The sequence below is a fragment of the Vidua macroura genome, chromosome 1 (genome assembly GCF_024509145.1).
Source record: "Vidua macroura isolate BioBank_ID:100142 chromosome 1, ASM2450914v1, whole genome shotgun sequence".
Lineage (NCBI taxonomy): Eukaryota > Metazoa > Chordata > Aves > Passeriformes > Viduidae > Vidua > Vidua macroura.
Genome location: NC_071571.1, coordinates 15,308,486 through 15,379,860, shown reverse-complemented (window position 1 = coordinate 15,379,860; position 71,375 = coordinate 15,308,486). Strand labels below are relative to the sequence as shown.

General features: G+C 44.9%; 1 protein-coding gene and 2 long non-coding RNA genes across 5 annotated transcripts; 2 read left to right on the top strand and 1 right to left on the bottom strand.

Annotated features, from left to right (window-relative positions):
• The first annotated feature begins 3,944 nt into the window (after window positions 1–3,944).
• On the top strand, window positions 3,945–5,007 carry LOC128819753 (uncharacterized). Its single transcript, XR_008440739.1, has 2 exons — window positions 3,945–4,112; window positions 4,825–5,007. It is a non-coding gene; the product is annotated as an uncharacterized LOC128819753 (long non-coding RNA).
• A 26,409-nt stretch (window positions 5,008–31,416) lies between these two features.
• On the top strand, window positions 31,417–60,387 carry JCAD (junctional cadherin 5 associated). Of its 2 annotated transcripts, XM_053986728.1 has the most exons (5): window positions 31,417–31,465; window positions 44,118–44,479; window positions 50,843–51,286; window positions 51,365–54,507; window positions 58,508–60,387. In XM_053986728.1, exons 2-5 carry the CDS (start codon window positions 44,178–44,180, stop codon window positions 58,540–58,542), a joined length of 3,924 nt encoding a protein of 1,307 aa, XP_053842703.1. In that variant the 5' UTR covers window positions 31,417–31,465; window positions 44,118–44,177; the 3' UTR covers window positions 58,543–60,387. The 2 variants fall into 2 exon arrangements, with proteins under 2 accessions (XP_053842703.1, XP_053842694.1); XM_053986719.1 differs by having other exon boundaries at window positions 50,843–54,507.
• A 7,135-nt stretch (window positions 60,388–67,522) lies between these two features.
• LOC128813242 (uncharacterized) lies at window positions 67,523–68,719 on the bottom strand. Of its 2 annotated transcripts, XR_008438975.1 has the most exons (3): window positions 68,568–68,719; window positions 68,202–68,349; window positions 67,523–67,879 (listed from the first exon to the last, which is right to left on the bottom strand). It is a non-coding gene; the product is annotated as an uncharacterized LOC128813242 (long non-coding RNA). The 2 variants fall into 2 exon arrangements; XR_008438968.1 differs by having other exon boundaries at window positions 68,202–68,719.
• Window positions 68,720–71,375: the final 2,656 nt, after the last annotated feature.

Here is a 71,375-nt window from a genome sequence, read left to right as displayed (position 1 = left end):
TGTGCTTGTAAAGGAGCTTATAAGCATGATTGCAAAAAGGCTGTTGCAAAAGCAATTGTAAAAATGTTGCTGTTATAGAGCAAGAAGTGTTTGGCAAATGGCTTCACAATCTTGAAATGTTAGTCTGGTCTTCTGGCTATTTCCACACGACAGTGAAAGGATGAAATGATAAATCTTGCACAGAGAAGCAAGGAGCAGTGATTCTCCATCACACATCAGAGAAGCTGAGCATGTAGGAAATAGCAAACCTGGGTACTACTGTGATCTAGCCAGACTACAGCAGAACTGGCATTTTGCTCACTGCCAGCTATAGTCCCTCCTGGGTTTGTCCAGATGCTGTAATCCCGTTTGGGAGGCTGAGGCTGTGCTGGAGGATGGCACTGAGTCTGTTTACTGAGTAAATGCTAATGCTGCTCCAGCATGACTCTTACAGTACCGGTGGAACCGTGCTTTCAGGAATGTTTGGATGCGGCGTGCCAGATAATTAACTGCCTTTCTTTGCTCTTACTGCTTTCCAAGTCACAAGGGATGTAGAAAAGCATCATCTTTCCTTGAATCCTTATTTTATTTGAAATCCAGGAAACAAGCGTGATGTTTGTGCTAATGCCTGTGGAACTGTACTCCCAGTGCCAGAGTCTGTTAACTCTCCCAGCCCTGTGCTGTTTTTCACAGGGGATCCTGAGTACCACATCAGTCCTCGATGTTCAAATGCAGAGGGTGGCACTGCTGGGGGGAATATGGAAACACCGTTACTCACATTTTTGCTTAATTTAAAATAATGCTGCCCCTCCCTGCCCCAAGGCACGGGACAGTATAATGGCATTGTGGGGGCACTTACACCCTCCTTCTATCGGGGTAGCACGAACAAATGCTGCTCCAGGTGCTACCTTTCCACTACTGGAGAGAGCCTAGTTTTGCATGCAGAGATGCTCACTTTCCCCTTCCTCTGCTTTCCACTCCTTTTTCCCTTCCCTGAGCAAGACAGGCTGGTTTCACATTGTCCTGTGTGCAGTCACTGGCCACCCTAGTCCCCACTGTCCCACAGCCATGCCACTCCCTATTGGCAGCATGCTCTCCACTCCTGCTCGGCCAGAGGCAAGAGGAGGACCCTGCATGCCAGGTCCTCTCAGCACAGAGCTGCCACGCTGTGGGAAAGCTTTTTGATTGGAAAAGGTGCCCTCGTCCCTTGAGCCAACAGTGCTGCTTTGTCCTGGGCAAGAAATGAAGCTTTATCACTTGGGTGCCCGGCTCAGGGAGGGACAAGCAGGGCTACAAGGAATACAAACACACCACTTTTCCTGATTCTCTGAGCACACCGCAGCAGAGAGGCAGCTCAGAGGAGAGAGAACATGTGCAAAACAAAGAAATGCGGTCAGGCAGGGACTATAAAATTCCAATATAGAAACTGGAGCTGATGTCATTTTAACATCCTAAGCAGTGCCAAGATTTCTAAGCTCCGTATCAAGATTCAGTGCAAAACCCCCACAAAACTCACAACTTGTTCTTGTGGAAAAATTAACTTTTATGGAAAATATGCATGGGAACATGCCAGAGGAGTGTGTTGTTTTATTTCTTTTATTAATTTTGAATACATTAGTTCAGAGAGCAATCCCATTTTAGCATCAACTGCCTCTATCCAAGAAGCCGAAGCCCTCATACACAGCTCGCAAATACTGGAGGCGAGGGAGCTGTGTTTTTCTGTATGATCAGTTGTTAGATGGAAAGAGCTATTCGAGTAGGAAGGGGTGTGGGAAGGCTCAGTGGGATGACTGACTTAAAGCTTTTTTCCTGGTGACATATCTGAATCGTGATCTGATGCACCTGAATGGAGCAGCATCATCAGCTATTATAATTCTGAGTGCGTCAGAGGTGGGATTGCATGCAGCTCCTGTGATAAAGGTTACTCATCTCTGTCCTGCTATAGGACCGCCTTTGCTGTTGCTTGTAACTTTGTCAGACTTGAAAAGTTTAGATTGAGCTCTTCCAACTTGATTGTCTGCTTGGGATAAGTTATTTTCTGGAAAATTTCAGCCAAAACTGTCCAGCCAGTTTTGTCCATTCCAAGAATGAGCATAGGGAAAAAGGAATTGTTGTCCAACTGGAAAAAAAAGAAAGGAAAAAACAGGAGGGGGGAACCTGGTGATCCTTTTTTTGGATAGTTCTTATCCCTCTGTGCTCTGGAGTTGAGATCTGAAATTTGGCAGCTTTCTGTTAGGAATGTGATTTTTTTTTTTTAACTTTGTAAATCTCCTCCAATTTGGCTTAGTGATAGCCTTTGAAGGGAGAAAATAGCAACTTCTTAGGGATGTGCTAAGGCTGAGCAGTCAAAATCTGCTGAGATTCCTTCCCACATGAGTGAACTCAGCCCAGCATCCCAGCAGCTCCCAGTGCTGACCCCAATGTTCCTGTGCAGTCAGTGCTACCAAGCTCCTGCAGATCCTTGTTCTTCCCCACAGCACGACAAGGACCCGGGTCCTCTCTCTGCAATCCAAGAGTCATCCCAGCTCAAGGAGCAGAATGAAGATGGGCTCTTCGTGTAAAGCTGCTCAGGGCAGAGTTGATGGTCAGTGGAAAGGCAGGCAGGGAGCAACACTTTGATTCTTTCCTGTCACAGCCTGGTGGCAGACAGGGACCCAGGCAATGCTGGGCTCAGCAAAGACCTGGTACTCAGATGCTAAAGCTGGGGGGTTGCATGGGAATGGGATGAGGAGTACATGGCACAAATGAGGAGTCAGAGGGCTTGGGAGCAGGTTGGGAAGGTGTGTGTCAAGGTGGGAGCCATAGGGAGAGTCCAGGCACGCCAGAGCTTGATATGAAACCTCAGCTGCCCCATCCTTGCTCCCTTTTTGAGAATATGAGTGCTACCTCAGCACTGGCTTCAGTCCCACTCTCCCTGCAGGGTCTTCTGTGCCAGGTCTTGCTGAGGCTCTCCCCAGTCTGCAGCCAGTGGCTGTGGGGTGCCCCACTGTCTTCAAGTGCCATAAGACCCTGCTCCTGATGTCCATTGCTGGGATGGGAGTTGGTGGGAGCTCTGCCTCCAGAATGTCCAGTAGGCCTGATGATGAACAGTCCTGCACAGCCCCATGTCTGTTGGTCATCCCCTGGGCACAGCTGGGATGAGTGACCAAGATCCTGATAAAATAGTGCCTGGTGCAGTCAAGCTGTTGTTTACATGCCTGTCTCTGCTTCCATTTTATTAAAATGGCTAAAGAACCACCACCCTTGACAGAAGTACTAGAAGAACCCAGGTACTACAAGGAAATGTGTCATTGTAGTTCCAAGTTTTGGGAAAATCAGTCATTTTTATTGAGGAGAACTTGGGAAGAAAATAAAGCCTAGGACTACACTGAACTCTAAGGGAAAAACCCAAAATTCTATAGAATATCTCCAGTGAAAAAAGTCCACCCAGTACCATGGGATAAAGCTGAAACCTCTGGCAAAATATTGTGTGTTCATCTAATTAACAATTGTACCGTAACACATAGCACAAAGGAGGCCTAATTCTTCTAATCCATCTCTTGCCTCATGGATTTTTCAGTCATAGCAGTATTTGTACAGCCTATTTTTGTATGCAATGCATATGCAACATTGGAGACAGATGGCAAAATCTCAGCCCTCATTGTGATGTGATTTCCACATCTAAAGGTAGGGAGCTGCAGTCTGCTTGTTTCCACTCCTGCTGGAGTGGCAGGGAAAGGTGGTTTATCTCACTTCTTTTATGACTATAGACTATGGAGCAGCCTGGACAGCCCCTCCTTCCACAGACACAGGCAGTGAAGTTTCGTCATCTTCATCAGCTCCTGGGAGCCCCATGCACACATCAGAACCCAGCTCTGTGAGACTGTGTAGAAACAAAGAACAGAAGGACAGGAACTGTGAGAACATTGTGAGATCAGAGCTGCCTACTGCCAGCTACGGAGGGGGGAAGGAACCCTAAGAAGCTGTGAGACATTGTTGGCCAGTGCTGCAGGCAGTGCTTGCTGCACAGTAACAGCCTTGCCTTAGTCAAGGATGTCACAACCAGGAATTATAAGCAGGGATTTGCAGGAGAACTGAAATAGAAAAGGAAAAGGAATGGTGGATACTTATGGGCTTCTGTTCCAAGGGTCAAGGTAGAAAATGGACATCCCTAAAATTTGATGCTGAATAAGTATGGATGAGTGGAGTGCAGACTGACAGTTTGGACCAGACAGACAGAGTCCAGACAGAAGGACCAGAGATACTTTTTGGGAATGTCCTTGTGGAAGCTGTCACAAAATAAATAAATCCAGGAGGATGTTGCTCTTACAACTTTGATGAGATGATTACGAGTAGGGAGCAGCACCATGAATGAAGCAGTCAAGTCTGTGCATAAGGTTTCTTGCACAGATCTGAAAGAGCTGCTGCCTTCTCATCTGCCACCCCAGCTGGTCCAGCCAGCTCCTTGCACTGCACACAGCCCAGGGCAAGAGTCAGGTCACCTCATGAGTGCTAACCCAAAACCTTCACTGCTTGATGAATTGTTTGACCTACTTAGGCTCAGACACCACTCAGAGAATCCCATGCTCTTCCTACAGTTTTGGTCTGAATTAAACCAGTATGTACAACATGACTAGTTCAACAATCACAACACTGTGCCATGGGACTTTGCCTCTGCTGGAAACTAAAGTACATGCAATTAATTCTGTGGTTCCTCAATGAACAAAATGGGGCTTTTGTGTAATACTATTACTCATTTGTTTCCAATTAGTCATGAATCATGAATTGTTTTGTCTCAGAAATTAATGCTATTTTTTCCCAAGTTATCAGTTTTTACCTACTTTGCATACCCCGATGTTTCCACAGATTGTGTGAGCCAAGTCTTCTGTCCTGATCCATGCCAGAATCTTGGGTTCCTGAATGTAATTGTAGAGTAAGATTGAGGTCTTCAGATCCTGTGGCTTGAGAGAATCAAATTGATCCAAGACCTGAGAGAAGGTTGCTACTTTCCTGCAATTGCATTTCAAATAGAAATATGTCTTCATTTTATTCTGCTGTGTAGTGATGTGTGTTAGGGTGAAACATCAAGAAATTTGCTTATGAGTGGATGTACAGATTTTGTCTCCTATCAAGGCATAGCCCTTTCTGACTACTCTTGTAGTGACCATCTTGGTAAACCAAACAGTGTTCTCCTGTATAAATCAAGTCCTGCTCAATACAGGGGATATGCCAAGTCTTCAAATGCATCCATGAAACGTGTCATTTGGGCTGTGTGACCTTTACAGAATCCTCCAATTTCAGGGACACTTTGGAAAAGTGTCTTATTATGTGCTCTATTGCCTTGCAACTCAGATGCAGAAGGGGAGTGAATACACAGCCATCAGGAAAGAAATCCTCATTTCTGATAGGGCAAAAAGGCCTTACCTTTTTCAAAAGAAGGAAGCTAGCACAGGGTGAGGAAGATGAGCATTTCAGCCTTTTGCACTGGTGAATTTGGGAAACCCCCACCCAGACATAAATTCAGGTTTCCCACAGTGAGACAAATGTTGTGATTCCCCCACATCCTTTTTGTGTCAATTAATTTGTAAGACCCTTGTGAATCCCATAATCCAAGTCTATATATGAGACTTATGACACACAAAGGTTCCGAACAACCTCAAACTCATGGAGCACTTTTAACTGTTTATGGCCTTTTAGTATTTTTTCACTTTTATTTAGATGTCTTGCCCCTCAGCAGTGAACTTCTTTTCTCTTCTTTTCTGCTGCTACCAGAGGGGTGTTTATGCCCTTGGCATTGTCGTCTTGGAGAGCAGACAGCAGCTCCTTGTATCCCACCACAGAAGGTGGCTCCAGCTCTGTAGCCACCAAGCACAATAAACTCTCACCCAGGTTGCCATCCCTCAACCAAATCAAAAAGGGGTGTAAAGCAAACCCACATTGCAATGTGCAGCCTTCTGCCATCATGGCTGTGACTGTGTGTCCATTAGAGACTGGCCAACACATGGGATGGGTCTTGCACAACCAGCCATACCCACCTTTTCCCCTTCTCCTCAGGCACACGGTGCTGCTGCTGCATGTTGGGCAGCAGCAACCTGTGGAGTTAAACCTTACCCTTCCATCCCCAGCCACCTCAACAGGCAAAATGCCAATGGGGCTTGCAGAGTGGCTTTCTTGCACTGTGCATCCACTGGCTAGCACTGCCAGGGTTTGCACCCCTGCTACACATTGGCACGAGGCAGAAATTCCCTTGTCAATAACTTCCTCAGAGAAACAGAATCAAACAAAATGATGTTATCCACCCCCGAAACCTTTGCTCATAATGGATTGTTTTGGCCCCTTGCATATGTGTAATCAAATGCTGCTGCTTTTCACATGCAGCTCACTATGTTTAAATTGAGAGGAATCTTGCTTAAATATTTATTTAAACAATAACATGTTTAAATAATACATGTTCTTTGTAAATTTCTGTACAAAATTAACCCCAAACACTATTTTAAAAATTCAATTAAACTGGTTTTCTGCCTGAGCACAGTGCTGTGGGCCAGCACCTTCTATCAGGGCTGAAGATCCTGCAGCTCTGAAAGCCAGTTCCTGCTCCACAGGACTTATGGACCCAGCCCTCCAATTTTTCTAGCAGCTCCCAGAGTTGCAGAGCAGAGTTTCAGAAGTCATATTGGTTTTGCCCCAGGAGCCCAAAAATCCTGTAAATTCCAGGAACAGACTCCTTTCCTGGATGCAGGAAATCTGCTCTGAGAGCCATCTCTTCCTACTTGTACCCACACACCATGGCTGAGGCTGGAAATACAGCAATGCCAACCCTATGCTGCTCACAACTGCTGGAGAGCATGAGGAAGCTGAGGCTGCTGATATTTTTCAATATTATTTAAATTATAACTTCATAACCTGAAGTTCTGGGAATTTCTGAGCAAAAGACCCTAAAAATACATAAACCACACAACATACTCTCTACTATTTGGCTGGAGTCTGCAAATCTAAGAAGGACTCACTATCCCAAATAAAAATATTTTGTTGTTATATGTAAAAGAGAGGACTCAAACTCTTCATTTAGCAGGCCATTTTTTTTTGCATTTAACTTCCGTTAAAGGTGGACTTACACAGAAGTGTAGGTAGCATTAAAGTTATCTGTTAAAAATTTTGCACTAGATTAGCAATGTTGGAGAAGAGCTACAGCCCTTCTTCTGCTTATTCTACATTCTTCCAGCATCTTGATGAATCAGTTATTGGCTAAATCTTCATAGTCAACATGGATTTGGGTGGAAATTGAGTTACTCACCAGCTAAAGTAAGTACAAAAAAGATAATTCTTTATGCTGCTCCTTAGCTATAATTGAGGCTCATCTCCTCATTTGAGGCATGTGTGGGTTTAATCATAGAGCTGAACTGGGGAGAAATACCAAAGCTTCTCTGAATCATTTTTATTCTTGCCCTAGTTCTTTATCATTAATTACATCAAAACATATCTCCAAGGAGACAAAGAGTGGTGCCATCAGCCTGCTGCCGCTTCGGTCCCCCCAAAACCTTCACTTGTTTTGCTAAGTGCAATATGTCTTTGGATGGTCCCTTGGGAGGAAGAGGCAGGCTGCATTTTGCTTGAGATCCTTCTTGTTCTGAGCACAGATTTCAACAGACTAAATAAAAAGATACAGCCTTTTTAGTGCTAACACTAGAGGTGAAACTGGGAGATCAATCAGCCTTTTCTCAGCTGAAAATGAGTGCAGAAACAGTTTTGAACATCAGGAGGGTATTGAGCATTACTTTCCTCCCATGGTGAATGCAATATGTGGAACATGTGCTTCAGACATCCTTTCCTTTTTCCAGTCTGAATGGGAAAGACCTCCTTGTACTTTTCTCTCCATTAGGCAAGGCCATGGTCAGCAACATGGATGAAGTATCACAGTTCAATAATTTCAAATCAATACTTCATTACTTGTCTCTGTTCAGAGGAAGCACATCTTTCTCTCCATGGGTACATAGAGCTTTTATCCAGCTCTCAACCACTCAGACATCTTGTGTCAGTTTTAGGGTTAATTTCCTCCTTTTAGTTTCCTGCCATTATTTCCTCACAGCACCTGGAGTCGACCTTTAACAGTGAATGTGTCTGAAATAGGATTTCCAGAATAAAGGGGTTTTTTACATTTTTTGCCTGGACCAGTCAATATGAACAGCTACTTGGTAGCTAGAAAGGATTTTTTTCCCTCTCCTTCCAAACTTTTGCCCTTCAGCTCTTTCATAGCCACTGGGCCTGGCAGTTCCACTTCAGGGGATTGTCTGAGAATCATGCCTTTGTCCACAACCAGGTCAGAAAGTTACAGAAATTACAGAAAATTTTAGGGAACTGTATGGTCCTGAAACTTTTGTTTCAGCCATGTCCAGGTTGCTTAACTCCAGAAATGAAACACTTTGATGGTTCAGAACTGAAACAAACTTGTTTCTAGTTTGAACTGAATGAAAGCCTCTGACTTCCTCTCAGTTTGACATTAGCCTGTGCCCTCTCTATTGTGCTGTGGCGTCTCATGAGGGCTCTTGCTTGCCCATAACTGTGTCTGACCAGCTGAGCTGCACACACGCCTAACTCATAGCAATCACACTCCTGTGCCACTCCACTGGAGATGGGAATACCCTTTCACCATTTTTCTCATGATCATACACACCTCTAATGGAAGGTATTCACCCAGAAAAGAGACTTTGGAAACATGATCCAAAGGACTGCAGCAGAATCTTGTCTCATCCTGGAAGCCCCTGGGAGACCCTGAAGAATGCAAGACTGAGGAAACCAACTATGTAACATGGCCTGAAGCTGTGCCAAAAGAAGCAAGCCCACTTATTTCACTTTACTCTTACAAGGACTGGAGCTGCCTCCTGGACATAGTTATACTCACTTCCCAACTTTCACCCTCCTAGATCTGGAGAAGCAGCTTGAAGTGTGATGCTCTGCATCTGTTGTGGCTGTCCTACCCACAAAACCAGCTGTTTCCTTCTGCCCAGTGAGTGCTGGAGGGTTGGGGACAATCTAGGCATGGGACAAAAGCAGAACCAGGAACTGTGACCACTGTACCAGGCACCCCTGCAAAGGTCTCAGATGTTTGCATGGCCAACCTCTGCTCTGGTTTAATTCAGCCCTGTTTGTGTGGCTTTGTGAGCACTGAAGCAGCAAGAGTCCCAGTGTTAACTACTGTTATTTATTAGGTAGAATACTGCCTAGTCCTGAGCCTGAACTCTCCAAACTGAAGCCAAATATATACAGTCCATCTTGCCTCTCTCCAAACAGCATCCAGCATCAATCACAGCACTGTAAATTGTTTACACAAAACTGCAGACATAATAACTTATTAAATAACTCTCTTGTCGGTCAGATAAGTAAATATTTCGAAACTCTGTGAACATCATGGCAAGCTGGAACTGCCCCGACCAGTTCCAAATGGATCCAAGTTAACAGGGGACCATACTTGCCTTGCCTTTGATGTTCCTGCTCCAAATTGGGCTGAGAAGGGATCTGAAAACAAGCCTCCCTAAGGGAAGCTTATGCAGTTTTAAAGATGCTCAACCTTCTGTAGAGATAACAGGAAGAAGAATGTGGAAAGAGTTTGCAAAGAAACTATCTTTCTGAAGCAGTAAATTTGAACCTGTGGGAGTCAGACCTTCCCCCTCCTTCTCCATGTCCTCCTCTTTAAACCCAAACAAATTAAATGGATGCCATAAAGTCTCTGCTGCAGAAGGTGTTGAGGGTTGTTTCCTTGGGGCATAGCTAGAGATTGCAGGGGGGATTTCTCTCGCTGTTGGTGGAATGGATGGTGGCAGCACCTTCACACCACCACCTCTTCTTGCAGGCAGCCATCCCAGGAGCTTTGGCTGTGAGAAGGGGAATGGTGTTGGCATTGACTCCCACAGTTCCATTGCCTGCCCATGCTTTTGAAAACAGACCATGGCTATCTGCTGCTATCGGAAACACTCGGAAACATGTTGTTTTATGATATATTTGTTTCCAATCATTTCCAACAATTATTTGGGATCTTTTTCCTTTTGAGTTCACTGAGTTGTACCAGTTCACCTCCTTTTCAAAGGGATTGTGTTATATGCAGGAATGTGGAGTTGAAAGGACTTGAATTTTTGCAACAGGAATTTGTTTTGGAAGCAAGCGAGTTGGAAGGAGAGGAAACGGGCAGCCCACCAAGAGCTTCGGCAGGATTATCCCATCTTTTCAGCAAGCTACAGCCAGGGCAACTCATGAGCTGGGGCTGAGCCTGCTTCTAGTGGGGGTAGGGACAGACAAACTGCTCTTACCAGCAGTTTAATACAGCACAGAATCAAGTCATGTCTCTTGAAACCTCATCTGAAAAATCCCCTCAGGCACAGACCTCACTGATGTGAATCATAGAATCATAGAATATCCTGAGTTGGAAGGGACCCCCAAAGATCACGGAGCCCAACTGTGGCAGCCACTATGATGTAGGAAAGCTTCAGCTGGGTGGAGCTGGCTCTAGGCTGCTGCTGTAGGGTCACTGAGGTGCTGAGGGGGGCACTCATCTGCACAGCCCCCTGCCAAAGGCCAGGCACACAGTCCATTATCAGATGAAAACTCATGGACTTGAGGCTAACCTGTGATGACTCAACTGTGTGTTTGGCATTTACTTGTTTGGTGCCTGACTGGCACCTCCTGGCCTGCATTTTCTCTAACAAGATTTTAATTCTTAGTCTTTTGAGATACTTCAACACCTCCCATTGCTGGTGCATCTGGGTAGTTTTCCTAAAATATATGTTTCCTTGCAGTGTGTGTTATCACTTAATGTCAGAGGCATGTGTGAGGCTGTCCATGTTTGCAAAAACTCAGGGGTTTCATCCCAGGGCTAAATCAAAAGCTGCCAACACAGCACAGTGCAGACATAAATAAAACATAGATTGTAGAGACCAACTGTCAGTGGTTCTCAGCTCCTCAAATATCCATTTCTGTTTGTGCACAACCATACTTACTGGCACTTCTGCCTCAATATATTCAGTATAAACTTATGATTGATTGAGAAAACAGATTAAGAAAAAGAAAAAAAAAAAAAAAAAGAGAGTAATTTCTTACGCAAGTAGGCACATGTGGAGGGGAGATGGAAAAAGGGTGCAGAGGTAACATTGACCTGGTGGCATACAGGGCAGCATGAAATGCTGTCAATACAGTCAAGATGTTCATGTCCCCCAGGTGCAGAGAGGTTTCACACATTGGAGTAAATGTTTCCTAATTCCTAGACACACATGATAGAAAAGAACAGCATGCAGAAGGAAACACGTTCTGGTAACCTGCCAGAAAGAAAGGTGTTATTTTTCAAAAGAGAGCTGGAGACACTCCAGCTCTGGATACATATCCAGCTCTAGCCTCCAGCCACAAATACAAACTTGCACTAATGCAGACGCTCTTGTGGGCTGTGTGCCACACAGAGCTGTGTGGCATTGCTTATGTGGCCGCCATTGAGTGGGGTGTCCCAGTGTGCTGGGTGTACCTGTGGGCATTCCAGGAGGAATACCCTCCCACACCTGGAGCCCCAAGGCCCTGGGACTCACTCACACTCTGCAGGACCCCACAGTTCCCACAGCCCATCTCAGCTGTGTCCCTTCCCCTCTACTGGGGCAGCGGGTGATCCATCTGTTCCATCAAACTCTGCCAGCCCTGGGTACCTACCCTGCTGTCTTCTGAGGAGGTGATGTGTTGGTAACGCTGCTGCTCGAGCCTTTGCTGTAAGGTGAAGGTACTGTGCAGCTGGCTCTGTGCTAGCGTTCCTACTGACCAGCACCTACAACAGGAAGTTTGCAGTGGGGGTAAATTTGCCCTTAAATAAGTGCATTTCTTTTCCTATCTTCATTTCAAACTTGTCACTGTTTTTTCAACCATTAGTGATTTTTCCCCTCTCTCCTAACATTGTGTCTGATTTCTGTGTCATGAGGGGGAGTATTGTCAGATCACATTCTCATGATGGGAGAGGCAGAAAATCCGTTCTGTATATCATGTGACCTTGGCTTGCAACTCCACAAAGGATTTCTTCAAGCCCTGCTCATTATCTCGTTTTATACTTTAAAGAAAAGAGAAAATGCTGGTGACAAATGGCCTCATTTATCACATTTAATTGACTGACTATTCTTTTAAGCCTCTGAAACACACTTTGGGCCAAAGCACTGGAAAAAGAACATGCCATTTACCCTGGTCTGCTGCCAGGTCACATTAAAAAATGTTCAGGAGGTATTTTCTAGATCAGTACACGAAGCGGGAGTAAGGGTGTGCACTCTCACCACAGAACACTTCCCTCCTGGTTTCTAGCAACCATGACATTGTCATCCCTTTCACAAGCAAGCAACAGAAATGAGCAGAAATGAGAATTTCGAGTGAAACTGTTGTGGGAAGGGTGAAGCCACTAAAAAGTTGTATGTGAAAGGTGTCAGTACTTTCCTGCTAAGGGAGTGCCTAGAATGGGACTGTGGGGGTCTCCCTTCATCCCAGAACTAACAACAGAACTAACCAACATTGTCAGTGACAGCTTAGGCAATGTGAAAATTAGTAATATGCTTGTTGCAGCTATGGTTCAGCTGATTGTAGGTTGCCGGAATGACAATTGGAGATAGGGATTGAAAACCTCAAAGATGCAGTTTGGGAGGGATGACTGCACAGCTTTCCCCAGTGTTCCTGAGACAGGCTGGCACTGACTGTGTGGGGTGCCCCAAAGGCCCACGGGTTGTGATGGCTCATGGGCTGCCCATAATGTGTACCTATAATGTCATACTATTGCAAACAAAACCCCAAACATCACTGTAAACTACACAGATAGCAATACAGCCCGGAAGACATCTCTCTTCCCTCAGTTCAGCTCCCCTTGCTAGTGTGAGACTTCACCTAAAGATTTTTCTTATGGAAGGAGATGGTATTCCTCAAAAAGGTGTATACGGGTAGGTGCAGGAAGGTAGGCAAAAGAAAGTGGGTTTGATTGAAGAACAGAAATCTAAAGAGAGAAAAAAAAATGCTTTCAAGCACACAAAGCGCTGATCAACAAGAAAATTAATAAACTGGTCTCCGTCCCTGCTGTATATATCAGCCACATGCTAAAATTTCAGTCAGGGTGTGTACTGGGTCTGGCTGGGAGGGAGTTAAGAAAGACTTAACATAGATTTAAGGAATGTTTTTATTAGTAAGTGTAGTAAAACACTGAAACACTTCGTCTCAGGAGACTGTGGAAGTTCTGTTATTAAAGGTTTTTCAGAACAGGTTATCCAGACATCTGTAAGGATTCACCCAGGCATGGGATGGAATGATGGACTGGAGCCAGCCTGAGTCCCTGGGGACCCTTTGCATGAAATTTTCATCACATTAATGTGAACACAAGACCCTTCTTACAGAGTACTAAAGAACCCACCCTGGTTTCTCACAAATCCCTCCTAAAAGGTTTCAGTCTCTACTGAGCTTGTCTCCAGTTTGGAGATGGAAATGTTTTGACTCCTTTCCCCAAATCTGCGACAAAGGGGCCAATGAACCCCAGAGTCACAGAAATCTTCTCTCCCCTCCTGTCCTCTGCTAGCCTGGGACCCCTGAGATGGAAAGGGCAGGGGAAGGACCCTTGTTCCAAGGGCACTGGAGTCTCGTGCCCTGGGAGAGCCAATCCCACATTCCTGCTCCTTCCCATGGCAGCACACATGGGATACCCACAAGCCCAGTGCCACCCCCATAGCTGCTCACCTCTGAGGACACCAAGGGCCTTCACAGCCCCAGACCACCCCCACTGACCACTGGGGGACCCAGCATTGCATCCTAAGTAAAAGATTGACACAAATCCAACTGTCCTGATTAGCCACCAATCTAATCCCTGTGATGTCAGCGGGGTTTTGCCTGGCAGGATTTGGCCCATGGCCAAAGAGCTCTGGGTTTCATAGTCCTGGCTCTGGCTGCTGGTGGCAGGAGGAGGCTGCAGGTGTGAACCTGCAGGAGGAGCCTGAGCTGGTGTTTTAGATACCCAGCAAAATTTACTGCCAAGTTTTGTTCATCTTTGTGGGAAAGGTGTTTTATGAAGAATGAAAAAAAATCCTACCATGCAGTTCCTCTTTAACTACACAGCATATACATATTTATATATGGGTATGGGTTTGATTATATATCTGTGTGTATAAATATATACATAGATATAGATAGATATAGATACAGATAGTAATTATACTGTTTTCATGGTTTTTACAAGTATAGTTTCAGGGGTTAAGAAAAGGTACATGTGTGGTGGGGGGAGGAAAGGAAGAGATGGAAGGAGAGGAAGCTGCTATTGTACACAGCAGCTCTTTTCTAACCCCCATTTTTTACACTGATGGAATGCACCCAGTGACTGTTTCTACTATTTAAGGAAAAAGGTTCCTATACAAAATCCTGTGGTTTTAAAGTGATCCTTTTATAGGCATAAAAAGATTTTTCCATATCCCTCTGTTTGATTTCTTTTCTTTTACTCAGACCTAGCTACTCAAATAGATATTTGCAGAATATCATGCACTGCAATCAGACACTTCATTCCTATTCTTGGTACTGGAGATCAAATATCCCACCAATTTACCACATAAAGCCATGGGGATGCAAACTGAAGTCAGTTTAGCTGTAGGGCAGTGCAAGAGAGAGTTGAATTTCGTCCGGCACCCATCCCAAGGGATCTTGTGCTGGCAATGACCCATCACAGAACTGAATGTGCTGTATGTTCCACCACAGGTTTGCTTCTTTCAGGCTTCTCACTGGTGGTGACTATTAATGGTGTTTGTAATCTCATGATCTGGAGTAAGTATAACTATATGTTAACCTTGAGTTAATAACACAGGGGCTTAGGCTGCATATCCTAAACAGCAGTTGGCTGCAATGCTCAGCCTGCACCTGGAGCAGGGACCTGAACACTCATTTCACATGTCCCAGAAGTGGGAAATGTGGCAATCGCATCTCTTCAGGCCCAAAACGTGGTGGGCACGTGCTGGACAGCGAGGTGCTGGCAGTGATGTGCGACAGGGCTGTGGTGTGGGGTGTCTGGGTTGTGGCTGTGGGCTCTCCTGGGGAAGACTTGTGCAGGCAGCACACATCATGTGCAGGGTCTCAGGTGGGATACACAGCCCAAAGGCAGATGCTGAGCTGCTTGGCCCAGCTAAAATCCTGGGATATGAAGCAGCAAAGCAAACCCTAGAGATTTACAAGCAAGTCCTGAAACACCTGAGGGTTCCCTGTCTCTCTCTTCAGGCAACAGTGTCCTCGGGGGCATCTGGGCACAAGGGCCAAGCTGGGGATCCAAAAGCAGCATCACACAGCTCCGTGCTTTCTAAGGACCAACACAATCTTTAATTTGTTACTCAAGCCTATACAGTCATATACTGTGCTGGGGGTAGCTTTTCTGCACAAAACCACAAGCCAAGGGATTTATGGAGCTCCAGTAGCTCCTCAGTGCCAGATGTCTATTATCTCATCACATACATATGCCTCACAATGATGCTGGAGCTAATGCTTTCCTCCACTGCCACAGAGACGTGCCTGGTACCACCAGTTTGTGCCGACATAAATAACAACCTGTCCAAGCATCTCCCCTGCAAGTGCTGGGGGAAGGGGCAAGGACATATGTTCCAGGTGGAAATACAGCCAGGGGTTGTGCCCTTGGTGGCTTTGAGTTATGTAATTTTATCTCAGTGCAACATGAGAGGAAGCAATTCCTCCACACAGTGCATCGTATTTGGCTGCCTGCTCTCTTACTTTTTTGTGAATGTAGGAGGACTGGTAATAGGGACGATGACAAAACTACAGCAAAGCAGATGAGACCCCAGTATATCACAAAAAAATTAACCTGGTATGTGGCTCCCCCTTGACAGATGAGGTATGCTCACTCATCCCTGCCTTAAAGTTATGTAAATCTCTGACTTCAGAGGAATAAATTTTGATTTACTCCCACACTGAATGAGTGGGAAATGCTAAAGCTGAATTTTGGATCAGTGGCACAGGTCTCAACTCTACAGGCTTTGAGGACTTTCAATTTAAAATCTTCTCTGCTGTATATGAGGTCACCACAGAAAATTATCTGATCCACATATGCTTCCAGCTCATCTAGAAGGAACAAGTAAGGCCAGGCTGAAGATATATAGACAGAATGGGGATGAAAAACTAAGCGATGTGTGCCCACAAAGGGACAAACTCATGGCACCCTCCCAAATTGTGGGTGGTCTATTGTGCATTGCTCTAGTCAATGAGAACATTACACTCATACATGCAAACCTAATTTGAAAAAAACAGTATTTAAACAAACAATGAATGTATTGTAACCTCATAATTCAAACCCACTGAACCTCAGCTCCGTACTCCAGTACATAGTAGCCTTCCCAAATCCTGCAATTTGATTTTAAAAAAGGAATGCTGTGGGCGTTGAGTTAGTGTAGAAGTACACAAGACCATTGATGACTCTGTTTTCATCTACTCAGAGCATAAGGCAAGTAGGTGATTTATTTTCATTGGCACTGCTGGCAGATAAGCTTCCACTATTACAAAGCTGTCATAGGCTGGGTTGGTTCTGGCTCAGTCAGAGCACGGCCAGCAGAAAACCCAGTTCAGTAATCACATCCTCCTCAAGGATGTGCTGTGTTCCCTGCTTCTCCCATGGCTCTCAGAAATAGCCATGAGTGTTCCGAGTCAACAAAGGACTTGGACTGTTGTTGATATTTGTACATGTTGCGGCACGTCATGGGACATTGCAACTATGCTACAAGTGAATGAAAAATGTTCCAATTCAAATAACAACTACACTCTGAGACTGAAAAATAGAAATCCTTTACAAAGATGCCAAGATCTGGTGCCACCAACCCCTTTTACAGACTTCAGCAAAGTGAGGGCAAGAAGAGCAAGGTGGGGCATTTTCACTTGGCTGTTGCTCTCCCAGTTTATACAAAATTGACACTGTGATCACCTGGACTCTGGAATTAAGACGACAAACTTTTGATGGATATTCCCACTCTTGCCAAGCTGTAGCTAATTTATCCAGATCCTACCCTTTCCTTAAAGGAGACCTTGATTATCATGCAAATTACATTTTTACCCCATTCATCTGGGATCTCAAGAGGGAAAGGAAAGTTTTTTTTAATTAAAGATTGCTAGAGATGTCTAACACATAAAAAGACCATGAATTAAAATGGATGATGAGGACTGAATATCAGATTATATTAACAGCCCTGCAGAATTGCTCCATAGTTTTAAATTTCTGTGCTGTGGGTTTGTGTGTCTCCACAGAAGTACTCACACTTCTTGGACAATGGCAGCCTACTCTGTACTCACTTCTACTGTGCAAACAGGACAGCTCTCCTGCAGCTTCAAGGCCAACAACAAAGATATCCAAAGAATGGCAAATCACAGCTCCATATGCACATGCACATTCTTTGAGCAGGTCTGAAGGCATCTGCAGTGGAGAGCAGAGCTACTCAGACTTTTGTGACTGAAAAATTTTCTTCCCAGAACTAGAATTTTGTCACTGTTTTTCTTTAAGTGACTTGTTGCACAAAAAGGTTGCTTTTGAACAAGTATTTCACAGTATATTTTAAAAAGGCAGCTGTCATTTAAGTCTACAGTTTTTGAAAAACAAAATACCTTAAGAAATTTGAATTTCATTTGTCCATCTTTAGTACCACATACATAACAATTCAAAAATATCAAAGGGTATTCTTTATATTTTAGAGGTCTCTTCACCTTGTTTGTCCATCTCTCTTGTACCCCCAATGGCTGGGCCACTCCTGCCTTTCCTTCCTTACCGAATCAGGTCACCAGAGTGGCCCCAGGACCTCAACACCACCATCACTGGTGCACTCTGCATTTTGGAGAGGGGTGACCATCCCCCTGTGCCCACCGTGCAGGGGAGGAGCTGCACCCTGGGCCACCCACGGGACCTGATAGGACATCCCAGGGCAGACCCTCAGCTGTGTGCTGTATCCAGGGCTGCTCCTGTGCTCCTTCTCCTCCCTGTTTCTCAGCCAGAGCTTTGCAAAGGTCTGTTTTCTCTAGCTGGCAGCTGGGCATGCTGCTTTCCTTGATGAAATCTGTTTGGAAACACAGCAATGCCAAAACAGTGAAGATCTGAGGGCTCCCTCAGCCGGAAAATCAGATTTGGTTTACCTGAATGTCAGGTCAGCTGAGATGGACTTAATAAACAGCTGGGGATGAAGAGGGACAGTGATGGAGTGGCTTCTGGGAGCCTGACAGATTGGTTTCCTGCAGGGTTTGGCCTTTGGTGCTGCCTCAGCTGCTGCCTTGAGCCCCCCTGCCCTGCCAGCAGCCAGCGCTTGCCTGGCCAAGGGGCAGCTGGTGCTGGACAGAGCCAGCTCCTCACACGTCCCAAACCCATTGGGACCTCATGGCCTTGGAACACCTCTGCTATAGCAGAGCCACAGGCTGCCTGGTGCAGTTAGAATGACAGCACAACATCACAAGCCTCCTCTTGGTGGGAAATGCAGCGAAATAATCCAACTTGTTACTTGTCCCTGTCAGTCAGTGGGCCAGGCCCCACTGCTGCTGGGATTCCAGACTCTGGGGACAGGAAAACGGGCCATCCCTGTTCATCGTACCTGCATCCCTAACCACATAGCCAAGGCCCTCTAAAAATGTCCATAGAGGTGGAACAAAGTGGATTATGCAAGGAAATGTTCCTATACCTCTGCTGAACTGCTTGAGGAGAGCGTTCCTGCTCTGTATGCCCTCCTCCCCTGTGAACCCCACACATCCTCTTTCCCTGGGCATTGTCTGGCAATACTGGGCATTGTCCTGCCCAGTATGGAATCTGAATACCTCCACATTGAGCTGAGTTTCTTTCCAGGGTGGAAAAAAAAGGCAGACTCCTCCCATGTGCCATAGGCTGGTTCTAGGACTGCTTGCACAGGCAGGGCTGTGCCCACACTGTCAGGAAGCTCTGCAGGGAGATACCTTGCTTTGGAAGAGGGGACAAATACAAAGACAAAAAATGCAGAAAACTGCTAAAAATGTGACTGATGGTTACCATGGCTGTAATCCTCCCCACAACACCTCTATGCTGCAGCTGAAAGAGAAGTGGTTCAAAGCAGCCACAGGCTCTGCCGTGGGGATTTCATGGTCTTCAGACAACATATGGGGTGTGTTGGAAGGGGCGTCTCCAGGCACACGCTGGTTATGACAGTGCCCCTTCCCACAGATGTTTTGGGGCCCTGGCATGCCTGGATTTGGACCCCTTCTCCTTCCAAGGCATGAGTGCCCCTAGAGCAGGGACCACCCCACTGCATCCTCCACCCTCCTTTTGGGCATCTCATCCATCACAAAATGGACACAGTGGGAAGGCACTGCTGGAGGTCCTCTGGGGATTCAGATCACCAGCCCTTACCCTGTTTACTCATCTTCTTCTAGTCAAAAATGAGATTATTCCCTTCAGCTGCCAGAGGCTGAAAATAAAAATGAGTCAGATCTGATTTTGTATCACTGCAGTCAGACTTTCTGTGCTGTGCAGGGGAAACAAAGAAAGGTGAAATCCCTGTAGGGAAGGATTTGCAAAATTCTGTGGGAAATTGGTATTACAGATAATTGTTTCCTGCTGAAGGGATATAACAGAACTTTGCAGAAAAGCTGCCCTTTTCAGCAATATCCACTGCAGCGTACCCAGGCACAAAAGTCTGTCTCTAGCATAAATATGCTCCACTGCACATCTTCCTCCTGCACCTGAAATTGAATACTGGTTAATTCCACTGGGATTTCCTTTAAAAGAGACATCATAGTGTAAATGATAAACCTGTTAAATTACAAATGAGGTGAAATGGTGGGTACTTTGGCCTCTGGAGCATCAAGACTTTGATTCTTAATGGTAGCTGTTGAGACTTACCATTTGAAAATGTGAAAAGAAAATTATTGACCATCAGAACAAAATCCCCACTCCTAGGCAGGTTCATGCTGCCAGAAGGCACTTTTTTCATGTTTGGCTGAACATAAAAAAAGACAATTATGAGCAGCTTCTTCTTTGTATCTAATTCTCAGTATTTTGGGAGTATGTCCATTTTTTCTCTCTGTTGAAGGTACCATGTTAAAATAAGTCAGCATTAATAAAAAAAAAGAAGACAAAGTAGTTCTAGCTTTCATCATTGTATACAGTGATGGATATGCTTATATATATAAAAAAAAAAAAAATCTATTTTTTCTCTAAGTCAAGACACCATTGGTAGGCTACTCTGAGCTACAATAGTGTTAATAGTGGATGGGAGAGTGGATCCTTAGATAAACTCCTCTTTATTCTTCCACTGATCTTACCAAAGCAGAATGATGGCACTTGCTGAAGAAAATAATGCCATCCATTGAATGAAGCCCTCTTGCTCAGCCATCTCTGACAGCTCTAAATTTGAAGCAGCAGAATCTTTGACCAGACAAAAGAAAACTTCTGCTTATAATTATCACAATAAGACCAAAACCAAGAGCAGTGTGACTGTTTTATTAATACTGTGCTTTGCTGCTCCCAACTTTTGTAAAACCTGTGTATCTGGCTCTCCAAAACTATTACTACTTGGACCTATTTCATATGGATCGTGAAGGATAAAGACATTCCTGAAAGCTCGCTTGCCAGCTCTGCTGTTCTGCCAGCAGCAGTAATTTGAGAAGGAATCATGGCCCCTTTGAAATACAGATCATAGCAGGGCCAGAGGATGGGGCCCAGACAGACACACATGGATGGACAGATCTACAGGAGATTCATTTTCTGTCCCACAGTAGCTCTCATCTTCCCTCTTCTGCTGCTCTGCAGTTTTCCTGCTGAGGACACATGTAGGCAGAGAAGACACCAAATCTCGTCCTTGAAATCTTTTCAGAAACATGCTTCCACATTGGGCTCTTCTCCTGATTGTGGGAAGAGGTGCCAACTGCAGAAAGCTGGAGCAGGAAGTGGCTCAGATCTCATGTTTTCTTACACATCTCAGTAATAGCTTTTTGAAGAACTAGAGCATTTTTGCAGAACTGAAGGGTGCTGATGGCATCTGGTTTAACATGATTAACTTTTCTTGTCATCCCAAATTTACTGGCTAGCAGATCAGCTCATCTGTTAGATGGGTATAGTGGCTCCCTGACATCATCAGGAGTGAATGTGTTGCATCGATTAAGCCTTTTACAGCCCAGCTTGGATTTAGGTAAAGAGCAGTAACTGAAGGGCTTAATGAGGAAAACAGCCTGTGCATGTAGAGCCCTACCTGAGATTTATATTTGAAAAGTGCAAGTGTCTGTCACACAGAGCCCTAACTGCTTTATCAGACAAGAGGAGAAACCTGGCAAAGCATAATGGTCTCATGGCAAGACATGTGAATGTAGTCAAGATGTCAGAGTGCCCAAACCGTGCAGCAAGGGATGCTGCCATCCCAAATAACCAGTTTCCAGCACTGGGAACTGTGTGCCTCAATTTGTCATCTACTCAGAGCTTTATTGGAAGTAAATGGCTTTTTCAAGAGCAAGGTGAATAAGCTGTATGGAGTAGAAGAGTAACCATGCTCTTTCTTAGTCCCTGTAAGTCACTTCAATTTGATAACCAGATTTGGTAACTATTTTGAGCTCTATCTTTAGAAAAGAGGCACATGGACAGATATACTCTGCAACATAATAGAGGAGTTGGTTATGAGTGGATTTGAGCCTGGCATCCCATGACCCATCCAGTTTCATACAAGAAGCAGATGTCAGACCTGACTCCACCATTCCCTATCAGGCCACCAGCAGCAAGAAGAGTGGAGGAGAAATCATCCATTTTCTGTGAAAGGTGTCTTCATCACCTCTACTGTGGCGTTAGAGAGTGGAGTTAGAGAGTGGGAGGAGGAGAGTGTTACATGGGGGAAACTTACTCAAGCCAGGCTAGTGGCTGCCTCCTCCCTCATCAGCATAAAATCACCTCTGTGCTGTTCTCTTCACAACCCTCTGGCTGCAAAGAGCCCCACGGTGGCTATACTAGCTGGAAAAAACAGTATTAGCCACAGTTTGAGCAAGAGCAGTTGTGGCTGCTGAATTCAGAGCTCTGGCACATCCACAGAGTGTCTGAGTATCCCAAACACAGCCACCTCATCTGCTGGACAGCACAGACACAGCAGGCAGGCTCTGATTGCCAAGCCCAGTCAAGATGACAGCACCTAGAGTCAACGTTCTGCAGAAGTCCAGGTTTTTAAAGAAGTTCAGGGAAGGGGCATACAAAGGGGGGAACCTAAGTCCTTAGGCAGCTGTGAATCACTGTCTTGGATTTAGGCACCTAAGTGCTTTTTTGGACTTCATCCCAAACACTTCATTGAGTGAGTGTTGCATTAACAACAGCCCAGGCAGAGGATAAGCAGCAACAGAAATGCTCCAAGCTGCTATTTCAATGCATCCTACAATGCAAACAAATGGTGGCTGCAGAAACAGCTGTTCTGGGTTATGGTGTCGTTGCCCCAAGCTGTTTCCTTCACTTGTACAAGGAAACACCCCTCAGCAGAACTTCCTTCACTGCAAAACCTTCAGCCCAGTGCAGTCCAGAAATCTATCCAGGCTGGAACCTCTGACTTGGTGATGAAATGGGCGTGCAGGTCCCACTATCCATATAGCTGACTCTGTTAGAGGGGAAGGTGGATCCTGGCAGGTAGAGAACAGCATCTTAAAGCAGTATTGTTAGTTCTGTAGGGATTTGTTTGCCTCTATTTTCAAATATGCAGTGGCCACTTGTAAGGACCCAACAACTTTTGCAACTCGCTCTTCAGCTTCCCGTCTGAAATATGTAAGTAACGTGGCTACTACATGGTTAGTGGTGCTGCTCATGACCACTAAGTTCATGCTCAATAAAAGGACAACAGAGGCTGATGGGAATAAAAAAGATAGGGCTGTGTGTACCATTTTTCACTTTAGGCAATCATACTCTGACTTTGGAGGGTACACATTCAGGTGAACGCTGCCTGCAGGGCACAACAAAAGATGGAGCTGAAGTAAGAAGATTCAGTTCTATTTTAACTTTCCCCTTGGAGTGGATGCAGCTTGACTTCTCTGATGTAGGCTGCCTGGCTGCAAGTTGCACATGCAGGGGAGGGTTTAATCTCCTTTCAAACAGCCCTTCATTCAGAGGCTGGCTGGCTGCTTTTCTCCCAGAGCACTCCAAAACAGCTTGAACAAAGGATCTCCTTCCAGGTTCAGAGCTTTGTCAGGTGAAGGCAGAACTTATGAGGTCTCACATCTAGACAGGTGAAGTGGGACCCCACAGCAGGGACTTGCCTGAGGGGGTGACTGGGTTTGGGCACAGTGGCAATGCAATGAAATTGTGTGGTGTAAATGTCCCACAGCACCCTGGTCTTTAATCAGCCTGTCTCCTCTAAGGGATGCCTGCATGATGCTTCTGTATCACAGCGCTGCAGTGTGCCCAAATGGCAGGGGTGAAGCTTGATCCAGGGAAGGAAAGGATGTGATAAATAAGGCTTCAGATGTGTCTGCTTCTCATCTGAAGTAGAGAAAATATGGTGAGGTAGAGGTGTAATTTCCACAGATGAGTCTGGAAGTCCTTTAGTGAATTGGGGGCTGCATAAATTGTGTATAAGGTGACCTTAGAACAAACCCACCTAGAAAAATGCACATGGATGCCTTTTGTGATTAATCTAAATGAAGTTTTGCTAAAAATATTCTTTATAATTTTGGTGCTTAGTTCCATTTTCTCTCTGGGGAAGGGAGGGAGGGAGGGAGGGAGGAAGGAAGGAAGGAAGGAAGGAAGGAAAGGAAGGAAAGGAAGGAAAGGAAGGAAAGGAAGGAAAGGAAGGAAAGGAAGGAAAGGAAGGAAAGGAAGGAAAGGAAGGAAAGGAAGGAAAGGAAGGAAAGGAAGGAAAGGAAGGAAAGGAAGGAAAGGAAAGGAAGGAAAGGAAGGAAAGGAAGGAAAGGAAGGAAAGGAAGGAAAGGAGGGAGAGAGGGAGGGAGGGAGGGAGGGAATAGAAAAAATCAGCTTAATCAGGAAAGTCCTCTGGTAAGAGAGTTTGAATTTCTCTGCCTTCCAAGAAAGATTTCTTTGTAATATCAGTATCAACTTCAACAACATAACTACTAGATTTCAATGACTTTCAAATCCAAATGAAGCCTGTTGCAACCTGACACTCTGGTGCTGGTGCTGCAATCCTTTGCACAGTTGCTGTAACTTAAAAGGTTGTCAAGCAAAACTGTGTTTCCATAATGCTGTTCAGATAAGTTCTTGGTACCAGTACTTTTCCAAAAAAGTATCTCCTCTCCTATCTTTTCAGAAAGTAATTCCAGTGGAGAGTAGATAAGAAATGGGGATGACATCAGTATCTGCAGAAGTGCATGTTAAAGAATAAGAGTGCAAATAAGAGTTAAGTTCGAGATTAAAATATGCATGCACAGGGCAAGTTTATTACTGTGGGGCTGAAACATATCCCCACTCACTGCACTAAACCTGTCTACAAGCAGGTAGAAAGGAAGGAAAGCAGCTTGGAAAGCTGACTCTGTACAGCAGGGATGCTCTGCACAGCTGTATTTTCCTTTTTCTGGTTTTCTGCATGAAGCAGAGGTGGGTCTGTACCACCCCCACAGATAACAGGACACTCCCTGTGTGATTTCATAGCGTAGTCAGGCATTTAGAAAAGATTTTTCTATGAAGAATGGATTTGAGTCATAATCCTTTGACCCTGCGGCCCCTCCGAGACGGCCGTGACATGTCCCCGCTCCCTGATAGCGATTCCCGCGCCGCCTCTCCGCTGCCGTGGCGGTGAGCTGCTCTGGGAGGGTGCACATCCCTGGCCTCCCTCCAGAGCCCTGGGATCTGTGCAATCTCCAGTGTCAAGATGTGTTTGGATACGGGAAGGCGCGACACTGTTCTGTATCAGATAGATAACAGGAGCATCCCCTCGCCCCAGGAGGCAGATGCCTGGTGCTGCCTGTTGAGCGGCCAAGGCCCGTCCGTCTGTGGGCTTTCTGCCTGCTCTTTAACCCTGCATGACAGCCACATCTTCAAGGGGCCGTTTCTTGGAAGATAAACATAGCTCTCCTGATTCAAAAATTACAAGCCATTCTCCTACTTTTTTCTTTAACCGAGGAAGACTGTAATTTCAGCTTTTTGGGTGAGGCTCTCTGTGGGAATGCACTGACATGAAGGTGTCTTGCAAACCCTTGTTGAACTTTTTGAGTGCTCCCATTACAAACAAGCGTTTCTTCACTCTCCGCCCTTGCTACTGTGCTCAAATTCTCTTATTTAAAAAGCCCAAACAACCTACTGCAGGTAGTTTTCTCCCCTTGATCTCATAAAACCAGCTCACGTAGATCCACTGTAGAGACCCAGTATTTCAGAAAGGGAAGGGCTGCCTTTTGAAACTTAAGATTTGAAAACTTATATTACCACAGCTAAAAGCTGAAATTGGTCAAATAGCTATTAATTCAGTCCTTCTGGACCTAATAGAAACTATGACACAAAGCATTTATAAAAAGAGAGTTTTTATTTTGTATTAAATCACAGTTTCAAGGATGTTCTCCTCTCCCTGGGGGAATCTGCACTCCCCAGGGAAGGGTTCGCTGCAGAGGCTGCACCATGACTGGTACCCAAAGTATGGCAAGCGCTGGGGGAAGGAAGTCACTCACAGGTGTTTATCTCCAGCCTCCTGGGGGCACGCAGGAGGACTATCATGGAGATGGCAGGCCCACAGCCCATGGCCACTGATCCAGCTGCCCCTCCTGCTGCGTGCCCTTGCCAGCTGCACACAGGTGCCTCAGCACCTTGGAGCCTCTCTGTATGGCAGTGACTGGGCTTGGGAGAAGGGAGTAACCTGCTCCAGGGCAGCTGTCCTTTATCTTCTCAATAATTACAGTCTGACCAAAGTTTTGAAGACTAAAACCTTTCCAGACTCTGTTTCTTGATATTTACTGCTGTAGCTATAGGTTCTTCTGCCATCAGTATATATTTTCTTTTGTTTCTAATTAACCCCAGGGCTTCAGTTGCCTCTTAAAAGCAGTGATTTCACAGCCTAGACATATCAGGGTATCACTCTGGCCCTTGAGCTTCTCCTCCCCCAGGTTCTCCACTGTTTCAGAGTCTATTCTCCCAAATAAAGACCTGGTCAGCACCCATTATGTATTTGCAAGTTAAATTATCTGTATTAGTAAGAACATGATTGCAGCTGTTTTGAAGATGAAGTTGATTCTTTTCTTTTTCCCCCAAGTAAATTGAAATTTATTTAATGAAAAAGGCAAAGAATTTTTAGCTAAAGCGGGTAACCTCAGTTTATTTTCAGTCTTCACTGTAACTCCAACAGGTCAGTATCTGAACTTGACATAGTAAATCTGGAGTCACAGCAGGATGGTGCTGAGCTGTAGCCAGATGTTTGATGGGAGGACAGGGTGGAACCCACTGCTTGACTGGACTTACACTGGACATCAGGCATGACCCAGTGGCTGCTGGGGACTCACAACTAAATGTGAGGTGGGTATTTCCACAGACATCATCAACACGTTGTGGCAACTCATGAGATCTGACCAAAGGCTGCTCTTCCTTCAGCTTATCTGAAGTCTGTTTTCCTCATGCTCTAGTCCTCACAATGATGTTAATGAGATCCACAGTTCCTACTAATTTCTTCTTATTACAAAAATCAAGCTAAAACCTGTACTTGGAAAAAGACCTTTTCCCAGCTGCACATGTCTCACTTCCCAGTGTCTGTGGGTCTTCCCTCCTTATCAAGTGAAGCAAACATCTCTTGCAGGAATGCCAATGTGGCAGTCACAGCTGAGCCTCCATGTGTAGTTTCATGGAGATGGATGGAGCTGCCATAACATCTTCAATTGTACCACTCTGTACCCTGGTACATAATGCATATATTATCAAATCTGTAGTATATTATTAAGCAAATGCAGGAATTAGTCTTCTCTGAAGTAGAAAGCATTCAAATTTTAAGCTAAGAACAGTAGGATAGATCCAACACCAACATGCCTTGCTACTGCATAACTTTTTTCCTTTTATCTTCCTTTACATTTGGGGGATGACTCTTCCTCCCCTCATCACCTTGCTGAGAGGCCAGCTGGAGCTTCTAATCCTTCTCAAGAGCTTTTCAGATGAATGACTGTACAAATATTTCAGTCAAGAAACACCCCTGAAAAACAAGGCTTAACTGTTCTGTTCCTCAGCTGGGTAACAGGGGTAATTACTGTGATAACTTCCCATTTCTCTTGGGTGTTATGATGAGAAACTCATTAGTTATTTTTTGAGTACCCTGAGCCAAGTCCTTGAATGAAAGAGCTGTAAGGATTGCTTTAACAATATTTAGCACTTCAAAAGTTTTGGAAGCACTACCTAATTTTCCCAAATGTAAACCAGCTAAATTCTGCAGGGTAATTTGTGTGCCACACCCCTCAGCCTTTTCGTCAGTCTTCGCAATGTTCAGGAACTCACACGATATGGGTGTACGCTTCCTCCGTGTTAACTAGTCTTTTATTTTTAGCTTTTCCCCCCCATCTTTTCCCTCCCTCCAGCACACTTTCATGTGTCATACTTTAGGACTACAAGGCATATCTGACAGACCTGATAGCTTAGTCCTTACACTTAAAGGAAAATACTCTCCATCAGTGCACTATTTCTGCTCCCCAGCAGCCTGTGGCCCAACACCTTGCACAGACAGCAATTGCTGTGAACGAAATAATCTTTGCAGAATGGTCACCACCTGACATCATGAACTATACCCCTCTATTCAATAAACACCCATCCAGAGAACTGGCAAATGAAAACCTTCCTTTTCCACAGCAGTGCTTAGTGTTTCCCTCAATGTAGCAATAAAATATCTGAAGTTTCTCTGTTCCAAGCTAAAAAGAGGTGCCAATTGTATAAACAAGTGATGACTGTCAGCATGGACAATGTGATTTTTTTCTTGCAAAAAGGTAATAGCTATTTTGTTTTTGACTAGCAGCTATTCTAAGTAAGTTTAATATCTTATGACTGTAACATGCCATATAGGATGGACAAGAGGAATAAATAACCAGGGGTTTAATAGCACATCTGTGGCTAGTTAGTTATGGTAAACTTCAGGTATGTGGTGATTTCAGCATATGTTCCTAAATCTTTTCCCAGCAACTGGATCTAACACAAAACCTGTTACAGTCTTTTGGGGAATAATTAATGCACCTAATCACTTCAAACCCCACCAAATTACGAAAAGTATGCTTGATTTCACTGTAAAAAGCACTGATGAATGATCAGCTCCAGAACTGAGGCTCCAAGCCCATGACAAGTTCTGTAGGAATGGCAGGAAAGTTCTGATCCTGAGCAGTGACACTGCTGATGGGACATAAAGCATAAACAGAGGAGTCCCAATCAGGGAGGTTTTAAGGCCAGGGAGAATTATAAAGGCATAAAGCAGCAATAACTTGCATTGAGCAGAGCACAATTTCCCTTCACTTGGCACAGTGATGACAAGCTGCAGTGCTGTTGCTGAAGAGTTGGCTGGTGTGCAGTATGTCTCTGTGTTTCTCCTTTTCCTTCCCCTGTAAATTAATTCATCTGTATTTCACCCATCTGGCCTGTCTTACTCATGTTTGTGTGTTTCTGTTTTCCACAATTTCTGTCCATAATGGCCACTTGCAGGCCAGACTTGCAGGCGCTGCTCTTCATCTCCTGAGGAGCCAAGTCCTGGTGTTCCCTGCTTGCCCAGGCACGCAGACCTGCTCTACTGTGTCCCACAGGATCCTGATCTGAGCCTGCCTGCTGTGACACAGGGATGCTCTACTGCTTGCTGGGTTCATGCAGCCCCACTGTGCTCCTGTCCAGATACCCAACTTCACACACACAGCCATCATCAGCTTTTGATCCATGGTTCCTTTGCCCTCCTCCTTCTTGTTTGCAGAGGGACAATAATGGTTCTCTCCTGTGTTGCCCCATTGAGTCACCCTGCCCCATCACACTGATTTTTACCCATCTCAGGAGTCCTAGATGGCAGGACAGTGAGTGGCTTTAGTGCTCTTTTTTCTTCTGCAAACTCCATTTGTATGCTTCTCTCTCAGCCACATTTAGTTCTTTTAGCCTTTTAAGGATGAAGCTCTAAACTCAAGAATGTCTGACTATGGTCTGCTTCTCTGGAAAGAGGCAGGAGAGGGAGATCTCCTCAGGCAGCTGCAGGACTGTGAGCTTTGCAGAGGAGCAATGCTCCATCAGTTGTGCACACTGACCATCAAAAGGCAGAATTGCTTTCCTGCCTCCTCTGCTTTCCTTCATCTTTGCCCTTCTGGCAGTCACAGTCTGCACTGCAGTAGCAACCTGAGACCACAACCCCGCTGATCCCAACACTGGGCAAAGGCAAAACAAGAAGCAACATCTGCCCAAAGAACTTGCTCTCTAACAGGCAGAGGGCAAGATGCTGCAGGAGCAAAGGGAGTTCCTATCGGCTGCACTGATGCTGAGAAGCTCAGCCCTCAGACATCCCAAATCATAGACTAACATGTTACAGCAACTCTCTGGGCAATCCCCTTTGGACGTTAATTGGGGCTGCCAGTCATCATTTGTGAATCCAGCCCAAGGCATCCCTCCTATTGTCTCAAAAATCATGTTTTCTTTCTGGTGTCTGACTGTGGAGCTATGCTCAACTCACATTTTCAGTTTTTTCTCTGTAACAGAAGACCTAGGAGCATGGGCACTGTTTTCTTTTTTTAGGATCTTTTCCTCTGTTTTTTTCTATCTTCAAGGTCCTTTGACTTCACCTGGGGGAATCTTCAGTGACTGCAGGACTCCAGACAAATCTGCAGAAGTGCCTCCTTCCAAGGACTGCACCTCCATTTGCAGCCCACAAAGTGTTCTGAAAAGAGATGTAGCAAAAATTAGCCCCAGGTGCAGAGAGGCAGCTCTGAGATGTGCTGTCCTTTGTACTTTTATCATGATCTCTACAGGCTGTGGCATCATGAAGACAAAAAGATATACCTTCACTCTGACATTGTTCAGTAAATGGTCCCATTTCAAATGGTCCAGCCTGTTCCTCCCCTCCCCACCTCTTCCCATCCCCTAAATCCAGGGCCAAAGCAGCTTTCCCAATGGAGAGTTGTGACTCCAGGAACAAGGACCTGCTTTGTGTGGCACACCATGACTACCCAACCAGAGCAAAATCTTTTGTCTTGGGAAGAAGGGATTTAAACAGGACTGTCTTCTACAACCAAGGAGAACAAACAGAGCTGCAGCCATGCAGACAAGAAGATCATTCTGGAAATTTTTTTTAACAACACAGAGGAGACAAGTATTTAAAAAACCCAGAACTCCCAATTTGCCTGTCAGAGTCAAGATATTTAAATAATAAACTGTAAGTTGTGGCAGCATGGCTTCCTTGATGGAAACCCTTGCTATCGTCACACCCACATGAAGCTGCTCTGTGACAAAACTTAAACCTTCTACTGACTGACTACTGTGTCAGCTACAAGACTTCACCACAGAAAAATACAGGAGTTTCCCAACCAGCAAAGCCACAAAGAACTTCGCAGGTACCCTGCAGGGACAGGGTGCAAGGGGTCTTGCTCAAGGTCCCCCTGCTGCCGGTGGCATTGTCTCTGGTGGCTGCATCATGTGTCAGCAGCTGCAGGCTCACACCTTCACTGCCGGAAGACAAAGGAGATGTCCATAGAAAAGCAGGTCAATGACAATTAGTCCCAGAGCCCTGGGAAACCGGGGCACCAGGAAACCTGTATTCAGTTCTGGGCTCTCCTGCAGACTTCTGCCGTGACCTTGGGCTCATCATGTAACTTTACTGCCCTTGTTTTCTTACTATTAACTAGAGCACATATTGAATAGGACTCAATTTATGAACATGTGTAAAAGCGCTTTGATAGCCTGGGGTAAAAGTCAATTAAGATAGGGCAAGCAGTTGATGGGCCCAACCAATTACTAAAGTAAATGATCCACAAACATACTTTTTTTTTGAGAGTGTCATAAAACCAGAAGATATTTCAAAATTATTCACCTGTTTCTAGAGGCTGAATAGATCATGGGGAAGGGAAAGGCGGGGAAGCAGGCAACCAACAATGCTTCAAAAACGTATGAAAACCATGTTGAAGACAAGCCCTTTGGGTGCATGGCCAGGTGCCAGCAGGAACAGCAAGTTTTGGAAAGGTCTGCTCGTGTCCCTCTCCATCCCTGACAGACCCGTCTTCCCTCCTGCAGATTTTCCCTGTGCTAAGAAAGTTGACGTCGCTCATCTCAGCTGAGCCATGAGTTGTGCTCATCTGTGGGGAGAGAGGGAGGGCAGGACTGCCCGCTCAACTTTCCGGAGCAAACCCGCCGCCTCCCGCAGCGCCCGGTGCGCCGCTGCCCCGCGGAGCCGCCCGCGGCCGGGCCGGGCGGGGCGGGGCGGGGCGGGCCGCGGGGGACGGGCGGGGCGCGGGGCCGTCCCTCCCTCCGTCCGTCCGTCCGTCCGTCCCTCCCGCCCCGCCCCGCCCCGCCCGCCGCGGGCTCGGCGCCTCCCGCAGCCGCGGCCGCTGAGCGCGGCGGCCCCAGCCGCCACCCGCGGGTCCTGCGCGGCCGCCCGGAGCGGTGAGTCCCGGCGGGTCGGGGAGGGGGCAGGGGGCGGCTGGAGGAGGCGCGGGAGGGAAGGACGGCGGCGCTCGGAGGTGTCCCGCAGCGTGTGCCGCGGTTCGCGGCAGTGGGGGGCACATCCCTCGGGTTCCCATCCTTTGCACCTGCTCGTTCTTCTCTGCCCCCGTGACCGCCGTCTCTGGCGGGGCTCTCTGCCGGCATCCCCCCGGGAGCTCGCCCCGAGCCGAGGTACCAGGGAAGTTGGTCGGTGCCGCTCGCTGGAGCCGCTCCCCTTCATTCACCACCGGTCGCTGTGGTCCCCTGCGCCCGGGACAGGAGCTTCGGCTGCGGCTCGGTGCCGGCTCTCACCGACCCGAGAGGATGTGGCACCGGGGTCTGAAACACCAAGTGCCGTCCCTCTTGGTGTTTATCTGTACTCTGATATTTGCACAGTAGTTAAATGGCTCTTTGGGTTATTTTACTTTCTGGTGGTTGTTTAAAATCATGTCCTGTTGCAAAGGAGACAAAACCCCAGCTGTTCTGTCAGAAGGAGATCTGTGCTGTTATGTCATTTCATAATTGCCTCAGAATTGCAAATCATGGCCTTAGTCTGCCACTGGATCTATGCCAAAGGACTCTTACATCTATTAAGGATGGGTGGTTGTTTGGGTTATTTTCCTTTTTTTTTCCTTTTTTCTTTTTTTCCCTTTTTTCTCTTGTTTTTTCCCCTTTTTTTTTTCTTTTTTTTTTTTTCTTTTTATTTTCTTTTTTTTTCGGTCAAGAGTTGAGAATAATGGCTTTTTATTGGCATGGGCTCTACACATTAAGTTACTCCAGCCCATGTCTTTAAGTGAACACACGATGTAACTGTTCTAAGTAGTCAGTCTGATTCACAGAGTCAAGACATTAAATCTTGGCTAGTGACAATGAGAATTGTGTCCTGCTGAAAAGTATTCAACTGCACTTCTTTGCGTGAGCTGAAGCAGTTTCTCATTGTTACTTCAGAAGTTCCGATTCTGCCCAGAATGGCTGTTGCTTTTTGTGGGTAACAGACACATGGAAAATAGCAACCTTCCGGCTTCAAACTAAACAATCAGATTAATGACAGAGAAGGGCTCTACAGATCAGAGATGTAGTCACTTGCAGAGCCTTAATTTGTGCCAGCACTTGGTTTGTGATCACAGAGGCTAGATCTGCTCTACTCAACTATGCTCTGCAGTTCTACCACTCACCATGGTACCACTTGGAGGAAAAAGTGTGGTCCTGCCAGCTATTCCCTTTTCCAAAGACGCTTTGGGCAGCAGCAGCAGGAGGAAGTTGAGGCAGACTGCTGCCGTGGGGTAGAGAAGCTGGGCATGTCTGTGTCCCTCCGGGCAGGATCATTTCTAAGCTCTGCCATCAGGGCACATTAGAATACCAACTAAAACACCAATTTTGTCTGTCATTTCAAGGGCTGGGTTCTTCTGCATCCTTCCTTCCTATGGTGATGTTAAGTATTTCTCCATGCTGCAGTATGTATTTGCCAGCCCTTGGAAAAAAGACAGATCTTTCAGGGTCTGCCAGGCTGTGTGTGTCAACTGGCATATTACAGTACTATATTGTTCTTTAGATGCATAACTTCACTGGCCTCTTATGACCTAAAAAGCACACAGAAAATAAACAAGGGCATATTGTTCAGTGGGAAGGATGCAGAAAGTTCTTCTACGTTAGCTGCTAGTTAGGGAAACATGACTTTTAAGTGTTTCTCCTGATTGTCAGAAGAATGACATGGCACATGTGAGCTTGTTTTTTGCCAAGCAAGCTCTACTTGGAAGGTGAGGCATTTCTGAACTTCTTGGTCACCTTGGAACTAGTTACGAGTGCATAGCAAAGTCCTGCCCAAATCTTCTCCTCTAATTAATTTGGCTAGAGGCCATCCTAATTAACCTTGAGGGAGTTCAGGGGTGGGAGAGCTTGGTATGAAACAATTGTTCTCTTGTAATTTGCCGTTCACAATGTGTTGACCAAGCTACGAGCTACATCTCTGAAATCCTCTGGGTCTCTTGCTGAAGCCATTACACCAGTTTATTTGTTTTTTAACAGATGTTGTTTTCTAATCCTTGAGTGGAAGGGTTATCTTGCTTTCTGCAATCTTGTTATTGTGCTTTGTTACAAGGGCAAGTGGGCTTGTGTTTGCTGGGGAAACTTACTCACCAGTTCCAGCTGTGAAGGAAGGGGTTGGTCAGCCTTTCAGCAGTCCTGATGCGATTGTTAAGGTCTCAATGTGAACTGATGGCATCTTTTCACATCTACCTAGTAATAACCCTCAGTTCTTCTGGTACTGGCAGTGCCTGCAGGGAATGAAAAGCTGCAGGAGCCTCTTTGCCCAAGAGTATTACAGTTAGGATATTAATGGAATTTGTCAGCCATAACTTGGACCGTCTCAAATGGTGAGGCAAGGGAAAAAATCTGAGATAGTTGACAAAAGGAAAAAAAAGTTAAAGGCTGGGTTCTGCTTTTTGAAAATGCTCATAGCACCCTGCAAGTCACTAAGAGCGTGATGAAGGGGTGATAAATGAACTGCTGTTTCTGAAATTTCAGGATGGTCCATCTTTTCCCTTGTGATGATGATTGCTCACCTTGTTGGTCCAGGGGGCTTATCTGTGCTCAGGAAGTGGGTCACCCTTCGCTGGCCTGGTGTGTGGTGGACAGTCCTGCCCAGCACACGCAGTTCCTCAGCAGCACAGCATTGATCGTGTGTAGCCTTCTCAAGCATCTGTCTAGTTTTTTTCTATGCTAGTGCATAAAAATGCTACTTTGGCATTTATTTTCTGGTAGAGCGAGGGGTCAGGGGGAAATCCTGCTGAGACTACCAGTCGACACACGGATCCAAGAAAGAAAGATCAAAGGCGTCTGTAATACAGGAAGAAGCAGAGGGTCAGTCCGGAAGAGAGGGCATTTGATTATACGTACAAGGGTAATATAAAGGGGATAACACGCAGGAGAGGATGGTAGTGTCTGAAAATGAGTAAACAAACAGATGTGTAAGACTATGCTGAGAATTTATTTACTCCAGAAGACACAATCCTTACCTCTTTGAAAGAAGAGAAGACCACACCAACCTTGGAATACTTCTGCTCCCAGCCACATTTGTGAGCAGGAGAAAGTGTTTGTTTATGGATCCCTCCTCCGTGAGTCCTGGCCTGATGGGCTGGCCTGTCCTGCTGTGATTAGTAGGATGCTAATGTGTGTAATCCTTTTGATCACAGAGCCCAGACTCTATAAGTCATGTCGCTGTCACCTCAAAGAAGTTCAGCGATGTGATAGATCCCTTATTAAAAATTTTTGCTTTGACAGATTTAATACAGTTATTATTGAGATCCTTTTTTCCTTTTTTTTCTTTTGTCTTGGACAGATGGAGAGCTTTTCTATTAAAAAAATACAAAAAATAATAGTTATTCATGAAGTCCTAATGTGGGAGTAGCTTATTAGGACTTTGCCCATAGGTATTTTAGGTGGGATGATTAGCCCATAATATCTTGATTTTAAGATGTGAGCAACAAATGTGATTCCCTGTGCTTTGTTCTACCAGAATGAACTGCTCCATACAAAACTGTAAACAGCATGGAAACATTCATCTGAGTCCTAAAAAACATCCTCTTCCACAGTTCCTTTTTGGGAGGCAAAGAGTTGACTAATTACACTTTGTGTAATAAATGTACTATTTTGCTCTCCTGTTGTGACAGACAAAAGCTGTCACTTGAGGAAATACACCATATGCTGCCAATTGGTGTAAGGACTGATTATATCTGGAGCACAGAGTATCAGTGAGTGCTTTTTAACAATTGCTCCTTCTCTGAAAAAAAATCTGGGCCAATTTCAGTGGACTAATGTGCTGGTCTGTCATCAGTGAAAGCCGGCTGTTGACATTTTGAAAACCAGCTAATACAAACAGTGGTAATTGTGCATGCTTGGACATATCCTTTCTCCCTGTTACGCGTTTACATCTATTTGGATGCTTAAGAGCCTCAGCCCATCAGTGCTCAGTCAGGCCTGGATTGGTCCATGGCAAATTTAAGAATCAAACTTATTTCAGATACCAACTCCCATCCATGCATAGTTGGACATGTCTTTCAGCATTGTGTGAACCCAATACTCAAACACTCACGTTACTTTAAAAATAATCTCTCTCTCTACCATTCTTTCTTGGCAAATGTGAGAAAGCAGAGTCTGAAACCTCCTAAAAAAAGGCAGCACCTGAAGAGCAGCCATTACTCATTGAGATGTGCCCCAGGAGATGCTGTGCACTCTCTTTCATGCCATGGTGGGTTTGCAGATGCATCTGCACCGGTGAGATACAAGACAGGAATAACTACCTTCTGAGAGTTAAATAAACTCTTTAAGACTTGTTCCTCTCATCCTTCCCACTTCCTAATTTTATTGGAGACGCATTATATCATTAATTTGTTCTCTGGCACAGTTCCTCCAGGATTTCAGTGAGGTCTTTTTGCTCAAAGAATGCAAAGAGGATGTGAGCTGTAATTTTCACTGTCTGTGAATCTCTGTGTTAGAGAAAAAATGTGAACTCTCCTGCCCGCAGGTAATGAGAGTTGAACACAAAAATTCACATATTTCTTTTTAATTTCTTTGAGGTGAATGGGAGGGACTGGCCTGGGAAGACATACAGAACCAACATAAAGTTGGCTTATCTTCCAGCAACAACTTTGGCACGTCTTCCTCCTGTGTAGTCTGCAGAGATGATTATGCATGTAGCACTAGCGGCTTTGAAGCCTTCAGTACAGCGCGGGCTGTAACGGGAGCTTTCTGAAACTTTGCGTGGTGCATGTCCATGATCTGATCATGGACACCCCATTCTGGTACCTCCGCTCATCTGCTGCCTCTTCTCTGCTCAGGAGCCTTCAGCCTGTGGTGTGTGTTTTGTGTCTCAGCCTCCCTGTCCCTCCCCATCCCTGGAGGAGAAGCAAAGTTTCTTTTTCTACCCCTGTGCCAGACCTCCTCCCCCTTAGCAACCCTCTCACTCTTCCCTGCAATGCAGAGACGTCAGGAAAGGAGGGTGCAAGGAGAGTTGTAGCAGGGGGACTGGGGATAGAGGGGAAAGTCACATTGTATTTGAGGTGAGTTGGCTACACTGAGAGATTTGTAGGAAAGAGTTTTGATTTTCTTAGAAATGTGTGGGGCGTGCCAACAAAACAAGACATCTTTTGTGGGGAAGGTAGAGGAAGAATATTAAAAAGTTTAGTTTCCATCCCCAAATCTGAGGCAGGAGACAAGCATCGTGCTTCATCTGCATCACTTCTGATAGATGTTAATTCAGTCTATTCTTGAAAACCTGTATTGATTCACAGCCTGCCAGCATAAACAGTCGATAACTATCATTATGGCTAGACAGTTCCTTTTAATATCTAATCTAAATCACCCTTGCTGCCTCCTAAGTCAGTCCCTTTGGTTATCCACATCTGCAGGGAGTAGGACAAGATTATTGCAGCCTTTTAGCAGCCTGACATATTTAAAACTTGTTATAGTCTCTCATTCTCTCACCCACGTTCCTCCACGCTTTTCTCCCAACTAAACAAGCCCAGTTCTTGTACCCTCTTCTCTAGGGGTCACACTTTTTTATCATTCCTGTGAGCATCTTGCTTGAGGTAGGACACAAACTGGATATAGGGCTGAGAGGAGTAAAGAGCCTGATGTATGATGTTCCTCTTGATACATCTCCATGCTTATTCACCTGTGTCTACCAAGCCCTGCACTGTTCTTATCATGAAACCACAGAATTGTTAAACTTGGAAAAGGTCTCTAAGATCATTGAGTCAAATCATGTCATCCCTATTTGTGACTATAGCCCCAGAGACTCTTTTGCTGTACTGCTCCTTTTTGTTTTGCATGACATCCCTCTTCTTTAACATGTTTTTTTACACCTGCCTGTATTGAATCTCAATCATTCATTTAAGACTGGGTCTTTGATTTATTAAGATTTTATTCTAATTTTAATCCCTGAAAATGCTCACAGCATTCCCTAGAGATTTGTAATTGTAATCTTCCTCCTAATTTACAAGTCATTAATGGAAATACTGAGTAGAACAAGACCCCAGGCACAGCCCTTATGTGTCTTTTCAGGTTGATATTGAACTTGCTACTGTTCCTTGAGTACATATTTGAAGCATTTGTATGCCTGCCCACAGTAAATTATACCTCAGTTGTATTCACCTGGTTTGCATATAAGACTATCACATGCATTCATCAAGGCTTTCCTCATTCCAACGTGTGACTTCTGCTGATTTTTCCTCCCTAGTCACTATGCTCCCAGCTCCGTCAAAGAAGAAAATTAAATACATTAGGCTTAATTTGTTCTTGACAAGTCTGTATTTTCTGTTTTCTCATGACTTTATCATGTGGGAGTGGATGCAGCTGCAGTGCAAGGCGGCAAGCAGGGAGATGGAAATTCTTCTTGGATCGCACACTAGCTCCCTCCTGCTCCACGATAAACCAACACTTGTTACAAGTATTTACAAGGGAATTGAATAATAATTTGTCTGATTTAATATCAAAGCAAGGCTGTTTGGTCTATGATACCCCAGATCTGTCTCCTTCCCCTTTTGTTTGAAGTTAGATAATATGTTTGCCCTTCACTCATCCTTTGAGAATTTCTAGAAGATATTTACTCATGGCTAGGAGGCAGCCCTGACTAGTTCCCTACTCCTTCCTTACTCCTAGCCTATGCTTAATTAAGCCCCCCAAGTTGGATACATCCAAGTTGCATTAATGTTCTCCAATCTTTTTCCTGTGCACTAGACTATCTTTGCATTAAATAGCTAACATTTGATCATAGTGAATATTATTGTTGAAGGCTCTTCAAACACATTAATTTTATCTTTCCCAATGGAGTGTGTGTCTACAAGTCAGTGGATGTGGTGCTGGTTGTTTCCATAGCAGAAGGCAGGGGCATGGCATTCTGGGGTGGCTGCATGCACAGCACCACTGCAGCCTGCTGGTTACAGTCGCATCTGACTTTATTGTCCTGCAAAATATGAGATTAGCAAGGTAAAAACCTTATTTAATGTGCTTTTGATAGGCTGTTTTATATGTACTCATGCAAAGCCAGAGTGAGAAAACAGGAGCAATTAAAATGTCCAAAGCCTTAGATATTCTCCTGGGATATAGCTCAGGGTTATATTTAGACAGAGCAAGTAGCACCATCTAGTATTGAAACAACCATAAGAACCTGTTTTCCATTGCTCTAGTCTGTCAGGCTTTTATCACTTGATCTGAGACTTTCAGGTTGTGTCTCTCTCTCAGGCTAGGTTTATTTTAATATTGTCAGCTAAACCAATTCAACCATTTCCAAGAAAAATTAGAGGGGAGCAGAGAAGGAATGTTGTTTTGCCCACATTAGAAAGGGGAAAGAAAATAAATCTTTCAGCTTTTTGATTAAAAGCTGTGGTGCCATCATGTTCAAGAACAGATCTATGGTGACAAGGCTTGGAGACATCTGTGCATGTTCTTGGCAGATTCATCTCTGTTTTGAGTTACTCCATTTTCTGAAGACTTTTCTCCCCATCCATCAGCACACCCCAGCCTCTGGTGCTGAGCAGCCCACTGGTGACCCAGCCCTGTGCTCATGCCTTTGCTGCTCCAAGGCATGTGCCAGCAGAGCATGCCTGTGTAGCCCCGGCCCAGGGCTGTGCTGCTGGAGTGGGGTCATCCCTGTAATGACAGCTCCTGCTTCTTCCAGGTACAGGTGAGATGGGGTCTCAAACATGGGAACAGAGAGCAGGCACAGAGGTTCTTCTGCTGGAAGTGTAGACAGGACAATAGGTGTTCATCAGGAGGGGAAGGAAGAAGTTGGGGTGATGGATGCAAACTGAGCACTGGCCAGCAGAAGCTATGAGGAGTGCAGGAGGAAGGATGGACTGACTGCCACAGTGGTGGGCTGTGTGGGAAGAGTGGCTCAGCTGGTGGGACCAGGAGACAGGAGGGCAGAGAAGGGATCCTGGAGGAGAGGGGGAGGACAGCAAGAAGGATTGCTGAGTGTGGGAAGGGGGAAATGAAGGCACTGGGGTACATGGTGGTGAGGAGTTAACAGGGGTGGGGGGATATGGGGCTTCCTGGACAAAAGTGTTGGTGTTGGATTAGATGGACAGAGGGATGGAGGAAAGCACAGTACACAACTTACTGCAACCAGTTTTTTTGGCTCATGCCATGTCTTCATTGTGTGGACAGCTATTTGCCATACTTAGGTTCATGTGCAGAGGCACTAGGTTCTTGCAGCAGTTGCTTTGAATGTACCTAATTCACTTTTAAAGCTGAGTCCTTCAAAAAATCAGATTGTAAGCACTTCATACTGGGTGTCTAGAGTGAAAAGGGTTGTTTCACTTTAGTCTGTCTGCATAAATATTCTGTCTGGCACATGTCTGATATGAAATGAGAATAATGTCACTCAGATGTGAGTGAAGATAAGCTAGTTTAATGTGTGACCCATCTAGATAATACTCTTTGTAATTCAGATGCCTGTTAGTAACTGTATCTTCAGAGCAGTGTTTGAATAGCTGCTGTAGAGACAGCCCAGGAAGAACTGCCATCACCTAGCCTGCACACCAATTGAGGCCAGAGTCCTGCAGAATTCAGTAGCCTCAAGTCATGTAATTAGAGACTGCAGCAAATTGTGTGTCCATGCAGGGTGCCTTGATTTTGGCAATTCTTGATGTTGTGTGCTTCATTTTGCAGTATGAATCGTGTTCCTTTGATGTTTTATTTTCTTGAAAGTTGTACAAAATCATTTATATTGTTATAAATAGTTATACAGCAGTGGGAGGGCAAATCATGCTCAAGAAAGACTTCAGGGGTTGTATTCAGCCAGTTAAAGGGTTACCACCTTCCCCTACATTTCAAGTAGTGAAGGGCAGGAGAGATGTTACAGAGGGCAGCCAGGACCAAATCCTCTGTCACTGCTGGTCTCCCACCCAATATGTGGCTGCTGTGCCAGGACACACTCTGGAACTTGGGCTAAAGGAAGGAGCCTGCCAAGGGGCTGCTCAGAGCACCATGAAGGGAGCATTCAGTGTCAAGCAAGTCATTTCAGAGCACAGAGGTAAGACCTGCTTCTGCCATTGCTGCAAGTATTGGCATTCATCATCACTGATACTGGTCATCTTATGGTGGTGGTACTCCCCCAAAATAACAAGGCTTGGGAACCCCTGCCACTGAAAACAGCTACAGACAAAGGCAGATCATAGATAGCAAACAACTTGTTTCCCCCACTGAGAATGAGTTCCAGAAGCAGCTCAGAGGAAACTGGCACCAAATTTCTTCAGGGTGTTTTTCAGGAGTGCTTTGGGCTTTTCTTAGGCCGGGTGAGATCCATGCTCATGGAATGAGCACCCCAAGGTGAGGTGCTCTGATGACGTTTCCATCTGGTGATCCCATTGTGTTCCACTTGCCCAGGCTGTGGGTCTCCATTGTGTCTGCCTACATGGGGGCTGATGCTGATTTCCGCCGTTCACACTTGTTTCTTTGCATCTGAGAGTGCTGTTGAGAAGTTTCCAGAGAAAATCTTGGCCCCTGTTTCCAATGTAATGCAGAGCTGTACGGGCTGCCGGGGACAAGTCGGAAACACTGGCAAGATAGCAAGCATCCTCAGGAAGCAAACCCTATCAGAAAGCACTGATGTCATTGGCAAACAAAACAAATGAGGGCTGGAAAAACAAACTGTTTTGCAGCGTTGTTGATCTTCCCTCAAATTAGAAGCTCTACACAGCCTTTACTCTGCGGTCCAGACTGACAGATTATTTACATGGAGTGCTGCAGCAATGGTTTTATTACTCCTGCCAATCCAATTCCTTTGATTTTATTTTTTAGGTTTATTTATCTAAGAGAGGGTGGGGTGAGTGTCCCGGAACTCTAGCCAGATTCAGAAAGCTGGTCAGCATCCTTGCAGATGATGGGTGCTGACATGGTTGATGTCCTGCAAGCTTTGATCAGCCAGGACTTCTGGCTTCCTTGCCCCTGATCAGGTCCAGTGTAGGAGATGCTACTTCTCCATGACTTCTGCACAGCTCTTTGAGGCTGTGTCCTGACAATGTCCCAACTAGTGGCCACTTGCTACCACTGCTACTGGCTCCTTGGAGCTTGTACCATGAGCACGGAGCAGGATTCTCCCCCTTGGTTGTTCCCATTGCAGTGTTGCAATGGGCATAGTGATAGCATCCTTCTCCCAGATGGGCCTCCCCACCACACATAACACCATGGGGCATGGGGTTTCCCCTTCCACACATGGTGAGTTTGCAGAGCAGGAAGAGATGGTCATACCAGTTCCTCATGGCACACTTCCACTTGTTGGTCCTCACCACTGCTGCCAAAAGAAGGATCAGAGGAAACCCCATGGGCTGGAGGTTTCTCACCCACACACCTTTGCCTCTCTGATGGCTGCAGTGGGCGGCAGAGAGGGGGTTAAACTCTTCTCCAAACCAGTCCTCTAACAGCAGGAAAAGCACATTTCTTCCTTGCACCTGTGAGCGCTGATGGGCTTTCTGCAGTTTATGGTAGTCACATTGGATCTTCTGTTAGAAGCTGAACAGCTCTAGCAGCCAGCTGTTCCCTCTGCTCTGCTCATACCTGGCTTCTTGCACAGTCTGGGCAGGGGGTAGATGGAAAATCAGCTTTTTAGGTCAGCATTCAAAAATAACCCACAAAGCCTTCTCTTCCTTCCATGAGGGAAGGGTCCCACTCCTCCCTGCTTTCTGCCTGCTTGTACTTACTGCTGGCTCATCTATTCAGAGCTCTTATTGGGAATTTGGAGTTCTGTTCTAGCAGGGGCTAATATCATCAGCACAGAGCTTTATTTTTCTGTTTTTAAAGGGCGTGTAGTTTACGTGTGTGAAAAGGGAGGAGATTCATTAAGCTGTAGGGACAAACAGGTTTAGGTGTTCAGGAGGCTCTCAGGGTGGAAAGCCACTTTTGCAGTGTTCCAGGTTAAATTGTGGCTCTGCATAACACCTGTGCCTGCTTTTCTACACTGTGAGCTCTCCTTGGGCGAGTGCCATGGCCACTGTGGGCAGCGCAGCAGCAGTGGGAGGGTGCCTGGGTGCCTGGAGCTGTACACCAGGCTGGCCCAGAACAGCTGGTCAGACTGGCTTCACAGCTGGCACAGCATCCAGGAGTCAAGGTGGGACAGAAAATGGATGGGGCACGGGATAGACAAAAAGTGGCCATAATACATAGAGTGCTGCAGCACAGCAACTGGTTTATATAGCACGCCAACTCACCCACTTCTGTGTATATGTATCCTGAGAGATTTAGTACTAATAAACATGGAACAGCCATCTCAGTAGTTGCTCCATTTCAAGGAAATCCTTGTGAACAGTAATGAACAGACTTCTCCCTTTCTTCATGCCCAAGAAGAGTATTAGAGACCAGTGTATCAAATGCACTTTTGTGTCATGATCTTTGCAGAGACAGTCTCCTTTTAAGCAGCTGCCAGTGCAGGGCTCATGATCCTCAGGTGGACCTGCTACTACTAAGGACACACACTACTCACTAGATGTGTTAAATGAACTCTTCATGGAGGGAAAATAATCTTGTGGTTATATTTTACATAAATCTATTTCTGTGGATTTTACCTTTTTATCCACCTTTTAAAAATTTCTTTCTTTTGTTAACACAGTTCAAACAGGGAGGAGCGTATCAGAATGGGTCCATTGTTTTGTACAACCTTCAGAACAGAACATTACCTTCCACACATCTTATAACTCTGGAAGAATGGGTATTCTATAATTGCCATTATAAGCTGTGAGAGTGGTATAGACAATAGAGGTGGTTTTCAGGCAACTAATTCAGTTTGCTGGATCTTTGCTCTAGTCAGTTCAGAATTAAGGGCTGTCACTGGGGAAGAAAAATCTTGACCATCCTGTGTCTTGCAGATCCTTGAGATGCAATACACATGGGCATCACGTGTTGTTTACAGTCATGTTACACAACGGAAGTGTGCTGTAAAAGCAGCATACTTGAAATCTTAGGTTTTGTCTTATTCTGGCTGAGGATTGCAGCAGGCCAATGCAGGGAGAAAAGAAAGTAATCTGTAAAAAAGACTGTTTAGCTGGTGTATTGTATGTTATTACCTGGTTTTCTCTTGTGGTTGCATAATTCGTTTTTGTTCTTATGCATATTTTGTCCTTGTTCATGTGAACATTTTTTTAAATTGGAATATGCAGAGCTGTAGGGAGAGGCTTATTGCTCTGTAATCCACCCCCTCCTCCTGCAGCAACTTAAAACATAATACAGAGCACACCTCTCCATAACTGGAGAAAAAGAGTTGTCTAAGGAAATGCCTGTTCAAGCTGTAGGCTTACTTCCAGTGCAGAGTTTTTATTTTGAGGTCGCATTAGTGAAACCTGAAAGCTGCAATCACCAGTGAATTCTTGAGTGAAAGGGACTGAGTCAGCAGCAGCAGCACAGCATCTGCTGCTTGGCTGAGTGCAGGGAGGTGTATTGTCTAGGGAAGGACAGAACATGATTCATCAGCATCTGCATGCACTTTGCTTCATCTATTTTATTAAGAGGGTGAAAAACTGAGTAGAGGAGATGAGACTTCTAGCTTCAGGAGCCTACCAGCTGATCAAAGGTATCTTTTCTTGTCTAAAGTGGCCTTCTGATTGTTTTTGGTTATGTTTTGTAGTGATGGGTCCAGCTGGAAAGAGCTTTCTGATGGCACAGCTGTGAATGAAACCAGCACAACATGTTCAGTGTCGAAGACCTTCTGATTTCTCATGGATACAAATTGTCAAAAAATCCCCCTGTTTCATACGAGAACAGGTATGATGGATACCGACATGAAGCCACAGGGAACAGATCTGCTCAGAGAACAGCACTGAATGGGATTGAAGCAGAATCCAGAGCTGGGGCCTACAGCAAGAAACCTCTGGTGAAAACCAGCTCAAGCAGCACTGAAAGCAGCCATGGGAGCCAAGGGAGGCAAGCAGGTCCTGGTTACCACCATGACCTTCAGGGTTTGTCCACTTTTCATACTTCAGAAGGGGGGTAAGTTTCAGCATCATGCCATGGCTTTGCTTTCTCTTTCTTTTGGTCTTAACAGATAACTAATCATGACTCTAACCCTTAACACCATCTTCCTGTTATCCTTTCCTGCTCCCATCCTAGTAACCATTTCCACTGGATGTCCACATCAAGTGACACATCCATTCACCTTCTGCTAGAGAAAGGCCTTTGGGAATACTGGGATAATGGGAAATGGCTGAGTGTGGGAAAATATGTTTTACTAATGTGGTCTGTGTGAGGAGGGCCTTTCTGATGGACTTAGGAAAGCTTAGTTCTAGCACAGGGGAAAAAAAATGGGGAAAAGGTCTTCCTTTTCAATTCAGTTTTAAAATTGCAGCCAGCTTCTTCTGCCACTTACACACCCAGATTTTACTATGGATTCAGCCACATGCAGCTCTTGGTGGGTTTTCCTACATTCGTTGAAGACTTGCTTGTTCTCCTAAGGCTGCTCTTGTGGAGTAAACATGAGAAGGTGCCTGTGCACTTATTTTTTGAAACAGCTCCAAGCCAGTGGAAACTCTTGTTGTCACTCCAGAAAAGGTGCTTGTACAACCGTGGCTTGCTCCACACCGAGTACGTGCGCAGCGGGGCTGGGCAGGAAGAGCTGTGTGTACACACCGACGCTCGGCCATTGTTCTGCAGCTATTTGAGTGCTGCAGATGAACAAAGGAAAGGGGCTCGAGCAGGACTGGAAGCCAGCCCAAGTATGACGATGGTTTACAAGGAAAAGCCCCTTCCTCCTGCCCAGTGGGCTTGAAACTGAAAGCATGGCAAAACGTTGTCACCTTGGGAGCTTGTCCTCTTACAGAGACCTTCAGTAACATGTGGCAAAGCCATGTGTCCCCTTACCCCTGGGCTCATCTGCTCTTTCCCTTCATATCTTTTCCCCTTTCAAGTCTGTTTGCCTGGAGCAGGAATGGCTGCTGGTTGCCAGTTAGGATAATGGGCAGAAAGAGATGTGAGCCCTCTAAAGCAGTCATAGGACAGCAAGTCCTGGTGAAGGTCTCCAGGTGGAACCATCCATTCTAGAGAAGGAAGGACAGAACACAGATGTAAGGGTAATTGGGAGGATCCTTTCTGGTGTGTTTTGGATGAAGTAAACTGGACAACAAAAAAAGTGAGGAAAGATACTGAAAAAGAATGAAAGGGAAAAAGATTTTGAAGCAGGGGAAGAGTGTGCAGTGGCGCTGAAGCTGATGCTCAGTTTAGTGTGGAGAAATACTGTTGTGAAGAAGATCTGGCTGTGCAAGGCTGGAAGCTACCACAGCACTGCTGCTCCTGCACCCTGTTAGTCAGAGCCTGTGTGGATGCACAGGGGTTTGGGCGGGCTGATGCCTCCCTGCCTCCCATTCCTCTGGATGCATCTGCAGGGGCTCACACATCTGCCCCACATCTTGGATATGGCAGAGATATCTGTAATTGCTGGCCTTGGCTAAATACAAATAATGCTTTCTATCAGTTTAAATATCTCTAAATGCGAGGGGTGGGACCTGCCAGTCTACAGCATAGTTAAATATTAATCCTGGTTTTATAAGTGGCTTTTCCACATAAAATAGGGAACACAGCCCTGGAAATGGCTTTGTCACAGTTTCATAAAAATAGAAATATTTTCTTGCTATTACTGTTACATCAAACTCTGATTCCCAGTGAGCCTCCTGGAGCTCTCACAAGGCACTAGCAGCTGGAAAAACCTTTGTATCATCCCTTCCTTGCCATGCCTGGGAGTATGGAGTGCCTCCGGGGTAGAGTGTGACACAGCTGTGGCTGGGCTGGTCTGGGAAGGGAGCAGGGAGCTCTCCAGGCTGGATCCGGGGAAGCCGCAGCACTGCAGCGCCTCGAGTCATCTCCTGAGCCCCTCTAGATGCACTCCCCAGTCACAAGGCTGCCGTGTCGTGTGAGTGCTCTACAGCTGCAGAGAAGATACCTGTGGTGGCCCAGTTGGGCGTGCTCAGGCCTGTGACAGGTGGGCCATGGTGAACTCCAGACGTTTTGATATCACTGCTTGGTTTCTGGACTGCTATGGGAAATCAGCTTCTGGTTCCCAGGCTGGGAAAGAACTGCACACTGCAGAGACCTGGGGACAATTTGGGCCCAAAGAGAAGATGACCACCCAGCAAGATAACTCTCTGGGCATTGCAGGCTTCCTGACACCATTTCCTGGTGCTCCTTTCCCAGTTAGCACAGAGCAGGAGAGGGCCTGAACAGGCCATGTGTGTCCTTCACAGATGGTGACAGTTCCACAGCAACTCTGAGCATGGCTTAAGCTCCTTGTCCAGGGAATTATCTACACCATACTCTTGTTTACACCACTGATGTAGAACTAATCATCTCCCATACACCATGGAAATGGGTGATGTTGTCAGCCTCGTGGCTGCCTTTGCAAGCAGGTTTGCAGGGCTTGTGGTGTTTTGTGAAGGCAGGAGATGATGCTGTTTTCTCTGCTCGTTAAGGTTGTTCTGCTAATCAAACCTTGCTGAGGAAGGTAGAGGCTTCATAGCCACTGCTCCTGCTGCTTGTGAGGGGAGAGTGATGCCCTGGTGGAATGGGGAAGTGGTGTTTGGCTCCATCCTGTTGTTCTTCAGGCAAAGTGTGAGGGAGCAGATGGTGGGAGGGCTGTCCTGGCTGTCCTTGCTTAACTGAGCATTCAGAGGCCACACAGTAAAGGTTTGGAAGAGGAGACAAATCAAAGAAAATGGGAAAGCTGATCCTGTGTGTATATAGATGAGGATTCTCTCTTCCCAGGAGAACTCCCTCCTGATTCTGTTCTAAGTAGAGAGAAGAGGCACTTTGCTTAGTTGTTTGTGTGGGAGGAACTATGTTAGTAACTAGCAAATTTAGCGATAAATAGATATCATTATTAATGAGATCACCTGCTGGAACAATTAGAAAAGTATACTGGTGTTTTCCAATGCTGGCTCTCAGAGGAGTGTATGTGAGGATAAGATCTCAAAATAGAACAGAAGCTGCCAGTGTCCAGAACAGCCCTCTGAAAATTTTTTCCACCTTGCTGGCTTTCTTAACAGTGCTGTTTGTGGGGCACAAAGTCTGCACCAGTGCCTACAGCTCATGCAGGATGAGCTACTGAGTGCCCAACACCTTCCACTTGCATGCTGGCAGCCAGCAACAGGGACAGACATTGCCTACATAGCCCTGCAGTGGCCTAATTCTGCAGGGTTTGGACTTCGATGCCTGTGCCACGCTCCTTCACTTTTGGCCCCATTATCTGCATCATGCAAGGTCCTGCTGGTCCAGGGTCACCCTAGGGCAAAAGGGCAGCTTCAACCCACGGCTCTGAGCAAGACAGCTCAGTGAAATGTGGTCATACAGCCAGTGCAGGGTAGAATGATGGCCTCATTTCTCGTAAAGGCCTAAAATTCACAGAAAGCTAGAAATAGTTTTGGGGGTTTTAAGCCATTTTAATTAAACTAACTTTATATAGAATCAATTCAAAGCACTTTATGAAAGCAAATGTGATACTTGTTAGAAGCAGGCCTATTAGAAAAGAGTTCCTAATGTTAAAATCCACCTCCTTGATCCCTTGGGACCACTCTGTCCCTGGAACTTAAATCTCCACAGTTGGTCCCATGGGACTGCTCCATCCTCCTTGGCTCCATCCTCCTCCCCAGCTGTCAGGCACGCGGAAGCTGCTGTGTCCAGGTGTGCATTTCTTTGTGCATCAGCACCAGCACATCCTGGAGAGACACAGAATTGTGTAGTGGCAGAGTCAGAGATGAGCTGCTGCACAGAGGGGCTGTGAAGTCTTCTCTTTGATGGTATGTCATGAGCACAGAAGACTGCACCATGACTGGTACTCATCATTCAGAGATCTAGCACTGCTGAGGCTGCAGTGAAACATTTTAAACTTGGAGTGGCTCTTGGAAGTTTCCCCTTCCACCACTTCATTGACTGCAAGACCCAGAAGTGCCACATGCCCCGGAGGGAGGCGCTTTCTGCTGCAGCTGTGGCCACAAGCAGTGTGGTGGTGCTGTGCTCCCCCACTGCCTCCTGCCTGCCTGCATGCACGTGTGCAGGACTTCTCTCCATCACTGAGAGCAGAGGAGACTTCAGGATGGAGCTGCACTGGAGGGTCCTTGGAGCATCCTCTTCCCACCGCACAGTGCAGTGTCATCTTCAGAAGTTTACAGGGTCCCTAATAGAGGCTGGCTGTGTAACCACTTCTAGTGCCTTAGCCAGGACTTAGAGAGACAGATACTGTCTGTCCTATGAGTAGATCTTAGAAAGGATCAGGTTTAAAATGCTCTAAATACCTCCTTCTAAATGTCTTTTTTACTGTCTTGTGGCAGTGATGACATAGCACAGGTTATAAGGTGGTTTGTATCATGTTCTGAAGTTCATGACTGGAGCCTAGTTATTAACTTTTAAAAATAAATTTAATCTTTTAAACAGCTTTTAATAAATAGAGGAGCTTTCTCTCTGTTGAAAAGGATTTTGGGTTACTTTGTGGAGTTTTTTTTAATGGTGAATTAAACTTTGCAACATCACAGGAAATTTAAAAATCAGAATTTTTAGGTGCTTTTCTAAGAGATGCTACCACTTAAGCAGGAATCATCTAAAAGAAGTCTGATGGCCTGTGCTGAGCAAGATGTCAAACTAAATAATTGTAATGGTCTCTTCAGATCTTGGAATCTACGACTGTACTTCCTGCAATTTCTGTAGACCCTTTTACAATGATGGATAAAATCAATCAAAAAAAGCAACCCATTCATTTTCTCCTCGCTCTTGTTGGACCCTGTTTCTCACTTCATTTTGTAAACACAGATACAAATGGTGCCACAGCAGTATGGGGATGAGATGAAAAGGTAGAAGACAGCATTTGTTCAGCTGTGTGTTTCCACGTGGAAGTGTTGGTTGTTACTACAATCAGCTTCTGATATAGGAAGTGTCCTGTTATATTTCATTGATTTATGGAGATGTCTGTTCCTTCTTGGGGTTCAGCAATCAAACTGTATTTCATGCTTCAGAGGCAGAACATTTTGTTCAGAAGTTCAATCTTAATCTAATTGAATTAATATGAACAAGATGCTCCTTATCCCAGTTTGGTTTTTAAACTTTTAGATTCATAGGATGAAAATAATATTCATAAAGAAAATTGCTGTGGATCTGCATGGCTTAATTTTCATTCTGAATTTTGACTTGTATTATGTCTTTACAAACTCTTATTTAAATAGATCATTGTTTTTAGTAAAAAAGAGGCAGATGACACTGTTTATATACCTTGGGGTGGAGGGAAGAGGAAGAAATTCTTGGGTTCTATCTACATACTTGTCCTATTTCTGTCAATTTTGATTTTTCTTTCCAGTCTTAGGCTGGTGGCAGCCACATAGTGTAAAGGCAGTTATATTGTTGGACACCTTAGGTACAAGAATAGCAGAATGCAATTCAAGTAGAAAATTAATTATTTATATAGAAGAGTACCAATTTTGTTCTGCAGAAATATATAAAACAGTTTACACTCTGTTCAGAACAGACAATGAACCTATTATGTTCATGTAAATCTGTGTTCTGAATTTCTAATCCACAATGTCTAATGTCTTTCATATTTCACTGATAGATTCTTTTATTTAAGAATTTTATACTTCTTTTGAAGTATTTTACATTTTAAATATTGGTTCCGTCTTATTCAGAACTGTGTTGATACATCACCATTGTTGTGACATGTGTCATTTAATCCAAAGCACCCAGAAGAAATTGGTTCCCTCAGAAAGATGAACAAGAATCAATTCAGGAACTGACATGTTTAATTTCAGCACTTTTACCAGAATGCAAATCATGTTTCTTACAGACTATATCTTATGAAATCTTATGATACAGACACCTACCTGTTCTCCCTACCTCTGCTTCTATTAAACTTGAATACCACAGTAGTCTCCTTGACATCTATAGATTTTGATTTAGCAGGATACAGAAGAAATTTAAGACAGTCACTTCTGGTTTTAGAATGGCATCTTAGAATCAGAGGCTGGTCTGGGTTGGAAGGGACCTTCAAGATCATCTAGTTCCAAGCCCCCTACTGTGAGCAGGGAATTTTCTAATGTCCATCAAGGAGGGCTGTGCATGTTTGCACAGCAGGTAACTGTGTGCATTTGTCTCTCTTTCTAACATCTTTGCATAGCTAACAACTTGTCAGAAGAGCTTCTTTCCCTTCCTTTACCCATGTTATTTGACTGACTTTTAAATCCTCTCATTAAAATTATCATCTGGTTGCAAATAGATTACACAAAACCCCATTGGCATAACTCTTCATTTGACCTCCTAATGGCTTTACCCATGGTAGAAAGAACAGACACCTATGCACACTGCCTCTGACACTGGTTTTTTTTCCAGGGTTTATGACAGGCCTCATTTAGCATGGTCTTCCCAGCCCAAGACTGATAAAGATCTCGCTTACTGGAGAAGACGAGGACAGGACTTCAGTGTGCTACTGGGCTATTCCCAGAAGGCCAGTGTGGAGATGAAAGGCCTGGCTGCAGCCCCAGGGGCACCCCGGCACCCCAAGGAGAATCAGCTGAAGGCGGGGACAGATGCAGGGTATGTCAGAAGAAGCGGCTTTCAGGAAAGCTGTGAAGTGCCCAGCGAATGCAAATGGCAAAGTCTGGAAGTAGAGAGCTGGAACCAGCCAAAAAGAGTAGGGAGGCAAATGTCCGAGGGTGACAGGGAGAAGCTGCTTCAAGAGCTGTATTCGCTGACCCTGGGAGACAATGCACTCAGCACCCACAGCAGGGGGAAATCGCAGTCCTTGCCAAGGGTCCTTTCACCTGAGAGCATGAGGTGCGTGGAAATTCCCTCCCTGACCAACAGTAACAACTCGCTCAGCATCACTAAAACCCCCTCCTATCCCCCAAACAGACTGAGTGTGGAACCAGCCAAGCACCATGGAACAGGAGGCAATTTCCTTCCCCTGGTGAAGCCCAAGTATGGGAGACCTCTCAAGCCTCCATCCTATGAACTGCAGCGGCAGACTAGGGCACCTGCAGAAACCGTGGGTTTCCAGGACCACTACCAGAAAGAGGAACCTATCTCCTACTTAGCCAAAGTCAATGAGCCAAGGCAAGATGCTGGCATTCCAGAATCTGGTTTGGAACCCCCAGTGTACGTACCTCCTCCTTCTTACAAATCCCCACCTCACCAACACGTGACCCCACATTCCCCCAGTGAAGTGCCTAACACCAACACGTGCGCCAGCAGTGATCCACAGGGTCCTGCAGTGCGGGTTGTCCCCTGCCAACGACCAGCAATGAGTACTTTTGAAGTGGGGGGTGACCCTTGCAAAGACAACCATATTCCTTATGGGAAGCAAAGCCATGCTAGGCGCCCTGCTGACCACCTGCGTTCCGTTCAGTATATTCCCTTTGATGATCCTCGGATACGACATATTAAAATTGCACCACTGGAAGGTCTGCAGGGCAACTCTAACCACACTGAAAATGCATGTAGTCCCAGTTCTGGTGCTTTGCAAGAGAGAAATCTTGAAGTACAGTACAACAGTGCCTTTGTGGATGCATCAAAATTGTCCAGTTCTGCAAAGGGAGAAAGAACTTCCGACAGCTCCACCCATAGCAACAGATGGTTGGCACCATCCATCCGAGATCAGGAAAACTGTGCCTTGCCGGACCAAAGAGACAATTGTAGAGCAACTAATCACAGCCCCTGCAATGAAGCCAGCACAGAGTACACGAAAGGCAAACTTTCTGTAAGAAATTCACATATGGACAACACCTGTGAGACTGTTACAAAAGTGAAAAAGTTTGAACCTGGAACTGGGATGCAGAGCAAAAAGAGTTCAAAGAAAAAAATGAATGAAACTATATTTTGTTTGGTCTCCATCCCAGTTAAATCAGAATCCAATCTGCCAGATACAGATAGGAACAACAACATAACTCACAGCCCTGATAAGAATAGGTTTGATAACAATGGGGCTTTGCAAGAACAAAGTCTCTTAAGTATGTCTTCAACAGACTTGGAGTTACAAGCGCTTACAGGAAGCATGACCAATAAAAATGAGTTACAAAAACAAGAGCTGTGGAGACCAGAAGAGTTCAAACAAATGAATGACCTCAGATTTATTCAGCCTACAAAACACAGAGAGCTCAAATATTCTGGCTCCTGGCCAGGTGATCAGTACAAAGACCAGCAGACACAGACCAGTTTCTCTGAAGAACCCGAGAGCCCACAATTTTTCCATGGTACAAAGCCTGGGAAGCCTGACAGTAGCAAACCGCTATCTCCAAAGCTCCCTGGATGTTCAGCATCCACAGTGGGGGCAAAACAGACAGGGTCACCTTCTGACGAGAGAGGCTTCAGGCAGAGCAGTTACAGTATGAAGGGCCAGACTCACCTCAGCCAGTCAAGCAACAGTGCATTTTCCAGGACTGCTGCCTCAGTCCTTCAGTCTCCCTCCCCAAAAGCCCACCAGAGCCAGCCTGTGCCTGTCCAAGAGAGGGAAAATGGCCTTCTTTCCAAGGGAGATGTAGTTAAGGGAGAACCAGGTGCTCCCTGCAACAGTACAGAACCATTTGGGCAGTTCCTGTTGAAACCTGTAAGTCGCCGTCCCTGGGATGCAATAAGTGAGCTAGAAAGTTTTAACAAGGAGCTGCAAGGGCAGGAGGAGAGCACAAGCAGTGAAGAAGATTTGGAAAGTGCTGCAGCTCCTCTGCAGGCAGGTGCCTTTATGCAGAGGAGGGAGTCCAGAAATGAGAAATCAAGCCAGGAGCCAAAACATGGTGGGAAGTCAGAAATGGTTGTGCCAGAGGTGCCGGTATTTAGGTCAGGAAGGGTTAAAAGTAAGTCTGAAAGTTGGAGCATGGGGACAGAAGGGACAGAACATGGTAGTGAGCCAAGATATGTTGGCTTTCAAGGCTTCTCAAAGCCAGGAGGGAGCAGTAAAGGAGTCAGGCCAGCAGATGGAAGTCTGATAACAGAAATGGGGATGGGGGAACCCAAGAGCAGAACAAGCAAACAGCCAGTTCATGAGCACCCTGTCAAAAGAGCTTTGTCCAGTAGCTCAAGTAGTTCATGTCACAGTAATCCTTTCAATAACCCAGTCTTGCAGGAGATGAGTGAAGACCAAAATTACCTAGAGTTTGTTAAACTAAGCAAAGGTGCAACTCCCACAAATGATAGGGTATTAGAGAGAGGGTCAGTAGTACGCTTGTCACTAACAAAGAGGAACCAGAGGTGCTCTGAGCCAGATTTGAGGTCAGTGGGACTTGATGTGGCCCCAGAACCTGGTGCTAACAACTCTGATCACTCTTCGGATGCAAATGCAGTGGAAATCCCTGTGAATGAGTCATTGCAGGCAAGAGCTGCAAGAATTTTAGGTATAGATATAGCAGTGGAGTCTCTCCTTCCAGATGACCATGTTGGGGCCCACCCAGGCACTAGTCCTTCAAACAGTGCTCAGGACTTTGAGTCATCAATGATAGGGAGCGCAGTAAGTAACAAAGAAGGAAAAAAAGAAGATTCTTATGAAGGCAGACGAAAGTGTGGCTGGACAGAGAGTGCTCTCTTTGTCAGAGCAGGAGGGCGATCTTTATACCCTCTTGAATGCCAGGCCACTCTCCAGGAAGCCAGCACTAAACCACTGGTAACTGAGCAAGTTCTTGAACAACCTGTGAGTCCCAGCCAAGGTGAGGACCAAAACTTGGTTTGCAAGTCAGCTGCTTATCAGCATTCAGAAAAGAGAGTGAGGAGCACCTCGAAAGTGATAGAGACACTCCAAGGCAAGCTCACGTCTCCACCCAGCCGGACTGCCATGGATCGCTTGGTGCGGATGAAAGAAGTTGACTCTGTGTCACGGATGAGACGTCTGAGCATTAAGAGCGCAGACTCGGGAGAGGAGGTGGATGAGGAGAAGCTGTCGAAGGTATCAGAGGAGAGAGGAAGCAAACTGACAAGCTCAGGGGCTGTTTCCAAGCGTGTTATCTCTCTCAGTGAAAATGGATGTTTAGCTGGAATGGACAAGAAGAAGATCGACAGAGATTTTTCATTAGGTAAGACCCTGTTATGGGAGATCCAGATGGGTACTCGTTTCTTATGTAATGGGCATGATCAGTTTGCTTATGCCCACGTAATGCTCTCAAATAGTAACAGGCTGTAGGTGGTACTATCCTCATCTGGGAGCCACCCACTTTGCTCTCCTTGTGGAAAAGATGAATGTTCTCTGGTCCCATTTTAGGAATTGTTGCTGTAAAGCTCACTTGTGATACAGAAATTCATTCACAGAGACTGGAGTGCTCCCTAAGGTCTTATCTCTGTCTAATTGTTTCAGGGAATGGCCAGGCTAAAACAGTGGAGTTCAAAGACAGTCACTCTAATGCCAGTATTTGGGAACATGTGGTGATTTAATCATAGCTGTTCCTTGAATGCCAGTTTTTTTTCCTTCTCTAATACTTAAGTAGACACATGCTATATCATAGTTCAGAAGAAACTAAAAATAAAAATCTGATGTTCTTCTCTGAAGCCTCTGGGAAATGGCTGCATATAGGGGCCTGGAAATTCTCTCTCTCATATGAATATTTTCCAGATCAGATGTTGAGAATGACTATTAACCCCAGGACAAATGGAAAGTTGACTTTTTCAGTGAACACAGTTTTTTCTTTTTTTTTTTTTGCTATTTTTTTGGTGTTTCTGATCTCTCTAAAACATATAAACTTGTGTAGTCCATATGCATCCCCAAAGTAACATGAGCTGTTCCCTCTCTAAAACAGTTTTCATTTAGCATTTTGTTTAACAACTGAAAATGAGTTGTTGCTCTAGACCTGTGTAAAGGGATAAATCTCCCAAGCCACCTGCTTAGTCCATTAAATAAATTGGAGTGAGCAAACATACAGTGTGAAAGTTGTTAAATTAGTATTAATCTCCTCCTTCCTTTTTCCATCCTTTCTGTTACAGTTGACACTTTGCTTTGAAATCTGCACAGGTTATTAATTTAACCTTATTGATAAAAATCTATTCACGGTTTTCCAGTACAGAGGGGCTGAAATTAAATGAGGTATTCTTTAAACTGGATTTATGCAATTCCAGCTGAAAAGAAATGCTTGTATGAGTTCTAAGTATTGACTCCTGCAGCCTTGAAGCCTTTTTCTCCATGTCTTTTTCTGTATCCCACATCTTTGTCTCTTCCTGCTCTGAACTGTATTTCTCCAGACCACATTTTTCAAACAGACTGATTCAGCTTTCTTGTACCCATCAGGTCTAGTATGCCCCACATGCATTTCATATGCTTTCCTCCCTTGGGGTTTCTGCTGGAGTGAAGAAAATAACTGTTGTGGTGACATGACTTCAGGGATGTATCAAAACAGATTGTGTGTGTTTTATTGGAGAGTTATTCTGCAGTAAATTAGGTCTAAATTTATCCCTCTTGCTGACAATGCTGGGCTTATATTCTGCAGTGTGTTCCCACTGCAGCAGCTCCCTCACAGCCATAACAGCCCTCCCCATGTTTGGATGGCAAGAATGTCCCTTCCTGCTGTGCATGTCCAGTACTGCAGAGTGACACACATGGGGTGGGCAGGTGGCTTCTGGCCTCTTCCCATCCAAAGAGACCCTGATTTGTTGCTGGCCCCAAAAGCTTCACCTTACAGAGAGACTGTAGATTCATTTATCTAAAAAGGCCTGATGTTGTGTCTTCCACTTTTAAATCTCACTCCAATTTTCACAATAGCTCATTAGTATCATTGAAAGCCCAAATGAGAATTAATCCTGAAAAACCATTGTATTTGTTGCTTTCAAAGAGCAAATATTCCATTGTAAAAGGCCACTCTATTTGGAGCAAGGTAGGGTGATGTTAGTCTTATAATTGCAGACTGGGCCTGTCACAGAGGCTGCAGCCCTTAGCAGAAACAGGCTTTCACATGTATAATGGAGCTTGGCAGACGAACAGTCATCTCAGAGTAAGAGCCCTGCCAAAACTGAGTGCAAGAAGGTCATCTTACTATGCAAATACTGCCATTAGGAGAACATCTCTAAGTGTTCCCAAATGCATTGGATGTCTTTTCTCCTTTGCCGTTTGAAGACATGAGTCTGCTAATCTGGCTTTGTTTCTGTAGAGAGCATTTCAAATGAGCTTAACCAAATGTTGAATAAGCATTTCTGTATCAGTGCTAGAACTCCAATGTCTGTTCCCCTCAAAAGAGTGACCTGGCCTGTTAGTCTGGCACTTTTGTATCCTTGGTTTAGATGCTGAGGGCATGGGTAAGCTTTCAGGGAATATACTGAGCCATGCAGAGGCTCCATGTCTTGTGGCCTGGCTTTCTCCCTCCTTCCCCGCCCCTGTCCTGCCACTCCCTGAAACAGTGAGCACCTGAAATTTTGTGGGGAATTCTGTTAATGTGAATGTGTCTGGCCTTAGGAAAATCAGGTTTCTGAAATGCAAATCCATTTTTATTCTTAGGTCAACCTGTCACAGAACACTTCAGAATTTTATGTTCTAACAGTTTAGATGGCAAAATATTTATGATCAAAAAAATGTTACTGCTTTAGAGGCATCTTCATACACCATCAGTGCATTAAGCTTAAAAAGATACAGCATTATCCTAGAGCACACTAGCCCTCAAAAACTTTATTCCTGTTGATTTTTTGCATTCATGTGGAGTCTGTTTGGAAATACCGGAAAAGGCTTAGCAGAAATCATAGGTGTTGCTGGCACAGACTCCTTTCTTGGCTGGACTAGCAGCTCGAGGAGGGTGGGCAAGAGAAGTGATAAAAGATTCTGCAACACAAATCCACCCACTGGGGCCAAATCCAGAAGTCCTTTCTTAGCCAGTTCCCTCTTGACATGAGTGTGGATGTAGCAGATGGACACTTACACATAGGAGCAAAAATTTCCCAGGAGGATTTTTATGCTTTTTGTGTTTGAATGAAGACATTCACTCACATCAACACCAAAGTCCTGAGGATGAATGTTTTACTCCAAAGTGTGATATTTTTGTGTGGAATTATTTTCATGCTCGGCTGTTTAAATGTGAGAGCAGTGGGAGTTGAGCCTATGGGAGGGACGTTTAAGGTTAGCACAGATACTCAGGTTGTGTAAGAGCAGAAGCAGCACGCGGCAGCACGGCTGCAGTGCCGGTTTGTCCAGGCCCCTCTGCGCCTGCAGACTCCTCCCTAGGTAGCCCTGGCTCCTACATGCCATGACCGTGCACATCAAGGGCAAGTCAGGTGTCTGCAAGATGGCACTGGGCAGGCAGACCTCTCAGGGCAAAGGCTTTTCGTTGCAATCCTGTCCCAGAGTGACGAGGGTGAAGGAAAAGGCTCATGTCTGCTCACCTCATGGCCAGCAGTGGGATAAATCCAATTAAGAAATCTGATAGAAGAGTGTCCTCAGGGATTTGGGAAAAGGAAAGCCAACCTGTGGTATGTCCTGTGAACTGGCAGAAGGGAGGCTGGAAGTGAAGAAGAGTGTTAGTAAGCCATTCCAGTGCTTTAGTGAATAAGGTTGAAACATGAGCTGTAGTTTTGCAGACTGAAGCAAGACAGACTAACCATGGTGATGCAATGCAGCTGTGCTTTCCTGTTTTCTGTTGAATTAATCTGAAACTAAGGATTTGCAATCAAATGAAAAGACCCTGATGACTGCATGGCATAATCACTCCTTCAGCCAGCCTTACACACCCTGCTAGGATGCTTAAAGCATTTACTGGTCCTTAGTGTTCAGTACAAGGGGGAGAAAATCTTATGTCTTTTTCTTCCTGTCAAAGCCCCTGAAAACTGGAAGTAATCACTTAGCATTCAGTGTGCTTGTTCCTACCTACCCAAGGCCTTCCCGAATTCTATCTATAATGCATTTGATCAGACTTGTTCCTGAATTATACTGGTAAAAATACAGAATTTGGGTCAGGAATGCAATATGTATCTTTAATACAGCAAGCTTTATCAGCTTCTCTTTTTTTTAAATAAAAACTAGGGGAAAGATGTGTCATTTCCACAGCTAGAAATATTGAATGGATTTCACAATACATTATTAATAGTATTTTCTTGATTTTTTTTCAGATACATATGACCCCACCAAAGTTGAAAAGGTGTGAGATTAATGAAGAGGAGAATAGAGAAATTTCTGCTCTACAAAGAATGTTTCACTGATTTTTTCTGGGTGCTTTTTGTTTGGTTTTTATTCTTTAACATTTGGAAATTGTCTCCTTTGTGATGTTCATGGTGTACTGATAATGCCTTTACCACTGCCACTAGGAATTAGCTATTCATGTCTGAAACTGTTGCGGAGACCACAGAAAAATGACTTCTACATTGGAACCATCTGGTTTTGTAGTGTTTAAGACAATACCTACCACTGGCAAAGAGTTTTCATCTGAACTTTGTTTCAGTCTTTAGCAAGGATAATGAAATGCATCAAGTGAGGTGTTACATTGGTGTAAATGTAAACGTGGGAAATTTGTGAAATTATTTTTAAAAGAATGTGAATCTATAAGCTAAACTTCTAAGTATCTACATTCTAAACTTTGTTTAACTTAAGGGATTTTTTGCCATAAGTAGAAAGTGCTGCTGCACTGTGTGGGGGAAGGAATGTGAAAGAATGGTAGCAAAGACTGATTGTGAAATTCTCTCTGACTTCCAGAGTTTGAATTTACTTGGATTAAATACTTACTTGCCACCTATAAAGAAGAAAAACAAACCCCAAAATCTTCTAAAAGATGGAAGACTTTTGTAGTACAGTGTACAGAACATGTAATTATAGTAGTTGGCAACTATGTTTCAAACCAATGCAAAGTATACCACTGGCTGTTTTGCACTCAGTATTACCTGTTTTTGTTTTGCTGTTTAGAAATTCTTTATATGAAAGAATAGTAGCTGGTTTAAAATAGCCCATTTTAACAAAGTAACTATATTTCTTGTTACAGAATACTATCTATTTTTCTACGATGTAAACAATTGCTAACAAGTGGCAAGTATAAAGAAGTATTATTATTATTATTATTATATTTTAAGAAGACTTATTCCTCTGAGTGAAGGTGCCCCAAGCAGATTTCACTTGTATATCTTAATGCACACACCATATTGCCACTTACTCAGTAGTGCTACCTTATTTTGCTCTGAAAAAAAGCCATCTATCTATCTATCTATCTATCTATCTATCTATCTATCTATCTATCTATCCATCCATCCATCTATCTACTACAGAGTTAGTTTCTAATTTTTCCCACTCAGCCCTTGGATCGTTCTTCTTGGAGCCACTTTCTGAAACACACTGAGAACTCTCCAGCCTGGTGCTGCTGCCATTCCATTCCAGGGACGCTGATTACCCAAAAGTGGGTTTGGATCTTTGTCCCAGTGTTGCTGAGTGGCTCAGATAAAATACCTGCTTGCTTTCTTGTACTTGTTCCATTTTACAGATTATGTGTTTGGATTAGGCCAGTGCACAAAAGTAAGCAAAAGTGGATTCTTCTTCCCTGAAGTCACCAGGTGTTGCTGGGGAGAAGTTCAGGTGTCTTTTTGATGGCATTTAAATACATGGCTTTAAATATATTTTATCTGCACACACAAATGCATGAATTACAGAATTTATAATAAAGCCTATGCATTCTGCCCTTTGATCCTGAATTAGCCTGCTAAGTATCTGTGTCTTAAAAGCCTTTATGTCCATTCCTGTAAGTTTTTTCTAAGTACTTGTGTACTAACATTTTTCTGATGACTTGTTCATGTACTTCACCAATCTATTCTATTGGCCTTTTCTGGGTTTTAGCATAATTTTATTTTTAAAAATCTTGTAATTTCTTGAAATATTTTTTCCTAAGTCTGTAATTTGGAAAGAACGATTGGGAAAAACACTCATCCTGTGTTTTGGCAGCAAGAGTTTCTTGTCTGTAACACATGATTCTGTTACATATGGACTATTTAAAGCTTGCTTGAAAAGAAAATGTGGTGTATAATTTATTTTATTAACTCTTGCACATGCTGTGTAGCAATACTTGTTGACAAACTGTTCCTACCACTCTTACTATATTCACCTCTCTTCATCACCATCTAGGACGTCCAGGGACTTGTAAATAGCTACAAAACATGTTTCTCCCCACCTGAATCCTGCGCATAAAAAACAGTTCTGAAAGAACTTCATCAATTATCATCTTCCCACTAACCAGTGAAGCTGAGATGCATAGCAATTAATTGAAAGTTTTAGTTTAACCTTGACTGCAGAAGAACTGTAAATTGTTCCATATAAGCATTCCTATTATCTTCTGTTTATGTCTACATGGAACAAAAGTTTTCTGTGCATTTTATTTTCTTCTGCTAGGAATGGGTTTATTGATTCTGCAATGTGTCTGTTTCATCAGTCATGTCAAGTAATTACTTTTCCAAAGCACACAAACATCCAAGATCTTAAAAAAAAAAAAAAAAAAAAAGAAGAAAAAGAGGCAACAATATTGCAGAGAAAGTTTTATCAGCCAAAATCAAAAAAATTAAAACCTAAAAAGTGGGTAAGCTTTGTTTTGCAGTAGTATGTGACTGACCAGTGGATGAAGGAGCAGAGTTAGTACTCTTTTAGAAATGGTGTATTCCTCTAACAACACTGGCCGTTTCATTTGATACTATGATACAGACAACTGAGAAATCCATCGGGTACAGTTTTCTGAACAATTTTGCCTCAGTGTTTCTACAGTGTTGATGCCATGGGTCAGCTATTGGAATGGACTGGATTGTAGCATAGCTGAACCACCTTTCCAGAAACCTTTTGTCAGTTTGCGGTCAACAGAGAGCCCCTTTTATGCCTGACGTGGTTAAAAGCCAGTGAATCGTGACTGCCTGTCTCAATGGGTACATAAAACTGTCTTGGCAACAGCTGTCACTGGTAATGGCAACAGCAGGAGCTCAGGGCTGAGCGGGTGCAGAGGTGGAGGATGCAGCAGGCTGCTTCCAGTGCCTTGTGCAATGCAAGCACAGTGAAAAGTGAGGAACTCTGCCTTTATTCTAGGGGGAAGAGCAGAGCTAGAACCTCAAAAACTACGTTTTTACAACGTGCTGTGTATCCAGCTCGTGCTGCTGCTATGCTGTTGTAGCTGAGGAAGCTGAAGTCGGGGAAAGATACTGGTTTAATGAGCATTCTCAGAAATTCATGCAAAAAAACCCAAACCTGACTGATCCATTCATTTAAAAAAATGTTTAATGGGGATGCTCGGGACCTGGATGGCTAAAGTGGACCTGCCATCTCCTTCCCTTTACCCTATTGAAATCCAGAAGGGACAGTCACATCCTGAGGGGCTGGTACCAGTAACAGCGGCTGGTGGCAGGGAGATAAAAACAAACACGACATTCCAGGCTCCTGTCTCCTATATGAGAAAGAGAAGCCACCCGTGAGCTCCGGGGCTGCTGAACTGTCCGAGCCCCGCGGACGGGGCTGGGCGGCCTCTCCCGGTACGGCAGAGGCAGGGGGAGCGGGAGTGGCACCGGGACTGGGATGGGGAGCGGGGGGCGGGCGGGCTCTGCCCGGGGGCGACGCATCTCGGGAGGGCAGCGCGCTCCCTCCTGCGGTTCCCGAGCGCCAGCAGGAACTTGGTTTCCCTGAAAAACCGCTGTTTGCGGGTGCCACGCATCCTCCTTCCTAGAGTCGTCTGGAACTAGACAAAGTGCGGCCTGATCAGAGCTCTTCGGTGTTTGAAATGCCACCACCACCACAGCCAAAGGAGGGGATGGGAAGGCAAAGGAGGGAAATGCCTCTGAATGACTTGAGACCTCCGGTGACAGAAAAGCCCAGTGATACATTACACCTGACCAAGCATCACTCATCAGATATTAACTCAAGAAACCTTCCCCAGGCAAAAGAAGGGCTGTTGTATTTCATACCACAGGTTTGTCTTTATTGAAAACACCAGCATCATGTATCAAAATCATCCTGTTTCCTTGACTCAACTCCTGATGTGGGGAGCAAGCCTTTGTACTGAAACATCCAATGACTCCAGGAAGACAGGAAGGACAGTAATGCTTAAATTGGTAAAGTCACAGAATTAACCTCTCACTCTTAGAAAATAATCAGTCCTATCAAAGCTTATTTAAGGATAAATACTGGAATTTTGCAAAATATTTCTGTTTAGTATCACACATCAATATAAATATCTAGAGTCAACATTCTATTGCCTTTGCCACATAGATAGCCAGCTGAAGATTAGTTTTATAGTGCTCGACCTTCTCTTTGGGTTAAAATGTTGATATGTTCTTCACTGCCTCTTTTCAAAGGAAAAAAAAAAACAGTGAAGTGATTGGGAGAAATGCAGAAATCAAATGTTCTTGCATTTTAAATTATAAAAGTTCTTGCAATTGCTAAGTGGGTCCTTTTGTCCAACTTCAAAATCTGATAGGCAAGTATATGTGAGAAATGAATCTTTACTTGGCAGGAGCCTTTAGCTCAAAGAAGATAGACAAAACAGTGCTAAAAGGAATGGAGAGAACTGACAGCTTGTTAGACTTTTGAATGTTTTGTGTGAAGCTGTCCTTTTGGAAGACATTGGTATTTTCTTGGTTGAGGATCAAACAATCCCCTAATTTCCCTCCACTGGCAATAAGCCACAGTGCTGGAGCCCTAATTTACTGGAGTGGGTTTTAATTACAAGTGGAGTTTACAAAATTTAGACTTCTATTCTTCTACATAATCCAAATAAAGGTTCAAGCTGAAGATTTCATGAGATGATGAATATATCACTGAATTAATTAGAAAAAATGGAAAATTGTGATTTCTTACTCAAATTTGCGTGAAAATGTTCACTGTCCCTTCCCTGTGGACTAAATGAAACCTGTTTACAATCAATTCTATTTTCAAAGAAAAAAATATTTCAAACAAAGAAAAAGGGAAATTCTGATACCAATAGCAAAGCCCAAACCACAGTGCTACCTCCCACCCATGCTGTAAAATATGTTTGCAATATGGCATGCAGAGCTGCACAGCAGGGAGAGGGTGAAGGGAACTTAAATCAGAATTGACCGACACATGGCTGAGATTAGAAATAGAAATGAAATTTCCCAGCCAAGAGAAACCACAATAACATACATATTATAAAATGAAGGAGGAACTTTCTACCCTTAACAGTCACAATCTCAGCTTTCTTCAGAGCTCTGGATCAAGAGAGAAAATAATCAGAACCATTCTGAAAGCCATTCCTGACTGGAAGGAAAACAAGGAGATATATGTGCTAGACAGTGAATCATTATCCATGTGTCTTTGTCCTTATACAATACATATAATTCTCCACACTGACTTTTAAGGTACTGTGGCCTTTTTCCAAAACTAATACTTTGTCATTGCCTTAGTTTTCTTCTCTCACTAGTCCACAGCCAGATTTAGTGGGATAAAAATAGAGGAAATAGGCGTAAGCAATTATAATACTATTTATATTATATCAGAAGATGAATGTGTTTTAAGAATTTTCTTAGTTATTTTTTTTTTCCTGAACAATGCAAATACTGTTTCTGGGCTTAAAAGTAAACCAGAGGGGTGCTTTTATTCAAGATGAGAAATTTTCCAAATAAAGATTTTGCATGAGTACACTACTCAGTGGTGTTGTTGATGTAGTTAACATGAGGTAAAATGGAGCATGTGCTCTGATGTTTGCACTGCCTTCAAGAAAGATAAATGTATTGGTGAAGTGTTAAAACGCTGCAGTATTCTCCAGGAGTCTGCTACTTCCAAACCTGGTGTCTATAGAATGTGGTACAGATTTGTTTCTTACTTTAAAGAATTTCTTTCCATATCCACACTGTCTCAGACCAGCACAGACATTAATTTCCAGGTTGTGTTCTGTTTGTTTGCTACCTGTAGGGTGTGTTCTGCCTCTGTGCAAGGGCAGATTCCTCATTTACTGCCTGGCAACCAGCCATGTGCTCTGGCCAAACCTACGCCATCAGAGCATTTTCCACTCCATGTCAGTGTTTTCCCCTCCCTTTGCAAAAGTTGATATGGCACTGGGATAGTTTACTTTGGCTGTGTTGCAGTAAAGAATGGCATGTTCTGTATCTGTGCTGATAGGACTTCAAGAGAGCTAAGTTATCAAGTTAATACAATGTTTTTCCCCCCAGGCAAAACTGTAGGTTGCTCATGGCTAGAACGTGCAGCTCTGTCTTTTCTCACTGGCTCACAAGCAGGTTAGACCTTACTGTCACACTCACATGTATTGCTGTCTAGAAGCAGTGGATTCATCCCAGTACCTCTCACGTGTCACCAACAAATTTGTGGAACAAAAGACCCAACAGATCTGGGGAGGCTGAAGACAGAAGTCATTGTGGCAGTTTTGCTCTCCTCTTCATCATCCAGCCAACCTGATCTCATATACCCTCTCCTTTCCCACCTGCTTGAACTATAAAAATCTCTAGTCCAGTATAATCCCACCTTCCACCCAATTTGAGTCTAGAAACCAATTTTCCTACATTTTTTCTGCTGGTAGGAGAATGCTTGCAGCTCTTTTCAGTTGCTGATATATGGGGGTTTTTGTTTCTACTCTTTAGTTTTGATCCCTGAATCAATCCAAGCATGTTGTTCATTACTTTTTTCATATGTACATAACAGAATGGGCCCATTTGCTTTTAGCTACAAAAGGCAGAAGTCCTCAGGGTCCAAACTCTCCTGTTACATTGAGACCCAACATTTGGAAGAAAGGGGCTGGCCATATGTTGGGGAACCCACACACAGCCTCATAGGAAAGATGAAGCATAGGAGCTTTCTGCACTTGCTACCACCCACCCTCTCTGCTGTATCAAGGCCGATGCTGGCCCCTCCAGCAGGGAGACATCTCTCACTTTTGCTCTTGGATGTCACCTGTCCATCACTCTCATGGCATGCTTCAGGGGACATATGTCCTGCTTGCTGCTACCAGACAGGGTCTGGGGCTGGACAACACAGTCTGTGTCCCTGCCAAGCAAATCTGTCAGTGCTCAGGCTCACCCTGGCCTGCAAAGCACATCAGTGGGAAAGTGTAGTGATAGCTAAGGGTGAGCAGAGGTTGCTCAGCTCCCACTCAGAAGTTTCCTTGCTAAATCAATCAAAAACCCTCTCAGATGCACGGCTTCCGTTCACCCCCTCTCCAGCACTAACTGGGAGAGCCACAAGCTCACTCACCCTTTGCCACTCTAGCTCACACATGCCTGACCCTTGATAATCGCATAAGACCCTCAGCTCTTATCTTACTCTATGCACACCTCATCTTCTTTATCTTTCCCACTGACCTCTCCCAGCCCCTTGGTTTGACCTTTCTGGGCAACAATGGTATGTTACCACGTTCAGTTAAAGCTATTTTATCTCTCAAAATCGTCCCTTACTTGGGGGAAAGAAAAACAGCCCCCTGGGGAATCCCTTTGCACCATTTATGCAGTGAGGTGCTAGCACCAGCCTGCAGAAGTGTGATACCTCAGGAGATGATGCAGAAAGGAAGGAAGCCAACTCCTTCCTTTTATCCCTTAAAAGAAGATCACTTACTGTAACAATAATTAAGATCAAGGCAAATTCCTGGGGAAAAAAAAAAAAAAAAAAGGGAAAAACCCTAAAATCTCTCTGGGGTGCTCTACTATGCTCTGTAGCAGTGTATTTACAGGCCAGCTGTAGCTCACTTTGCCATCAACAGCCAGTCCCTGGGAAGGGGTGGGCAGATGTTGCCCTAACCAGGGAGCTTCAGCTTCTCCTCTTAGCCCTTCCCTACGTGATTTAGTCTGCAGCATAATTAGACTTTCCTTCCATGTACTGCCCCAGGTACAGCCTTTAGCCTTTCAGCAAAGTCACAACACCAGTACCCTGAAACCCACAGAGCCACGAGTGTGGTGACCTGGCCAGCTCACATCATTTGAAGTGGCAGGAGGTTATGACATTTTTTGGGCAGGAAAGCTTGTCATTTGTCCCATTTTCTCATTATTATTATTGTAGCGTAATGTTTAGAGTATAAAGGAAGTCCTCTGCTCTCCCAGTGGTGGGTCACACTATAAATACCCCAGATGGCACAGGACAAGGAGGGCTGTAAAACTCAGGATGTGGGTCACAGGATGGCTGTCTGCTTGCTGTCTGAGGGAACACGATAATAAACTCTTCCAAAGAGCTCTGATAACACCACATGAAAGGAGTACAAACACTGTGGAGGGGATCTTCGGCTGCTGTAAAATGTCACTGTTCTCTTCAGTTCATGATATGCTGCTTTTCTTATTTCCTTCCCTTCTCAGCCTCCTCCTGAGTGCCTGGGGTTGAAAAGTATCCACAAACCATTTTTGCCTTCTGCATTACTTTCTAGCTCCTTTTCTCTCACAGTGCAGACACACCTCTGTGTTCCTGCAACATCCTCCTTAACCTACGCAGCTCTCATACAATTCTGACACTTCAGCCAAGTGCCCTGAAGGATATCAGCACTGTGCCAAAAATACAGAGCCCTTTTCCCTGCCCCCAAGGGTCACAGGCACAACAGGGAGGTGATTCAGGACAGTCAAACAGGCCACCAGCTTCCTGGGACAGATTTTAAACAGAAACATTCCTTATGTAAAAATTATCTTTTATTCTCCTGGAGAAGTTAAAAACAAAATTCGGGAATTTTGTCAACTTGTGCAATAAGAGCATGTTCATTGAGAACATTGTGCCTATTACTGCAGTTTTATTATCAAAATATTCTTGGCTATGTTGTTGGTGTTTTAATAATCCTAGGATAAGGTATTTGCTAAGATTCAGAAAGAGTATTTGGGGGAGTGGGAATAATGAAACAATGGTGGATTGATTTCAAACCTTCAGAAATGGTCTTTGCAAACCCCTTTCCCCCCCACCCCAAAAGCAGTTATTCATTATTTTGATCTGAATACCTGAATATTCCCCTCACCCTCAACCTCTCAAACCACCAAATCCTGATGTGGACAAAGCTCTATGGAGTGTCTATTCCAGCTGAAGTTCAGTGATTGGTAAATATCAGGGACTGCATTTATATCTGTACAGTTTTGTTAATGGCTTAGAAATTACACTGCTTTAGCTATGCAAGTGAAGCAGTATAGTTTTGTAATGTAAGTCCACATTTCACCCAGACAGAGTTGAAAGGTGCAACTCATGGCTCCTGAGGCAAAGCAGATTTATTTATTTTTTATTCTCCTTCCCCCTGAGATAGGAACTGCCCTCTGCTGCTGAATCAGCAGGATGTGCCCCGTGACACTGACTTTAGCTGTCTGGAAAGCTGTTAATGGGTCTGAAATCCATCCCCTACCCCAGCCTCTCACACAGCGTGCACGGGAGAGGCAGGGAGCCGAGCAAACAGCATGGGAGAGGGAAGCGGAGACCCCTGATACACACAGCTGCTATCTGTGATAAGCTGCATCCTGTGCCATGCTCCACCTCGCTGCAGCAGGGAAGGCGTTTGAACTCCAAGACCCTTTCTCAGTTCAATCCCTATCTGACAAACACACAGCAGGCAGCTGCAGAAAAAAAAAAAAAAAAAAAAAAAAGCAAAGTTCAACCCATCCCAAATGACTCAGTTTCTAAGATTTCTGACCAATTTCCTAAAACTCTGCCCTGAGGATTTTTTTAGGCAGTGTCAGTAAATTTGAATGATATAAATAACTGAAGAAGTTCATAATAGCTGTGGGGTGGTGATGCAAAGAGATAGAGCTGAGATGGGCATAAAACCACTTCAATTATGTGCAGGCAGGGCAGTAAAAAACCAGGCTGCTTTCAGGAGAGCGTGTTGCTTGGAATGGCTGCAGCTGAGCTCGGGTCTCTCATCAGCCACAAACCCACCTGAGCGTGGCTGTTGGCTGGCGTGTCCCCCTCGCACTGAGCACTGTCCCTCTGACAGACGGGTGCCACGGTGCTCCTCAGCAGAAATTGGTGGGGAGGCAGCAGCAGATCTCCTTCTCCACGTCCTCCTCAGGGACCTTTCATCCTCCTCACGTTAGCAGAGACAAAAGTCACGGCTGTGATGTGTGTCTGTCTTAACTTCGTGTCACCTATGTCATGCGCCGCTGCCCCGACCCCTCCTCAGGTGTGTCCCGACCCGAAGCCACAACCCGCGGGGAAAAGCCCGTGCTTCCCACACCCGGCGGTGCCGTCCGGGAGGCCACACGCCGCTCCTGTGGGGGAAAGGCTGCCACCGCGCCTGGCTACCTGTTTGTTTCTTTTCCGCAAAAGATTGTTCGTCAGTGAAAACTTATCTCGCTTTTGTTCATATTGGTGCTCTCTGAGGCAAAAGGCGAGCGGCGCGCCCGCCTCAGCCCGGGCGCGGGCCCGGCGCAGCAGCGCCACCTGCGGGCCGGGAAATGGCGCCGGGGGCGCTCTCCGCGGCCCTCAGGGAGCGGCGGCGAGAGGCCGCGCCCGGCCGCACACCCTCACCGAGGGGACACGGGCTGCGCGACAGCTGACGTGAAAACAGGCGGAGGCAGGAAAGCTTAGCGGGAGCATGCGGAGATAGGGCGGGAAGGGTGGCAGGCAGGTGGGATAGGTAGGACTTGTTGGGTCCAAGTCGTGTTGAGCTGGAGCCTGGACAAGGGGCAGAAAAAGTTGATGAGAGGTGAGGGTAGAGGGAAGCCAGGTATATAAAGTGTGTTGGCTTGTCGGTCTAGCTGTGATATACTGTTAGAAGCATTGCTTGGCAGACCCTGATAGGGACAAAAAATTCAGAAAACCTTTCAATAGAGTTCACACTTCCTTGGATTTACCTGTGAGGCATGTGTAATAGAATCATAGACTACCCCGAGTTATAAGGGACTCACAAGTATCACTGAAGTCTGTCTCCTGGCCTTGCACAAAACCACCCCAAGAATTACACCAGGTACCAATTATGCCTGAACATATGTGCTGAACCACTTCAATTTTAACTCTCCTTAGGATAGGAGAGTTAAAATCCTACCTGGGATGATGTACCTGACTGTGGCAGCTCCGGTCAGATCTGCAGAGGCACCCATTACAGCACCTGCTGTTCTGCTTCTAGGTGGCCAGTCCATCTACTGCCATCAACCAGATTATCCTTTCAGCACCCCTGAGACACGTGAGTCTGCTTCAGCAGACTCCCCAAAGGCAGGGGGACCCACAACTTCATAGTAAGAGGATTTCCCAGGATTAGGAAGTGATCACAACATGAACGAAATTACTCAGCAGTGTCACCACATTCACCAGCTACCACTGACCTTTGAAAACTTGTCTGTCTGCTTCACTGACATGTGCTCTTGGTTCTGAACAAAACACCTCTACTCAAACTTCAGCCAAAACAACATCACCAACATTTCACTCTTCAGTAAACCCCTGAAGAGCCTCCTACTTGCCATCCCTCCCATAGCCAATCCTCCCTGCCCTTGGTGGCATACCTGGCTTGATCTCATTTACACTTTGCACTCTGGCCAAAACCCTGTGTTTTTAATTCTTTCCTCTTTTTAAACTGGAATGCCAGTAATCAGTTGTCAGTCTACACCAACTAATAGCCTATACAGACACACTTTCTCCTAGTCCTACTGAATATCAAATTTTTAAATATGAAATAGGATTCTTTTAGAAGGAAAGACAGAGATATTCCCTGAAATTTTAATAAAAATGAATAAAAATCAATGCATGGCAGCCACACTCCTCTCTGTCTGGTACAAACCCAAATTATGAGGTTGGACATAGATACTTCAGGCTACTGGACTCTTCTGGCAAGGGAGAATCTTTTATTTTTAATGAATATTTCAAAAGACATGGGGTTTATTCCAATGATGGTTTTCATGGAAGCAGAGCAATAAGATACTGTTTTCAAAATTGCTTCAAGCACAGTTTTTTCCCACTTGCCAAACCCTAGCAGCCAGAGCTCCACAGCTCTTTTCATGCCAACCATCCTATATTCCAGTCACAAACATGTAACTCATAATCCCATTTAACTTTGATACCACAACTGAATTGCCCCATCCCAATCCTGTGGTTTCAGACCCAGCAAATTTGACATTCACACTTGTATGGAAAATAGCTTGAGGGCTAAAAAGTCTATGGAGGTTGGCTTTGTTCTTCATTGCTGATTGGCTGGAGATGGCTGAAGAATAACTGGGAAGGGATTAGGCATGTTACCTTCATGCTGGATGAGGAAAGCTGTGTCTTGGCATTTCTTTGATGGGGAGCTCTGTTCCAGGATGACTGAGATCACCCACTGAATAGAATAATTAATTGTTCAGCTGCTCATTAGCCTCACCCATCACTTACACATTTTTTGTTCAAGTTTGAAAGAGCTGTTGCCAAATCAAAACCACTTTTTTTTCCTTAAATCCATCTCAATTCCAAGTCTAACCTAGATTTTCTCCAACCTTTGAACTCAGTGAACCTTGGCTATGGGGATAGGGACATTTATATTGAAACATATCACAACATGAGCTGGGAGAAAGAAAAAGGAGTGCAGTAGCACAGGGGTAATTTTTCACCCTTGATTCTGATGTAAACATATTTGGTGCCATTTGCCAGTGGGTTTTGTGTGCTTCCCATCTTATAAAGTGGTGAAGCATTTTGAGATCTGAAGGTAGGAAAATGTTGTACTGGCACTACATATTCGTGACTGTGTTCTCTGTTGTTTGCCATCTGTTTTTCTTAAAATGTTCGTTTTTCCAGCTGTCTACCCATCCTCTCTTTCCTGGGAGATGTGCAAATGCCTTGCTCCACTTCCTTCTCTGTAGTGACAGAAAAGGCAGGCAGTGCCATCACATTGTTTGCACTGTGTCAGCCTTGGCTTGTTACACAGTCCTTGGAATTCACACAGCAAGTCACACAGCATGGCATAAATTTTTATACCTATGCTGATCCCTTTGGAGTTACAGACTAAGGAGATGAAGGGCAAGTAACCAGATCTACCTGGGTGGGAAGAAACATGACAACTGCACTTCTTGTGTCTCCCCTTCTCCCCTCAGCTGCTAATATTGACTTTGATAAGGTAGGATATTCATATGAAAGATATTGAAGAGG

Coding starts and splice junctions, on each gene's coding strand:
- JCAD (XM_053986719.1), top strand. CDS start 44,178: ATGTTCAGTGTCGAAGACCTTCTGATTTCTCATGGATACAAATTGTCA. Junction 44,480..50,842: donor TTTCATACTTCAGAAGGGGG/GTAAGTTTCAGC, acceptor TTTTTTTTCCAG/GGTTTATGACAGGCCTCATT. Junction 54,508..58,507: donor CGACAGAGATTTTTCATTAG/GTAAGACCCTGT, acceptor ATTTTTTTTCAG/ATACATATGACCCCACCAAA.